Source organism: Tursiops truncatus, chromosome 3 (genome assembly GCF_011762595.2).
Source record: "Tursiops truncatus isolate mTurTru1 chromosome 3, mTurTru1.mat.Y, whole genome shotgun sequence".
Taxonomy (NCBI): domain Eukaryota; kingdom Metazoa; phylum Chordata; class Mammalia; order Artiodactyla; family Delphinidae; genus Tursiops; species Tursiops truncatus.
Window position 1 is genome coordinate 24,518,617 of NC_047036.1, and position 72,089 is coordinate 24,590,705.

At 36.3% G+C, this 72,089-nt stretch overlaps 1 pseudogene; it reads right to left on the reverse strand.

The window, feature by feature from the left end:
* Positions 1–16,382: 16,382 nt before the first annotated feature.
* LOC101333585 (large ribosomal subunit protein eL8-like) lies at positions 16,383–29,098 on the reverse strand (annotated as a pseudogene).
* Between the last annotated feature and the right edge of the window lie 42,991 nt (positions 29,099–72,089).

A 72,089-nucleotide genomic window follows, 5' to 3' on the forward strand; every position in this document is an offset into this window, starting at 1 on the left:
TTTGATTCCACATATTGTGGTCTCTAATTGAGCACAAACTTTTCCTCACATTTAGTTAATTTAAACATCTGTAAAATGAAAATACAGGTACCATATTTATTTGGAAAAAAATTCATGTATAATTGGACCCATGCACTTCAAACCTGTGTTTCTCAAGGGTCATCTGTACTTTCTGAAAGACAGAGTGGTACTACTATCTGGGGACTAGCTTCACTGTATTGAAATTCCAAGAAGGCACCCAACTGTAAATGATAATTTCATATCTTTCAAGGGATAAACTTTGCCAATCTCACTTTATGGCAGGGTGATTAAACCATTTTGATTTCTTTTAACACTACTGGGGACTCTCTCTGGCTACCTGCCTGCCTGTCTACCTTTTGCAAATAATTTCAGAACATTACCAAAGGATTACTATAAATTTGAGTGAATCATTTAACTATTTTTCAGGTACACAATTCATTTAAGAGGCTTTGGATTCTGGACAGCCTGAATTCTACTTCTTCTTTTTATTTTTTTAATAAATTTATTTATTTATTTATTTCTGGCTGCACTGGGTCTTCGTTGCTGCGTGGGGGCTTTCTCTAGTGCCAGCAAGTGGGGGCTACTCTTCGTTGCGGTGCGCAGGCTTCTCATTGCAGTGACTTCTCTGGTTGTGGAGCATGGGCTCTAGGCACGCGGGCTTCCGTAGTTTTGGCATGGGATCAGTAGTGGTGGCTCGTGGGCTCTAGAGCACAGGCTCAGTAGTTGTGGCACATGGGCTTAGTTGCTCTGTGGCATGTGGGATCTTCCCGGACCAGGGCTCGAACCCATGTCTCCTGCACTGGCAAGCAGATTCTTAACCACTGCACCACCAGGGAAGTCCCCTGAATTGTATTTCTGCAGGTGGTATTTCCATCAGTGAAAAGCTGTTGGGTGTTTAAAATCAGGCAAGTCCAGTTTTATATCCAAGAGTATACAAAAAAGGTCATCAGTCTTGGCAGTTGAACTTTTGAGAAAGAAGAAAAAATTAAATATCACTAAGCAGAGATATGTTATTTTTTCTCTGTGTTTGGATCTCTTTTTCCAATTCATATTTTTTTTCATGATAAATTGAGATAGGTGGGTACGTTTACTTTTGGAGTTGGCCTTGCTCTTTGAGATTCTCTGCAGAAAGAAAGGCTGGAAGAGTCCGATCAGGCTCTCTTCTTATTTAATTTTTATGTTAAAGGTCCAAGAGTCTCCAGGCTTACACACATTCCAACCCAGTTGCTCTTCGTTGGTGAGCAGACAACAAAATGTTGAGAAAATTGCCTAGATATCAACAGAGGATACACTTTCTTGCTATTTATTCCATAATATATATGGTGTAAAAGGCTGGTTTAAGATTCAGATTCAAGACCTCCTTTTCTTACCTCCCTACCCCCAAATTTTAGGGCAATAAATGCTACTATAAGAACTTGAAAGAGTCCATGTATTTTGCAAGTGCCTATCTTATTCTTGTCTATACTTTCACTCAGAATATCTTCTGGGTTTTAATATTAATATAACCAAGGAACATATATACATAAATAAACAGCACTAAAGTCTTTGGAATATAGTTTAGGATAAGAACATTGCTTCTTTTATACTATCATTCAGTTTATTAAATAAACATTGACATTTATGTCACAGAGTATTCTGCATTTGTTTTCCTCTAACAGTTTTATAGTATCCGGTCTTACATTTAGGTATTTAATCCTAAATACCTAAATACCTAAATTTTGAGTTTATTTTTGGTGTATGATGTTAAAGTGCTTTAATTTCCTTTTTTTTACATGTAGCTGTCCAGTTTTCCTAGCACCATTTATTGAAGAGACTGTCTTTCCTCCATTGTATAGTCTTGCCTCCTTTGTCATAGATTAATTGACCATAGGTGTGTGGGTTTATTTTTTGGCTTTCTATCCTGTTCCATTGATCTATATTTCTGTTTTTGTTCCAGTACCATATTGTTTTGATGACTGAAGCTTTGTAGTGTAGTCTGAAGTCAGGGATCCTGAGTCCTCCAGCTCTGTTTTTCTTTCTCAAGATTGCTTTGGCTATTTGGGGTCTTTTGTGTCTCCATACAAATTTTAAGATTTTTTCATTCCAGTTCTGTGAAAAATTCCATTGGTGATTTGATAGGGATTGCATTTAATCTGCAGATTGCCTTGGATACTACAGTTGTTTTGACAGTATTTATTCTTCCAATCCAAGAACATGGTATATCTTTCCATCTGTGTCATCTTCGACTTCTTTCATCAGTGTTTTATATAGTTTTCAGAGTATAGGTCTTTTGTCTCCTTAGGTAGGTTTATTCCTAGATATTTTATTCTTTTTGATGTGACGGTAAATGGTTGTTTAATTTCTCTTTCTAATCTTTCATTTTTAGTGTATAGAAAGGCAACAGACTTCCATGTATTAATTTTGTATCCTGCAACTTTACCAAATTCATTGATGAGCTCTAGTAGTTTTCTGGTAGCATCTTTAGGGTTTTCTATGTATATAGTATCATGTCATCTGCAAACAGTGACAGTTTTATTTTTTCTTTTCCAGTGTGTATTCCTTTTACTTCTTTTTCTTCTCTGATTACCATGGCCAGGACTTCCAAAACTATGTAGAATAAAAGTGGTGAGTGGACATCCTTGTCTTGTTCCTGACAATGCTTTCAGCTTTTCACTGTTGATTATGATGTTAGCTGTAGGTTTGTCATATATGGCCTTTATCATGTTGAGGTAAGTTCCCTCTATGCCTACTTTCTGGAGAGTCTTTATCATAAATGGATATTGAATTTTCTCAAAAGCTTTTTCTGCACCTATTAAGATGATCATATGGTTTTTGTTCTTCAATTTGTTAATGTCATGTATCACACTGATTGAGTTGAGATACTGAAAAATTCTCGCATCTCTGGGATAAATACCACTTGATCATGGTGTATGATCCTTTTAATGTATTGTTGGATTTGGATTACAAGTATTTTGTTGAAGACCCATCTCCCAGAGTAATGGAAATAAAAAACAAATGGGACCTAATTAAACTCAGAAGCTTTTGCACAGCAAAGGAAATGGTAAACAAAACAGAAAGACAACCCACAGAATGGGAGAAAATATTTGCATACATTGAGACTGACAATGGATTAGTCTCTAAAATTTACAAACAGATGATGAGGCTCAGTATCATAAAACCAACCCAATCAAAAAATGGGCAGAAGACCTACATAGACATTTCTCCAAATGGCAGATGGCTAAGAAGCATATGAAAAGATGTTCAACATCATTAATTATTAGAGAAATGCAAGTCAAAACTACAATAGGATATCACCTCACACCAGTCAGAATGGTCATCAGCAAAAAAATCTACAAACAATAAATGCTGGAGAGGATGTGGAGAAAAAAGAACCCTCCTAGCCCGTTGGTGGGAATGTAAATTGGTACTGCCACTATGGAGTATGGTATGGAGGTTCCTTAGGAAAGTAAAAACAGAGCTACCATGTGATCCAGCAATCCTACTCCTGGGCATATATCCAGTGAAAAACATGGTTCGAAAGGATACATGCACCCCAATATTCATTGCAGCACTGTTTACAATAGCCATGACATGAAAGCAACCTAAATGTCCACTGACAGAATGGATAAAGAAGATGTGGTACATATATACAGTGGAATATTACTCAGCCATTAAAAAGAATGAAATAATGCCATTTGCAGCAACATGGATGGACCTGGAGATTATCATCTTAAGTGAAGTAATTCAGATAAAGACAAATATATGATATCGCTTATATGTAGAATCTAAAAAGAATTATACAAACGAACTTACTAACAAAACAGAAACAGACTCACAGACTTAGAAAATGAACTTATGGTTACCAAGGGGGAATGGTGGGGTGGGGGGAGGGACAGATTGGGAGTTTGGGATTGACATATACACACTGCTATATTTAAAAAAATAACCAACAAGGACCTACTGTATAGCACAGGGAACTCTGCTCAATATTCTGTAATAACCTAAGTGGGAAAATAATTTGAAAAATAATAGATACATGTATAACTGAATCACTTTGCTGTACACCTGAAACTAACACATTGTTAATCAACTGTACTCCAATATAAAATAAACTTTTTTTAAAAAAGCATTGACAGAGTTGTCTATTATGTACATGCCATTAGAGATATATTACTTGTAAGGCCTAATCTGTGTCAGACAGTCTTCTATGAAAAAGTTAATGTTATAGCAAATCAAAAGACAGGTTTCAATATAATTCCCATTTTAAAGATGTTAAAAATGAGATATGGAGACATTAATTGACTCTCCCAAGGTAACAGAATTAATAAAATGGGGAGTTGGGATCTGAACTCAGGCAATCTGGTTCTAGAATACTTATTTTGAGCACTGAACAATGGAAGATGAACATTACATAGTTTTGTTTCATGTTTTTCCCCCTTGAGAACATTACAATCTATTGATGACAAAGTTTAGGTATGAGATGATCTTTCTAATGACAGATGTCTTGTTTTATTACTATGCTTGCTGCGTCACTATTCATTACCTCTCTATCCATCCCAGAATCACAGGCTCTCTAGGATACTATCCCAGACAGATATGACCAATCCTAGTTTTTCAACAGAGGAGTTTGGGAAGTGAATCTTCTTATTAATCCTATATTTCTTCTTACTAATCTTACTAAAAGTAATCCCATGCTTACTATTTGCATTCTCTTTCATGAACGTACATTCCTCAGGCTGCAGATTCGTCTCTCATTTGCTCTCAATTGTTATAATATATAAACATTAAAATAAATATTATTAAACACTGTTATTTATTTTGGTTTTCTTTCAAGGATATTCCTACATTTCTTATTGGGTAACTACATATTTATTCAATCCTATCTCATGAATCTTAAGTTAATTTTAGAGTTCAGAATTGGACATTATTCTTTAGTCTAGTACTCAGTCTAAGGTACAGGAGAAAGACTGCCTCTGGTTTTCCAGGTACCATGTAAATATTTATTGATCTCAATATTTGATTACTTTTCTAGCAAGGAAATTTGCCAGACTTGCAAACTTTCTAGCAAGTTTGCCAAACTTGTCTTTACTATGTAACTAAATATGTTTGCTTAATTTTATGACTGGCAGAAATTATTTTCATTTCATTTTTATACAATTTGAGAGACTGTTCTTCCAAAATTATACATTTATCTCTATGTCTACTGAAATGCATCTTTTAAGATTTTTAACAAGTTGAATTCTTTACCAATGGCATTTTAAAATGTCTTACTCCAAACAATGCTTTTCAAAAATACTAGCTATAAATTTAGACGTAGTTAATTAAGATAGAATCAACATTTTAAATGTAAGATACTCTATTTCAGTAAAACATAACTTTGTATTATAACTAATATAAGTCGCTACACTGAAGTATAAAGATTTTCTAATATTTTGGAAATCATAATGATGGCATTAGCTGTGTAGCTTTATAAATCTTGCCTAAACACTCTGAGTAAATTAAGATATTAGACTAGATAATCCCTTAAGATAATTTGATATGTTATCAATGCCAGTCTATCCACATAATGCCAGCTTGTACATAAACTATATAGTTTGAGGGAATTATCCATCATGTGGAGCTTTGTGAAGTAATTCAAACCATCATGGAGACACTCAGAAATTTCACAGTATGATCTCGCCACATCTAATGCCAGAAAGTAAAAATGGACTAAACTAAAATAACGATATTAAGAATTGTCTCTGAATTTATCTTACATCAATATCTGCCCTCTGACACTTGACATTTTTTATTATCCTTCTTCTGATTGGGACAAAATCTTTTAGACAAGATGCTCTCCCGAGTTGATTCATACACTCTTGTTTCCTATCCTTCTTGATACTGCATTTGAAAGGAAAACTTAAGAAGTTTTGCTCACTTTCTCTTGTTTCAGCACCTCTATTGTACTGTGTCTTGGCACATTCTGTTCTCTCTGAGTAAAATACTTTTTCTCCCCTTAGATCTGTGTCTTCTCAGACTGAGAACCAATATATTTACAGCTGTTGTGATTACTACATGAGTTAGTATATTGGAACAGTACCTGATGTATATGTGATATGTTAACTGTTAGAGAAAAGGGGGAAAAGCTACATTAAAATAATGTGGCATACCCTTTTCTTAGATAGAGTTTGGTGAACATTATTAGAGATCTTGTCATCATATAATACTTGATGGATTTCTTTTTTATCTTCTCTGCTGGACAGTGAGCTACTCGAGAGCTGGTACTATGGCTCATTCATCTCCACATCATCAATGCTTAATACAATGGCACCAATGGAGTTTAGTGGTTTCAAGTAACAGATAAAACTCAGTTGAGAGATCTTAAATTTTATTCATCTGAATTGCTCACCAATAATTTTTGTGAAAAAAACACTTATGTTGAGAGAAGTATAATTACTGCTTCCAAGTTTTCCTCGAGCTTAATTCAATTCCATGTCAAATTGTTTTTCTTCTCGAAGTAAGAGATACTGGGGTACTTGAGATATACTGACTCATATTTAACTTATATTTCTGAATGAATTAAATCAGGGGTCAACAAACACTCTTTCTGTAAAAAACCCAATAGTAAATATTAGAAGCTTTGTGGGCCATACGATCTCTGTCACAACTACTCAACTCTGCTGTTGCAGTGAGAAATGAGCCATAGACAATAAATAAATGAATGAGTACAACTGTTCAATCACACTTTATTTATAAAAATGGGCAGTGGGCCAGAATTAGCCCATGAACCATAGTCTGCTGAGCACCTGGGTTAAATCAATAAATTGTTTATACTAAAAGCTGCGACTTCACTGCATGGTGTTAGGTTAATTGACTTATCTAGTTCTCATTAAGGTATATAAATGCTTTGTCCTCATTTGTTATAATATCTTGTAAAATAAAGAGTTTGGATTAAATCAGTTTCCTCAAAAGGCTATGTCAAAATGCACTGATAAGTGCTACTTGAATAAAAATTATGTGATTAATGCATTTAGAATAAGGCATTTAATTAGTTCTCTTTACTATGTGTTGCAATGTGTATTAATATACTTAGACTTTGTAACTGTCTACTTGGAGATACAGTAGTCAATGTCTCCCAAACCTATTTGATAAGAAAAAAATTTTTCCAATAACCATTTCACTGGACTAGTATCCAAGGGAACATATCTTGGAGAACACTGGAAAATACGAACACTACTATGCCTTCAAGCTCTGACTTTCTACTTAATATGAAATTCAAACAATTTTTTTTCAGAATATAGTGCCTCATTTATTAGAAACAATGATGGTCACTGTTTCAACAGGGAAGATGGGACCTTTTAACATTTTTAGAATCTTTCCATAGGGAACTTCTTACAATCAATAGGGGTGGTCTCATTTTCTTTCCTCAGAATCTCACCTGATTTCAACCATTTCTTGGGGAAAAAATGTCCTGGCTATTCATTATAATTTATTGTAATCTTTTCTCTTTGTTCTCTCTTCTGGGAAAGACTGTAATTATCTTCAAATATTAATTTTTCTCTTCTTTCTTTAGTCTTTGAACTCCCACATTTTAGTTGAGTAAATGAGCCCCTAGTTGGAGATTATATTCACAGCCTCCATTGCAGCCAGCCTGGAACGCGTGTTTAAATTCTGGGAACTAGGATACTGGCTCCTCCCAGGTCACCTTCATTGAATGGAAACTGGTGGTCCTCCATTTCCTCTTCTCCCGTCTGCGGGCTGAGAAGTGGACATGGTTGTGGTGAACCACCTCTGGTCATGTCGCGAGGCGACTGGCAGTAGGGGCCTGAACAACAAAGTACAAGAAGCCCCGATGCCTACCTGACCTGATGGAGCAAAGAAACCTATCACCTTGCCACTCCTAGCACGTCATGCTTAACACAAAAGAGAAGTAAACTTCTATCTTATTTATACCACTGGCATTTTTTTTTTGATGTAGTTAAACAAATAACCTTAGTAATATACTTTAAAAATGTCAGAATTTGGGGCTTCCCTGGTGGTGGAGTGGTTGAGAGTCCACCTGCCGATGCAGGGGACACGGGTTCATGCCCCGGTCCGGGAAGATCCCACATGCTGCGGAGCAGCTGGGCCCGTGAGCCATGGCCACTGAGCCTGCGCGTCCGGAGCAAGTCAGAATTTGGAATTATTTCTGTTTCTGCTTTATAGTCCACTGTGCTGACTCTGGTCTACTGGTCAGAACTACCAATCAAACTGGCTTATAACCTTAACCCATACTTTTCCCTGTAGACTGGTAACACCCTGGTATTACAACTGGACCACCTCAGATGGAACCAACCTAGAGGAAAGTTTGGATTACCTATATGGAATCATAATTTCATAGATTAGGTTCTAGAGGTAGAAACAGACATTCTTCTCTTTCTATGTTTAGTCAGATGGTGACACATATTTTTTTATCTGCATGTACTTTGGCAGAAACCACTTCTCTTTCATCAACTACTTTGGATCATTCACTTACAACACTGACAAAGGGGAGAGATATTTGAACAAACATCTGTGAATATGTTTCTGTGTATGTGCATTTAACTGCACAGCATTTTCTGAATTACCTATTTTTTTAAATTTTTTTGAATTTTTTTTAAGATGTTGGGGGTAGGAGTTTATTAATTAATTTATTTTTGCTGTGCTGGGTCTTCGTTTCTGTGCGAGGGCGTTCTCTAGTCGTGGCAAGCGGGGGCCATTCTTCATCGCGGTGCGCGGGCCTCTCACTATCGCCGCCTCTCTTGTTGTGGAGCACAGGCTCCAGACGCGCAGGCTCAGTAGTTGTGGCTCATGGGCCTAGTTGCTCCGCGGCATGTGGGCTCCTCCCAGACCAGGGCTCGAACCCGTGTCCCCTGCATTAGCAGGCAGATTCTCAACCACTGCGCCACCAGGGAAGCCCACATACTATTTTTAGTTATCCGTGCTTCTGTAGTCTTCCATCAGCATAGATAATCAAATGTGTTCAGTTAACAAACATGAATGTCTGGAAGGCATTAATAAAGCTTGCAAAATGCATTAGTACGTATTATTTTTATGCTGAATGGAATTAACTAGAAAGATTAGTGTACATGTTAAAGAAATATGGAGCAATTTGATTACAGCTCCCTGTGGTTACAATGTTTTATATGAACAATAACAAAATCTTAGGTGAAACATGATTATAATTTTTTATTGTAGTAAACAGTCCATCTGATGGCTGTTGCTTGAATTAATAAAATTCAAAAAGCTGTATTTTATTATAATGAAGATTCATTCACATAATTACTTATCTGCATAAACTTTAGATTCAATATAGGAAACAGGCAATTCAACTGCTATCACTAATAAGAAAAGAAGTTTTAAAAATTAAACCTTTGATTCTAGCTTGATTTTATCCCTTTGCATCCAATTTTATAAACTAATATATTATGCACATTTTGGAAATTTTATGGCTTTTTATTTTTAAAAATAACCTAAATGCCACATTAACAATTTTTAAAAACCCAACTCAATTATAGATGCGTAAGTTCATTTCGGGATATATACATTATGAGTTGGGAAATGTCATCACATCCTTCATCTTCACATTTTTTATGGCTTCCCGTGGTGAACACCTGTGGCTTGTTGGCAGTGAGTTTGCTTCTCAGGACTATTAAGCACTCTATATTTTTAGAGTGGATCAACTCAGAGTTATTTAACACAGGTGTTTCTATAATTATGATACATTGGGAAATCTATAGTGCTCAATAGCTTTCAGGTTCCCACTTCTACCAGGGTGATAAAATCCTCTGTCCCTTATGCAGTGCAGCTTCACTGATGTATTAATAGAAAGTTAAACATAAGTTTGCTTAATTGACTTTTAATAAACTAGGCAGATACTTCCTTTTAAACATTTGACATTTAGTAACACATAGAATAGTTTTTGCAAGTGGATTATTTTCATAAGGCAGTCCAAGTTACCTCAAATACCTTAAAGAAATATCAGATATTATATTTAAAGACTACACTGATCATATATTTACATTAATAGAATTTTTGGAGCCCATTTATTTTATGCACTATTGCATGCACCTTGCCTTGGAATACATTTATATATCTGGCATACCCACTTAATTTTTATGTTTCAAAATATAAAAGAAATACTTTAATATTATATGTTGTGGAAAATATAATATGCACATGTGTGGGCTTAATTTTAAGGCGGAGCATACATAGAGAGCAGTTATCTTCAGACAAATAAAATTATCAATCCTAGCCAATCTCCTTCATCTGATTTTAAATATCTCAAAACTTTGCTTTAAAGCCATTAGTACTGCAGTATGGTCTACACTGACTTTTAGATTCTTAGCAATAGAAACACTTGAATGTGACACCACCAAAGGTAAATATCTTTCTCAAAGAAACATGAATTTATAGGGAACTCATTTGGTTTAGTAGTACCCTAATGTCACCTTCACTTTCATATTCAGTACTTCCCCTCGTCCCATCCACTCTGAAGTGGAGGTGAGGGGCTTGTTCGAATTAATTACCAACACTAATAACAAGGGAGAGGAGGGGAGAACTGTAGCCTCAGCAACCTTGGTGTATGCATGAATTGACTCCGCGGTGGAGCCGCCGCTCGGGCTTTGGACTCTGTTTCATTCAGGTTTGCATACCCTTGCCTAAATAAGTCACGGGATAAATAGCAAGCACCTAATCAATATTGCCAAGTACGTGTCTGGGTAAATGGTAGCTGAAGAGAGTGTCCTCAGCCCTCCTGAGACTCTCAGACCCTTCTGTCTTTACAAACGTTTCCAGAACATCATGGTGATTCCTTCTGCTACTATCGCTGCTGACAACTCTATCTGCACTAACAGATGAGAACATCATTCAGAAAAAAGAACAGCAAAAAGTTACAGTACAGATATTGAACAACAGAAGCACAATAACGTCTTCAACACCTGATGGACAAATAACATAAAATAGAGGAGTTAACAACCATAAAAAGTAATACTCTAGTCCTCATATCCTCCTCTGGGCCTCCCCTCCCCCCAAAATTCAGTTTGATGAATAGTGTTTTTATAGTTCTAATAATGTAATAGCAAGTTTTGATTTTCCTGCATTCGTAGGCTAACATGAGTCTGCAAAGACAACACCATTTATTTTGACATATAATTTTACTTTATTTTTTGGTATGTCTTTCTACCATGACGTTGGATGACATTTAACTTTATAAATAAGGTTTAGCTTAAATTTTCCAGAAAAACTGTGTGAATGAACTAAAATAAAGAAATAAAAAGGCAGATTCTCTTCTCAGCTTTACTGAGGAACACGATAAGCACCAGAGACCAAACAGAAAAAGTAAGACTTCTCTCCTTACAATAGTTGTTTCATTCTCTTGCTGGAAATGTCCTCATCTCTAGCATCTTTTATATGTCTTCGCCTATCAAAATGGACTTCAGTAAAGAAGTATCTATCAGCTCTTTATACTTTCAAGTGATTGAAGGTGGAAAATATCACTCCCAAGGAACTACATGCTGACTCACCTTTAAAAAATGCAAGAGGGAAGAGATATGGGAACATATGTATATGTATAGCTGATTCACTTTGTTATAAAGCAGAAACTAACAAACCATTGTAAAGCAATTATACTCCAATAAAGATGTAAAAAAAAAGAAAAAAGAAAGAAAAATGCAATAAGCTGTCTTCTATTGATGGGGCTTCGGTTGAGCAATGCTGTGGGAAGGGCGGTTAGTAAAGTGCTTTAAGGGAAGACTTTTCATCAGGAAGTGGAAAAACATTGCCCTGGCAAACAGTTTTAAGCATTGTGGCACTAGAGTTCTAATGTCTCTTTGTAAGAAATGTGAAGGCCAGGTATATTCATGTTTTCCTTTTTTATCATCCTCTGGCCATTCCACTCCGTTGGATGTACCTTCTATTCATTTCAGACTATTATAACTTCCCAAGTGTCACTGCAGACTTGCAAATATTTTTTTTCTGTTTTCTCTGCTTATAACACAGGTCTCCTGGAGGATCCTGAGTAACTACTGTGCATCTTCAAAATTAAATTTAATTGTTTCTTTCCCTGGCTTCATCCCTTCATTAATTCCTATTTCCCATCAAACTCTTCACTGATTAATTTTAGTCTTTCAGCACTGTATAAATACCTGCAGTTTAATTCTCATCAATGTTCTTGTAACTCTTCATTTGCTTCCCAACACATTAAACTTAAAGCCAGGAGCCATATCTTCTTTGCCTTTGTTTCTCAAGGACCATGAAAACAGTATTACTAAAATCTTTGAAGATATGATAACTATTCTGCAATGTTCTTGTCTTTTGTGTGTTTCTTTACAGTTTGTCAACTTTAATAAAGTATCTTGGATTATTTTAGCTTTTTCCCTACCTCTTTTTTTAAGAAAAACTTTAATGCTTATTTGTTAATGTTTAGATTTAGAATAAGATTTTGTCTCACCTACCAGGAAATGTCTATAACTTCTTTCTTTATTCTACCTTCTCTGGAAATTTTAATGTGTTCTACCAAAGATGTCTATTAAAATTGAAGTTTAAAATGGACGCAGTTATTTGTATTATTTAGTAAAATATCCTAATTTGGGTAAATTTGTTTAAATGGCTTCAGTGAAAGCACAGGTTTTCTGTTTTCTAAGTAATCTCCATACTCTAACTTCCTTTGCTTTTAATGGTAATTTTTTGTTATCTCCTCATTTCCATTCTAGGACTTTGTAGAATTAATTGTTGCCATCAAATTAACAATGACCATTGTTTTTTGTCTTTAAATACTAGGAAATTCATAAAAGGGCATGAACTGGAGCCATGTATGCAAGTGTACTTAAGAATCTATGTGCTGTCAACAAATACATCTGGTCCTTAATCCCTGCTGTGACAATAAAAGCTGCCTATTCTGCGGAAAGAAATTTAAGTTCAGATGTGAGCTCTTCCACTTTAAAAAAGAAAGAAAAACTTATTTAAGCATCACAGTTATACAACAGGAAAAATATATCTTTTCAGCACCATGTAGCAAACACTTATATATCCCCACTCATCCTGTGTCAAAATTTTGTCCCTCTTTCTTAAAGCGGAACATAAATATCTAGTACACCTAATCTTCTAAATTATAGCAGTAGTGCCAAATCTTTATCTATGAGTTCCTGTTCACCAAATATATTTTAAGTGCATGGGTTATCTTGTTCTCACAACAAACATGTAGTTAGAAATCCCTTTACAGAGAGGCAAATTGAGGTTTAGTAAAGAAAAATAACTTGCTTGAGGTAACACACCTGGTTAGTGGTAGAGCTAACATTTAAACCCAGATAGCCAACCTCCAAAGTCCCCACTTTTAAACGAAATACCACACATCCCCTAACACTATATTCGATTGCTGTTTGATCCTGGACCCACATTTTTACTAATCTTCATACTATATGTTAATATTTGGACATTAACATCAAATCAAATGCTTTCATATACAGCATTAATGATAAACTTGATGGTGACCTTAGCAGATTGTTCATAAATAAGATTTGACTGTTAAAATTCCTCAACTGGTGTGTCCTTCCTGACTGATTTAACTGCTGAAACAACTAATGCAGCGTTTCTTTTCCTCTCTTAAGATACTATTGAGTGATTTATTGCTAAGCACAGGTTTTTAGTGTGAAAAGTTTTCTGATATATTTGATGAATTGGGCCTAGGAAAAAAACACCTCTCTTAAACACCGTTTTCTGAATCAACCGAGTATGATATTAGGTTCAGAGAGAAGTGCTGTCTCCATTGGGACCACATATCTCTTTGATTTGAGTAGTCTTCCTGGCTACCCTGGTCAGGATGAATTATGGTGTGGAAAAGCTTGTATCAGGAGATATAAGCAGTCAGAGAGAGAAGGATAAACAGAAAGTCATTTTTAAGCCAAAATGATCCCCATTATTTTGGTTCATTGCTGGATTATGTATTTTCTTGCAATGAAAAAGGAAATTACTTACCTCCCAAATATACTGTTAATTATAATGTGGTGTCATTAAGAGGTAGAACACAATTTTAGATTTATATGTATAAGTGTGGAGAAGCTGCTGCCCACTTTCACATAGCAGTTAATAATACAGACACTATTAGAACTCAAGAATAACAATTCCAAATCTGCAGTTTTGGACTGTTTTCCTAACTGTCTCCATCCTTGAACTTTGTCAAACTGAAGTTCCCTACAATAATATTTAAATTTGATAACTAGGTATTATAAAACAGAACAATTGGTAAAATGTTTTTGTTTTAAATGAATTCAGTATTTTCCCTAAAATATCTTATTCTGAAATATTGAGGGTAAAATAAAAAGAAAAACAAAACAAACAAACAAAAAGTATATAAAATATTCCATTGGTTTGTGATTTTTAATTCTCATGTCCTAAAGCTTAACATTTAATCAACAGAATGATTCATCTAAAATATAAATCTGATCATGTCATTTTTCTTCAAAAGACTACAACATTCATCTGTTGATAGACACTTAGGTTGTTTCCATCTCCGGGCTATTGTAAATAGAGCTGCAATGAACATTTTGGTACATGACTCTTTTTGAATTATGGTTTTCTCAGGGTATATGCCCAGTAGTGGGATTGCTGGGTCATATGGTAGTTCTATTTGTAGTTTTTTAAGGAACCTCCATACTGTTCTGCACAGTGGCTGTATCAATTTACATTCCCACCAACAATGCAAGAGGGTTCCCTTTTCTCCACACCCTCCCCAGCATTAATTGTTTCTAGATTTTTTGATGATGGCCATTCTGACTGGTGTGAGATGATATCTCATTGTAGTTTTGATTTGCATTTCTCTAATGATTAATGATGTTGAGCATTCTTTTATGTGTTTGTTGGCAATCTGTATATCTTCTTTGGAGAAATGTCTATTTAGGTCTTCTGCCCATTTTTGAATTGGGTTGTTTGTTTTTTTGTTATTGAGCTGCATGAGCTGCTTGTAAATTTTGGAGATTAATCCTTTGTCAGTTGCTTCATTTACAAATAATTTCTCCCATTCTGAGGGTTGTCTTTTGGTCTGGTTTATGGTTTCCTTTGCTGTGCAAAAGCTTTGAAGTTTCATTAGGTCCCATTTGTTTATTTTTGGTTTTATTTCCACTTCTTTAGGAGGTGGGTCAAAAAGGATCTTGCTGTGATTTATGTCATAGAGTATTCTGCCTATGTTTTCCTCTAAAGGTTTGATAGTGTCTGGCCTTACATTTAGGTCTTTAATCCATTTTGAGTTTATTTTTGTGTATGGTGTTAGGGAGTGTTCTAATTTCATACTTTTACATGTACCTGTCCAGTTTTCCCAGCACCACTTATTGAAGAGGCTCTCTTTTCTCCACTGTATATTCTTGCCTCCTTTATCAAAGATAAGGTGACCATATATGCGTGGGTTTATCTCTGGGCTTTCTATCCTGTTCCATTGATCTATACTTCTGTTTTTGTGCCAGTACCATACTGTCTTCATTACTGTAGCTTTGTAGTATAGTCTGAAGTCAGGGAGCCTGATTCCTCTAGCTCCATTTTTCATTCTAAAGATTGCTTGTGGCACATATATACAATGGAATATTACTCAGCCATAAAAAGAAATGAAATTGAGTTATTTGTAGTGAGGTAGATGGACCTACAGTCTGTCATACAGAGTGAAGTAAGTCAGAAAGAGAAAAACAAATACAGTATGCTAACATATATATATGGAATCTAAGGAAAAAAAAAAAAAGGTCATGAAGATCCTAGGGGTAAGATGGGAATAAAGACACTGACCTACTAGAACATGGACTTGAGGATATGGGGAGGGGGAAGGGTAAGCTGTGACAAAGTGAAAGAGTGGCATGGACATATATACACTACCAAATGTAAAGTAGATAGCTAGTGGGAAGCAGCCGCATAGCACAGGGAGATCAGCTCGTTGGTTCGTGACCACCTAGAGGGGTGGGATAGGGAGGGTGGGAGGGAGCAAGATGCAAGAGGGAAGAGATATGGGAACATATCTATATGTATAACTGATTCACTTTGTTATAAAGCAGAAACTAACACAGCATTGTAAAGCAATTATACTCCAATAAAGATGTTAAAAAAAAAAAAGACTACAACAGTTTCCCATTACACTTAGAATAGACTAAAACTAAGATCTTTCTCAAGATGCAAGGGAGAATTTTGGAAATTTTTCCAAGTGCTTTGTTTATCCTACTGACTATGACACACTGTATTTGGTAAGGCGAGAGAGCAGGAGTTCTGAAATTCAAAGACAATACCACACAACAAAGAATTGCCCTGCATGTTTCAGTATTTTTTATTGTCTGGCTTAGACTCAAACACCTCTTTAAATGTAAGTTACTTTCCTATTCAGAGAAGACAAAAATTATGCAAATCAGGTGAAGTTAGGACTGTGTTTTCATCAAAACTTTGCCAAGCAAGCATTGTTCACTTTTTTGAGCAATCAGAAAGCCGTAACCCAAAGTGTCTGTAGTGCTGAGTTGCCAATACAGACTACAGGCATAGCTGCAAGGGTCACAGTAATTCTACATATGAGGGCAAGCATCTAGCAGCTTTATTGTGTCATAAAGTATAGTTGTGCCTTTGTATTGAAATGCATACTTTTATAGGTTACTTTATTTTTATTTTTCCTTCATATTACTGTTAGAATAGTATATTACCTTTAAAAACACTATGCATACATTGGTTAAACAATCTATGGTTTTCATTTAAAGATGGTAAAAAATGTAGAGAAGGGAAAAAAAAAAACTTTTTCCTCCACCCTCCTAGTTTCTCTAGCTGGGGACCTGTGAATTAGACTGACAAAAGACAGATTAACAAGAGAAAAAACAAATGGAGTTTACTAGAGTGTGTAGTGTGCATCCTTGCAGGAGAAACTCAGTGATGAGTAACTTAAAGGAATGGTTAGAAATTTAGCTTATCTAGAATGTTAACGATAAATGTGTATAGAAGTGACAGACAAAAGAAAAGACTTTAGGCTTCCAATGTGGCAAGCTGTGGGAAGGCAAACGTATGGGGGAAATTAATGGAGTAATGTTTATGCTGGTCCATTTCAGTGCCAACTTTTCCTCTTCACTGTGGTCTTGAAACTTCCCAAAAGAGGGGATATATGGCAATCCTCATACCTCAAAGGTTTAGTCAGATAAGGGAAACTCTGGGAAAGCTTCTTTTCCCTCTGTTGAACTTCAAATGCTTTTAGCTCAAAATAAGGGGCATATTTTGGGGTGTCATATTCCAATCCCCTATTTTATATATACACACACACATTTGTCAAAAGCAGAGGTGCTCAATTCAATACATTCAGGAAGAACTGTCTCTTACACCTTCTCTCCCTGGCTGACATTAAGACTTAAACTGCTATCATCTTTATTAGTTACTAAGTTCCAGCCGTATTATTCTCCTTGTATTTTTTTTTTTTTCTTTTTTTTTTTTTTTTGCGGTACACGGGCCTCTCACTGTTGTGGCCTCTCCCATTGCGGAGCACAGGCTCCGGACGCGCAGGCTCAGCGGCCATGGCTCACGGGCCCAGCTGCTCCACTGCATGTGGGATCTTCCCGGACCGGGGCACGAACCCGTGTCCTCTGCATCAGCAGGCAGACTCTCAACCACTGCGCCACCAGGGAAGCCCTCTCCTTATATGTTTTGAACACTCTCCTAATCATGCTCCTACCTCAAGGACTTGTACTTGTTGTTCCCTCTACCTGGAATGCTGGAGCCTCAAACAGTCACATAGCTATCCCCTCCTTTTCATCAAGGTTTTATTTAAAAGTGACTTTATCTGAGAGGAGTACTTTGTCAGTTCTAGCAAAAAACAGCAACTCTCTGTCACTACTTATTGTCCTCTCTGCTTCCTATATCCCCATAGCATGTATCACCACTCTACAGCATGACATGTAATGGTATGAGCTTCTTGAACTAATTTTTTGTCTCTTTCTTTCTCTTTCTCATTAAATATAAATTTCTTAAAAACCTGTAGAGTTAATTTATCTACAATCATATATATATATATATGTATACACATACACACACACATTCAACTCTTCCCGTTTCTAAAGGCACAATGCAATGGAAGTGTGAAAGAGAACAGTGACAAGGAATGCTTGGGATTAACATTTCCCAAATGTTTTACGTTTAGGGGCAAAACAGATTTACACCTAGTTTAAAGGACAGTCAAAGATCTACTATAAATGGGACTCAAAATATCATCTGAGTGAACGCACAATCAGCAAAGTATTTGAAGCACGAATTACAAGGACAGGGAAGCATCTTTGGTAAAGATGCTGATAGAGACCTTTTAATGGTTCTACAGAAAAACAAGGTGACATTGGTTTTATTGAAAGGAAAAATATTAGCCTCTAGTATTTTTAAAATGCAGACAAATTACAGGTTTAGAGTCAAGAGTCTACTGCATCTCTGCATACTGAATGACTGTTGAGAAATAAGTACTTTCTTGAAATGATATTGAAAAGCACAGTGTAAGCTTTTGTAAAGAATATGTGAGAGGACTTCCCTAGTGGCACAGTGGTTAGGAATCCGCCTGCCAATGCAGGGGACATGGGTTTGAGCCCTGGTCCGGGAAGATCCCACATGTCATGGAGCAACTACTGCCCGTGGGCCACAACTACTGAGCCTGCGCTCTAGAGCCCACGAGCCACAACTACAGAAGCCTGTGCGCCTAGAGCCGGTGCTCCACAAGAGAAGCCACCACAACAAGAGAAGCCTGCGCACCACAACGAAAAGTAGCCCCTGCTCTCTGCAACTAGAGAAAGCCCACATGCAGCAATGAAGACCCAACACAGCCAAAACTAAACTAAATAAATAAATTTATTTATTTTTTAAAGTCTTAAAAAAAAAAAAAAGAACATGTGAGAAAGATAAAAAGGAGAAGGGTATAATTCTTGATCTAAAATGAAGAACCAGGGAAGTGAATATCAAAAATAGCATATACACCAAAGTTAGCTATCAATTGATTCTTTTTTGGGACTTCCCTGGTGGCGCAGTGGTTAAGAATCTGCCTGCCAATGCAGGGGACATGGGTTCAAGCCCTGGTCCGGGAAGATCCCACATGCCACGGAGCAACTAAGCCAGTGCACCACAACTACTGAGCCTGTGCTCTAGAGCCCATGAGCCACAACTACTGAAGCCCATGCACCTAGACCTGTGCTCTGCAACTAGAGAAGTCACCGCAATGAGAAGCCTACACACCACAACAAAGAGTAGCCCCTGCTCGCCGCAACTGGAGAAAGCGCGCGCGCAGCAACAAAGACCCAACGCAGCCAAAAACAAATAAATGTATAAAAGAAATCAATGGATTATTTTAACATGTGTAAGCCATATGTAATGGAAATACTCTATGCTAGTTTTTTTTTTTTTCTTTTTTTCCTCAATCAATATTGGCTGAAGGAGAATTTGTATTTTATGTACAGAAAACTCAACAGTATACATTAAGCCCATTTTGGTGGCCAGTTCCTTGCCTTTTGCCTTTTCCAGCTTGGCAATGCGAGCCACCAATTTCAGATCCAGGACATGGCCTCCCCCAGTGACAGCGGACCTTATCATATCTGTCACTGTAACTGGTCCTGATAGCTTCTACCTGCTTAGCCAGAGATCCTTTGTCTTCTCAGTTAACTTGTGTGAAGGTGATGGTGATAGGTCTTGCTGTGGACTAGATGCCCCAGCCTGGCCTTCCCCTTGATAACGCAGTAGGAAACGCCCACTTTAAGATACAGGACGGGGAAGAAGATAACCAGCCCAATGGGACCCAAATCATGTGCAGTCACTACCAGTTGAGCCTTCTTGTTCTCCACCAAGGTGGGGGCAGCATGAACCCCTGCTTGAAAAACAGGTGGCCTCTTCGTGGGGACATCCCCTTTGCTGGCAGCTTTTTTCTTAGGTGGAGTCAACAATCTCTTGCTTTCTGTCTGATACGTACTTGTGGGCCAGCTTTAGCAGCTCTGTAGCTGTTTGGCTGTCCAAGGGTTGGTTAACTGGGTGAACTGGTTAACTGCAGGAGGCACTTTCAAGTGCTTATAGAGGACAGCCCTTTGCCACTGCAGTTCAATGCAGCTTGGCCATTTCACAAATAGGTGAAGTGCCTTTTGGGTTGGAAGTCCTGCCCAGTGACAAAATTCTTGGGCCTTCCCTCGAACAGGGGATTTACCACCTTCTTGGCCTCCTGCTTCTTCACGACAGCAGGGACGAGGGCTAGCTTCACAATAACTCTATCAAGTAAATGCCATTATTTTCCACTGTTAACAAAATGAAAATAGCATAAAATCACGTAACTGATATGTAGTGAGACCAGGATTTGGACACAATTTGACAGTCACCAGAGACGATCATTTTAATCGTGAAACATAAATAACCATGTATAGTAAAATTTTTTTAAATCGATTCTTTTACAAACAGTCCACGAAAAGAAATGAGAATACTCAATGTTCTTTTTGAGACACTATGCCTGATATTCATAACACATACTCCTATCATGGAGGAATAATCCCTAGTTATTCACAGACATCTGGAAACTTTGGAAAACCCAAACCAATGGTACAGTTTATAAAAAGAATGAAGGGAAAAAAAGGAGGGAAAGAGGGAGGAAGGGCAGAGCCAAGTCATTTTATAGCTTTTAGTCTGTACAACTCTTACTAATTCTTTTTGACCAAATTAAAATATCTCCTCCTTCAAAAGTTTTCCATCACCAGTGCATTTTTTGTTCCTGGTTCCCCTGTGCTACCACGATATTTTCTTCAAATTACTGCAGTAGCACAAAAATTCTTACCTAACGTTATTTATATAATAAACTGTGCTATTTAAATGTATAACACATCAGATATTATGAAATGTAGAATGAATTTTTATGTAGAAAGTGTCATCAATTTACGATTAACTTGAGTTTCTGTTTACTTGCTTGATGAGAGATTTCAGGATGTTACTCAACTAACAACATGGCAATATGATTGAAAAAAAATTTATAGAATGGAAAATCAGTTTCCTGTCACAATGAGATAAATATGATAAAGATAAATCCAAGTATCAAAAGCATATATGTTGTTTTGTTTACATGCTGCAGTTATGTGTTCATAAAACAATTATATCACAGCAAAAGAGAAAGTAAAAATACTGTTTGTAAGCCAGCTGGTAACCAATCTATCTTCCTCATATTCCTTAGCCCTAAGTAAACCTAATGACATAGAAAACATTTTGTAAGTATCTTGTCATGTTTACACAAAATGTTCAAATAAGATGTAATAGCTGCTATTACAGTGTGAAAAGGCTGCTTGAGCAATAGAAATCTTAAATATGTTACTTTGCAAACAGCAATACTAACACAGCAGAGCTCAATAACAACTGATGCACACTTATACAAGAAGTCATTCAACTGCTGGTAGCTGCTGATGAAATATGATACTGATATATCTCCAAAATATGTGCACTTCTTTCATGAGACCTATTGTAAAGACCTCATCTATATCTCTTGTAGCAAAGATGTTAAATTTAATGGGTGTGCAATGAAAGCAGAAACAGATGAAAATCCAGATGATTTTGTTTTCTTGATAAACAATTAAATGGCACCATTGCCAAATTTATACACCTATGACTGAGCGCTCAGGTGATTTTTTTTTTTTTTTGCGGTATGTGGGCCTCTCACTTGTGGTCTCTCCCGTTGCGGAGCACAGGCTCCAGACGCGCAGGCTCAGCGGCCATGGCTCGCCGGCCGAGCCACTCCGCGGCATGTGGGATCTTCCCGGACCGGGGCACGAACCCGTGTCCCCTGCATCGGCAGGCGGACTCTCAACCACTGCACCACCAGGGAAGCCCCCTCAGATGACTTTTTAAAGCAGCAAGTGGAGCAAATATAAAAGAAATTTAAAGCAAACAACTGAAAGTGACAGCCTTAACTCTGTTTGGAAACGTATTCAGATGGCCTCTTCTGCAAGCAGTGTATGAAGTTTTAACTTGTCAGATTGCTTAAATTAAACTGCATCTCACCATGGAAGATATCTCCAAATCCGTAAGTTAAAGAAAAGATAAGACAACCTCAGACACTCACTATAAAGGAGGAAAGAAAAAAAAAAACTTGCTTCTCCCTGACCTTAGCTGAAAATGAGCGTCTAATATTTCAAAAGTGCATTGCAGTGTCTACAACAGGAATCTGGCAGGTGACAGTGAGGAAGTTGCTGTTCTTTGCTATAACATTAAGCTTTCAATACTTAACTGTTAAAATGTTCAAAAGTTAAGTTGTGATAATAACAAATGTTTGTTAAAATTTCCTATTTATTCTTAGAAACAGAATTTTTGTGATAGTGATATTTGCTCTCACTCTCAGCTTTGGTCGAGACACAGAATTTGGGCAATAAATCCAAAAGAAATAGAGGAAATAGAAATAAAACCAAATGCAACCTTGTCAAAGAACACAGTCCCTTATTTTGACAGTTTAGAGAACTGAATTAGCTTTTTAAGAAAAGTTTTACATTTTCTTATGTAACCTGGAGGTTGGACAACTCTTTCTGATGTATCCAAAATGCAAATTTACTTTGATCACCCATTGCCCCTTTAAAATATACCTAGTGTGGTACTTACCAGGGTTCTCCTGTCCACTCTTAGATAAAATTTCTTCTAGGGATACTTTAAATTGTTATTCACAGACACAATTCAGTAATTAGAATGTTTAGTCCAAGATATTCATCACCACGAGGAATTTTGATTTAATAGCGTACTTTTAGGACTTTATATTAACACCAGCCTTTTTCAGGCTGGATGCCTTCAAGATTAAAAATGGTATAGTTGGCTTTTCTATTTATTCATCTAAACTTCTCTCACAAACAACTCCTTCCCTGCCCTCTTTTCTAGATGCTGTTTTCAAGGTAAGGACAGATCTTACTATAACCATCATTCAGCTCTAATTTCCTGACATATTTTACAAGGGTTTCTTTTCTGAGTTCTTCTGACATTCTCTGCAGGCCACCTCTCTCCCCCGTGCCTGTCTCTTGACTTTGTTCTAGGTGGCCCTTTGCCACTCTTTCCTGAGCTCTGAATATGCATCTTCAGCTTCTTGCTGCTTCATTCCCTCCGTGACTCCAGGTGGCGCTCTTGGACAGAAGTCAGGATGGCTTGCTCTCTACGCAGTTCACATCAGCTAGGAGAGAACTCTACAGGCATTCATCTATTGTTAGGACGTATCCAGGGAGTGTATGTAGGTCGACCCCAAAATAGCAACACTCTCCGAAGAGTTATTAAGTCCTTTTTCTTTTGCAAGAGTTCCAAGGTGAGAGTCAGACCCTAGTCCACCCTGCCTCCCAAATGAAGGCGTAACGTATCAAGCTTTCTATAGATCCCTGTGAGAGCCTGTGCCCCACATGAATGTTTAAGCAGAGAGAGGGAGAAGGGGAGGGAAGGAATATCACATCCTACCTGGAGGAGGGGAGGTAGAGAATATCACATCACATGTTTATTCAAAAATATTTTCCTCCCAATATCTTCTCCCCCCAAACCCTCTCTCCTTTCTTTCTCTTCATCTCTTATATACTTGAGGTGAGAGGATTCAAAACACTAAGATCAACTTATTTTAATTATTTTAAATTTTCTTTGTAGATTCTTCAAATGGTGATTCATCTTTGGAATGTCATATCTACTGCACATTAGAGTCAAACTTAAGCTGTTCTACTTAAAGTCTTTATTATATAATAGTGAAATGACACTGGCTTCAGAAAGCATCTTAGATACTTAATTATATCTAGATGCACTTATAAGAAGCATGTGAGCAAGAAAACAGGAAGAGATTAAAGGAAGCATGAAAGAATCAGGCCATAGACCAAAAGAGACAATCAGTTTCTGACAGTTAGTATCCTGGAATACATCTTCTGTTGAAAGAGAATGATGTTGAAGATATAAAATAGATTCCTGCAGGATTTGTTCACTTATTTGTTCATTTGTTCATTCATTCATCAATTCATCAAAATAAACGTGAATATCTTGAATGTGACAGGCTAAATGCAGTGAGCTGGAATGCTGTGCAAGAATATAAAATATTAGTCATATTTTACAGAACTAGTTATAATACCTTTCTAATGAGAAGTTCATATAACATCTCCCAAATTTTCTTATAAAAAATTTAACAAGTGACATTATACGATGTTCAATGTAGGAGCATAAAATATGTTTTGCTTCTTGCCCGCTACCTAATAGTATTGGCTTAATTTCCTTTTAGTATGTTATAATGGGAATTTGAGCTGGGCATTTTTATTCTATTAATTATAAGTCCCTCAGATTTTGAAATGAGAAGTCAACAGAAATACACCACTCTTGAAAATTAACAGAGCTTTTCCAGATTTAATCTGGTGATCTCAACCATGTTAAACTACTCATACGTTTAATTTTTAAAAAAGTCTTTCAGTGATGACAAATTATTTAATCATAAAGTCAATTAAGTATACACAAACACGAAACTAGTAAGAAACTATTATACTATTTACACAACTACAAAACCAAAAATATTACTAAATTTAAAGTACATTAAATATTGAGGAATTAGATAATAAATTGATGTAATGTGGCAGATAATGTTTTGCTGAAACTAAATCATCTCTTAAAATACAAGAACAATTTTGCCACACTAACATGGGTTTTTTGAATTCCACATACTTATTCTAGTTTTAGGTATGTGATGATTCCATTCTGGAATCAATTTTAGTGTTATTATTCAAACTACTCTAAAATGATTATACCATGAGATCCCTTGACCTTGTCTTAGCAAGAATATTTTATTTATTTTTTCCTCGGCCTCCATTCTTTCTCATTAACCTGAAACCATTAAAAAGTAAAATGATTCATTGACTTAACAAATCATAAAATAAATCCACTTACTGAATTCATTCTGTAATGGTGCCAATATAGTTGTAATTAACTATTTAGCTCTAAGGTAACTGTTGAAATAATGCAGAATATACTACATTGTTTAAACTTAAAATTGAAGTAAATGCAGACATTTAAATTTTTCTCATGGTAACCACCAAGGAGAAGGAGGAGAGGGAGGAGGAAGAGTGGGAGAAGAAAAAAGAGAAATTTTCAGGACCTTCAGGAATATATGGCTCCCCGGGAGATACCCATTGAGACCTTGTGATCCTGTGTAATCTAAAGTACAAAGTTTAAAGTTAGTTTATAAAACAGTATTTAATTTTATATTAGCCTATATAATTAATATATTCCTTTTTAAGAGTTTTATTTATTATTTTTAAATATTTGATATATATACAAATACTTGTGGCATGCATATACGTTTTGAAGCATAAAAGAGTACCTGAGAACCTACAATTTAAGAACTGCAACTTACTACAAAGAATCCTATCACTCTCCATGTAACACTTTCCTCTTTCAGGATTCCAAATCCCTGATAGCCCCCCTTCCCAGTCAAGAGGTAATAACAACCTGAATTTTAAACTTATCATCCTTGGCCTATATATATATATATTTTGTGGTACGTGGGCCTCTCACTGCTGTGGCCTCTCCCATTGCAGAGCACAGGCTCCGGACGCACAGGTTCAGTGGCCATGGCTCACGGGCCTAGCCGCTCCGCGGCATGTGGGATCCTCCCGGACCGGGGCACGAACCCGTGTCCTCTGCATCGGCAGGCGGACTCTCAACCACTGCGCCACCAGGTAAGCCCTTTTATTTATATTTTATCACGTTTACACTTAAACAATGTATTGTTTCATTTTACTTATTTTTCATTTTTTAAAAAAATAATATCCATATAGTACTTTGTGGGTTTTTCCCCCCTTATTTACTTGTTGCTGGCTCACTTTCATTATTCTACCTTTTCCTCCTCATAGAGTTTAAAGTTAATTTATATTCATTTCTTGAAATGTCAACATTGAAGTCCATGAGAGTCTAAATCTGTTGTGGCTTTTTTGTCCCACAGATTCTTGTTAGTGGTGATTGTGTGTGTGTGTGTGTGTGTGTGTGTGTGTGTGTGATATTTGACTGTGGAAACCTGGTGCCTAAATTAATGATGCTTTCCCTCGGAGAGAACTTTCATTTCCTTCTGCTGACATGGGACCATCCCATGGCCATGGTCTTATCTCCTGCTGGTACTGACACAATTAATCCCTCCACCCCACAGAGAACCCTACCATTCCCATAAGCTTAGTACTATTTTTGGCCACTGAGAGCCTTCTAGAGTGTGTTGCAAGCCCCCAAATCCATAAGATTAATGTTTTAGCAGAATTTAGTTCTTTCATAGTAAGCTTCCAACAGTATCTAGTCAGGAAGATACTGTTCAAATATTTATGATACTTGTGTAGAAGGAAGTACCATAACTTGTCTGTTCCAATTACACCTGCTTATTTTTTATCATATATATGTAATGGAATTCATTTTTTAAAAAAATCAAGAATTTCCATATAACCAAAGAACAGAGAATAAAGAATCATGGGATTTTAATGAATTGCTGGTTCACACTTAGCGATATTTTTTGCCAAATTGTATTACAAAAATGTGTATCAATCAAGTGTATATCAATTTAATATAATCAATATAAATATTCTTCATATTATTGAGTTTCTCTGTGGAAAGCCTTTGTGTGTGTTTGTTAGAGGGGAGTTGGAAGCCAAAGAACAGCTTCTTATTCTAGTTTTGATGTTCTTTTGTCTAGTCATATAATTTGCATAGAAAGAGACCATCAGCCTCTCGTTGGTATCACATGAGCTTGAATTAACAATATATAATTTATACATTAGCATATTAAAATATATTAGTTTACATTGGAAGATTCCAATGTAAATTATGGAATTTTCTAGTCAATTGCCTCTCTTCTACTTCTTATATTCAAGGTATTTCAAAATGAAGTTATTAACAGTAGAACTGTTTTGACAGAGATGGGTACCTAAGCCAAGTTTGACCAATATAATTTCTTAGCATAAGAATATATAATTAGGACAAGCTTCATATGGATTGGTCATGGAATGAAGAGACAGGTCATGAGAGTTATGGTGGCTAGCTTCTATGGACCATGAAGATAAGGGAACAGAAAAGACTAGTCTATAGAGAAGACAGACTAAAGCAGCAGAAGAGAAAGATAAGAAATGAAAGGTGGAAATAAAGATTCTCAGTGCTTCTTATTGCATGGTTCCAATGTCTTTTTTAGGACCTCCTATCCTTGTGTTCCATGAGATGCTACTATGCCCTTAAAATATATGTATTTTTTACTGCTTTGCCTTTTCTTTCTTGAATTTATTCTGTTATTTGCAACCAAAGAGCTAAACTAATTTTAATATAAGCTTTGGTAAAAGCACAAAAAAGAAAATTTCTCTATTAGCAAGATTGTTATGTTTACCAGATCCACTATGTGACTCTGGTTAAGTTACTTCACCTGTCTTGTGTAAAATGCAAGCATGATATTCCGACCTCTTGTGACAATTAAGTGAATTAGTACATAAACAATGCTTAAAACAGTGCCTTCTCATGGTAAGAATTATGTGTGTTGACTCCTGCTTGTATTATCCCCATTTTGTAAGAATTTTAAATTTGTCGATTCCATGCCACATGCCACATTTTAATGCAGCAGGAAGCAATATACTAATCCATTATGAAGTTGGTTAGCGGTGCTTCTTTAAGGGAGAGGAGACAGATAAATGAGAAAAATTAAAATAATCACTCATAAGCCAGTGCTTTATTTGATAGATGAAAAATATATTTTTAAAAAGTTTAAAAGTAAACCTTTTTAAAACATGTTTGCCACATTTTAGGTTGCTGTTTCTAATACGTACCACATTGTCATTTTGGAAATAAACCAAATAGTCTCAATAGTTACAATAATGAAAAGTGACAATCCTTAAATATGTCACGTTTTCTCTCCGTGGTTTCAGGTTCAACACAACCTGCTCCTTTAATATAAAAAGACACTTGAAATGAAAATATCTCACTATTAATGAAACATGTAGTCAAGGTCACAGTAATTTCTTGTCTGTGAAGTACTTGTCTGTGAAGCAGTGAAGTACTTCCTTTAGATTCTTAGCCTTCTCTTGAAGAACTGATGTGCTCAAGCTTTAAATAAACTAAACTGGTCTCTCTCATGTCAGAACATAGGCCAGGTGGCCAGAAAGATAACATGACAACTTTAGGAAGGAATTTCCTACTGCTTCACACCTAAGGTGTTTATGAACTAATTCTTTCATTCCTCTTCAAATGCTGGCAAGCAAAGCAAGAATGTTCTTGTGAGAGGATGGAAGGAAGAAAAAGCACATTACAATTCAGTAGGGCAAATTCATAAGTGAATATAGCCATATATTTCTAAAACTAAACCCAAATGTTGCCTCTTTTTTTCCTGTCTTCAAAAGGCTAAATTATACATATAATTTAAATATGTAAATCTATATCTATCTATATATCTATATGTACATATACAACATTTTGAACAATGGATCTAGGGACCCTATCTCTAAGTTGTCAAGCAGAAAATGGAAAACTGTATGATGTTTACCACAATTTGAGTAAAATTTAAAATTACTGTGAAAATTATCAAAGTATATAAAATAGATTCATGTGATATGTTAAGCTAACATTTTTTTTTTCCTGGAAAGGAAGTGGCTTGGGGTTTTATAAAATTGGCCTCAACAGCTGTATGCAGTCCTGTCAGTAGACTGGTTGTCACACTCGTAACATTTCTGTAATGGAGGCTCAGGAAATATTCTTCCTCGGCCAAATACACCGTCTAAAAATTAAGTGTTGTCTGTGGTCATAGGTGCTCGATTTGTACCCAGTCTGCTTGGACTATGAGACAGCTAGGAGGGTAAGCCTCAGAAGATGGGCACCGTGTTGGTTTTCTACTGCTGTCGTAACAAATACTACAAAGAGTGACTTAAAACAAGACACATTTAGTGTCTGACAGCTCTGTAGATCAGAAGTCTGACAGGTTTCCCCTGGCAACATCAAGGGCTTGACAGAACTGAGTTCTTTTCTACAAGGCCTTAGGGGAGAATTTGTTCCCTTTTCTCTTCCAGCTTCTTGAGGTTCCCCTCACACCTTGGATCAAGACCACCTTTTCCAAATTCAAAAAGGCAGATTGAATCCTCACATTGCATCCTTCTAACTTCCCTTTCTGCATTTCTCTTCTACTTTTTAGTGATAACATTAGGCCCATCCCGATAATCTAGAATAACCTCCTTATGGTAAGGTCCACTGCTCAGCAAATTTATTTCCATCTGCAACTTTAATTACCTTTTGCCATGTGACACAATATATGCACAGGTTCCCGGGATTAGGACGTGGGTACCCTAGGGGTGAGGAAATGCATTAGTCTGCCTCCTATAGGGGCAGTATGTACTTTCTCTGCTGTATTGCTCAATCAATGCCAATTTTCATAAAAGACATCATCAATTTAATAACCTGATGCCTGCATTTGATAAAAATTTACAATTTTGGTTATAAAATAGAACCATTATTTGACATTCATGTAAGAGACCAGTTACTGTCAATAAGAAGACAGAATAATCATTGGAAAAACTATCTGTTTCACTTCAAAGTGAAATGAGGAACAAACTGTGGATGCAATTTACTCTATTTATTGAAAATCAAAATAATGAGTGTCATATGGAGTATTCACTATTCCTTTGATGAACTCAGTTTGGCACTTTTACAAACAAGGGAGCAAACTGGGAATATGACCACATGATAAAACCAAGCAGGGTAGTTAAGACACACAGATACAGTAACTTTAAGGGGAAATAAGAACACTAAATACAATGTTGAATAGAGCAAATGAAACAAATCAATTACTAATTTTATATTAAAAATCAACATCATCTTCTTTAAAGACCGTGACAAAATAAATAAGCATAGCATGCATGAAACACAACGCTTCATTTTTAGAGTTTCCATTTTTGAGAAGAATTATTTCAACTTATGTATGATTTCCCTAGAAATAACCAAAAAAATGAACATTTGTAGTATCTTGCATAACTGCACTTCAGGTCCTCCTGACATATAGTAAAGCTAATTCTATAATTCTAGGCATTTATTATGTGTAAGAAACAAAGATTTTACATACTTTTAATTCATGCAGCCTTCAAAGAATTAACACACAAGAAGTCAGTATTATCCCCATTTCAGAGTCTTAGAAACTGAAGCACAGAGAGATTAAATGACTTGTTTAGAAATATCTAGGCAGTAAGAGGTAGAGCTGACATTTCTCAACCATTCATCGTGGCTCCACAACCAGAACTATTAAGTGGTGCCCTCCTGCCTTCTGACTTGGGTTACATACAAATATTTTCTCTCTTAAACATAAGATGGCTAACACTTTGAATTGTTGAGTTTTGAGCAGTTATCTTATATATTTTTTTATATATATGTAAAATATATATATATAGTGGGGGGATTCATTTCACATAGTATTAGATGATTTAAATCTTCGAAAGATTGTTATTATGATCTTCCCAGGGAGAATTAATTATACATTATATGATATTCATATAATGTATAATATATAACACATGGGTGTTAGTCATCCATTTACTATGTTTTCAACCTCAAAATACAGACTTCATGCCTTCCAAATGTATAGCACTCTGTAAAAATTAAATGATAAACAGAAACCTCAATTAAATAGAGTCAGGAGACCAGAAGGGGGCTGCTCTCACACCCTGAGACAATCGCAGAGCCCAAGAAGAAAGACTCCCCTTCTTTCCTGGCGAGAACTCAGCCAATCAAAAGCCATGGACTCTTTGTTTACTCTAGCCCTCCAACTTCCTTTTCCTCTCTTTAAGTGATCTCCTTCCATTGCCATGCAGGCACTTGCATATGGCTTGCTGATACTTGAGATTCTCTGCTAATACTGAATAAACTTATCTTTGCTGGACAAACATCTGGCAGTCTCTTTGTTTCAGATCAACATTTTGGTGGTCCATACAGGGACCGGTGAAGACCCACAAATGCTCCAGGGCTGGTGAGCAAATAGGTGTGATACCTGCAATTGAGCCCACTGTTGCGCACTGCTTTTCTCTCTGACCCTGGTGTCTGAACGCACATCTCTTTCTCCTGAATCCAGGCTCACACGCTCTTTGCATTTGAAGCTTTCCAGGCTTTATTCAGGATCTATTTTAAGGTTCTGTCTTTCTGGTTAAGGCCTTCTTCTGTATATAGGTACTTGTTTGGTACTTTAGTTGTGACTCTGACATCAGACTGTTTCAACCAAAGCTGGCTGAAAATACCTTTGGCCCATTCCTTTAAGAAAAGGGGCTGCTTCACTTAAATTGTACCAGCTGTCCAGCCTTCAGCCCACTCCTATGAAATAGGGGTCATTCTATGGAAATTGGCTGAAAAGTCTTTGGCATGGCTCTTCTTGGACTAAGCTATTTCCTTAGAATTGGCTGGATTGGCTTGAAGGCTGACTGAATTGCACTATTTGAGCTGTAAATTATTAAGCTGTTGGAAAACTGTTCTTCTACTCTAGAGAAAAACCTCTCAGAAATGGGATTCCAATTATCGAAATATTTTGAGGGTGCCCTCAGCTACAAGGATTCCGGCTGATTTTATGTTTAAAAACGATGATCCTTCCTCATATGCCTTTGTAAATAAATGGGCCAACTTGACCAAAAACAATTCAGAATATCAATGGTCATTACGGGGAACTTTTGAAATCCCCAAACCTAATAACCGTAAAACCTAACTGGATTACAATAGCTTAAAATTTTCAGAACTTATGGGAATGTTTATTGCGATTGGTGTTTTTGAGGCTTCCAGACATTATCAGAAGCCTAAAATTGCCTCTCTGCAAAACAAGAATTTAAGGTTAACTGAGGCAAACAAATGATTAAAGAAAGATAAAAAGGCCCCCAAATCTCAAGGCTTTTCCTCCCTGGCTTCCTTGTCTTAGGCTCAGCCTCTGCCACCATCTTGTCTCTCTCCTTTGGCTCCTGGTGGCCAGAATCCATCACTGATACCATCTTCCTCCTTCCCTTCTATGCTGCCTATGCCTTCTCTATACCCTCAAATCCCCCTTTTCCTTTTCTCAAAAACTCTCTCTACTTTCTTTTCCTCTGAACTTTTACATACCTGTCCCTTTAAAATTAAGACTTCTGAGGATCCAGCAGCTTAACCCTTTAATTTCTTATATTCCCTGGACTGAAGCTGAACTAACAGCCACAGTCAAAGATTTTCCCAAAGTAACCAAAGATCCTCACATATTTGCTGAGGAATTTAATACAGTCATACAAACTTATCAACCTGGTTTCCCTGACTTATATAAGCCAGTTCATATGCTTGTAAGTGAAGGCCAGGCCCAGCATTGGATGAAAATCATTAATTGGGAAAACCCTGAAAGGTCTCTAAGAATAACAACTGGGAGAGCAGCCCACTGATATATGATATGATCAGGCTTGGGCAATTGCTAGGTGACTTCACTGAGCAATTCCTAGGGATCTTCCAAAGCCTGTTGATTGGAACAGAATTCAGGTTGTACACAAAACATCTAATGAACCTGTTCATGACCACTGTAATCAACTTCAGATCGCTTTTAAAGAAAATTTTGGTCTTCCTTCAAATGTTGATTTTTACCCAAGTAGCTTTAAATCTGTATTTATTAATGGGGTGAACCAGGATCTTTGCCTTACAGTAAAAAGGACCAGGATGGAATGGGGAACTATGTCCACTCCAAATTTAGTTAATCTGGCCAACCAACTCTCTCACACTCTAGCTGTCACCTCAAAAAAAGACCACCAAAGTTCTTAATCTTCAAGTCCAGTAATTGAGGGCTTCCTAATGAAACCAAAACCCTGCTACTCTGTGCTATTACTGCAAAGAGCAAGGACCTTGGAAAAGAGATTGTTTGCAAATTTACACACTTTAGGCGCCTTCACCTCACTCAGCCAGCCTTTCCAACCTCCCAGTTCCCAATGAAGGGACTCCAAGCAACCATAGGGGTCTTCCCAGTCCTTGCTTTTAATTACCTTGGAAAAACATTTCTCCAGATTGTGAATGAATCTCGTCCACCCCAAACTGACACTGAAGCCACGTTCTAGAAGTTGAACCCCACTACTGTAAAACAGTCCCTGCCCTGAAGCAGTAAAATAGTTCAAATAGTAGGGACCTCTATCCAGGGTCTCCACAGGCTGAAATCAAGGCTTTGGCAGGGACTGCAATCCCATTTTAGACGTGAAGTCCTTCTCCGAACTCATCGGTTACCGGCAAAATTAATTCCCTTATAACTTTAAAGGATGGAGACCCTCAGCATTAAGAGGCCACTCATTGTTCTCTATCCCATGGCCTTCACAGCATGGCAGTTGGTGTCCTCAAAGCTAACACCGGAGCATCTTTCTGATGCTTCACTTTCCTTTAAATGGTCTGCCTCACTAAATCAGGTCCACTGAAGAAAATCTCCCTATTGATCAAGTCAAAGTGAACTGATTGGTGATCTAAACACAGGGATAGCATCCCATCATATGCACAGGTTCATTACACTCAAGAGGAGGGAATTCCATAGGGCACATATATCAGGGGGCAGAACACTTGAAGTGTCTTAGAATTCTGTCTACCAGAGATCATTTTCCCAATTTTAATACAAACATAATAAACTTCCTTTCTTCCAGGTGATCAGATTAGAAAGGGCTTTAACTTTTAAAAATTAGCAATTTAATGGATGTTGTTTTAACATACAGATACATGCTTTTTATGTACTTTTTAAATGTAAAATGCTACATTCTGTCTACTTGAAGATAGTCTTTTAGCTATGCTGATGTTTTCCACACTTCAAATTCTCCATTCCTCTTCTTTGCCAAACTGCTGTTTGAAAACTTAAATATGAAAAATTACATACTTGCATTTATTTTAAAATTATTTGTGGTAAATATATTAATGTTGTACTTTTATATTATCTTAATATATTTTAATATACTTTGTTGAAAGATTGAGACTTCATTTTATTTAAAAGCAAATAAACTCATCTATGTTAATGAAAAACAGACATAACAGCTTAAGTATGATATAAAACTTCTAAGAATTTAAAGGACTGAAAGCACCTAACTGAATCAAGCACGTTCATGGTTTATAGAAGGTAGCTAAACTACCATGGGTGCCTCAAAATAGGTGAAAAATCTAATCACCCTTTGGGAGTCTCTGGAAGTGAGAAACTTAAGGTCAGGCTAGCATGAATAATAATAAAAGGAAAATATTGTCATCTTTACACTTTTGTTTTCTAGCCCTCAAAAATATTTTCCCATGGTGAGTAAATTATTTCTCCAACTTTTAATCTTATACTCACTTTTCTAGATGCAAGTGGCAGATTCTATACTGCAAGAAATATTTTCCAGCTTCATTGCAGGAACCAAAATATTAGCTGAAATGTGGAATTACCTCCTCCATTGGGACTGGGAGGCCAATCAGGGCAAAGCCTTATGTATTATAGCATCTCCTGTGATAGTTTTTAGAATTTGGTGAAAACCTTATGTATTATAGCATATCTCCTGTGATAGTTTTTAGAATTCGGTAGATCTCATAACGAATTTCACCTGGTGGCAATCTACTGAGATAACATATGGCCACAGCAGATGCTTAGCTACAGCGTGACCTGCAACTGAAAGTTCATTGAAAGGATAAGCAACGTTAGCACTCCTCTATATAGTAGGTAATTTGACTAAAAATATATCTACTTATTATTCATAGATGATAATTATGGACTTTTTGAATATGCATGACCACCTGGGGGGGGATAGGAGGGATGGGAGGGAGACGCAAGAGGGAGGAGATATGGGGATATATGTATATGTATAGCTGATTCACTTTGTTATAAAGCAGAAACTAACACATCATTGTAAAGCAATTATACTCCAATAAAAATGTTAATAATAAAAAGAAATAAAGAAAAAGAAATAGTGAGGGCTTCCCTGGTGGCTCAGTGGTTGAGAGTCCACCTGCCGATGCAGGGGACACAGGTTCATGCCCCGGTCTGGGAAGATCCCACATGCCGCGTAGGGGCTGGGCCGGTGAGCCATGGCCGCTGAGCCTGCGCGTCCGGAGCCTGTGCTCCACAACGGGAGAGGCCACAACAGTGAGAGGCCCGCATATTGCCCAAAAAAAAAAAAAAAAAAAAAAAGAAATAGTGAAAAAATAAAAAAAGCAAAGCTTAAATGATTTATATTGTTCACATAAGGTAATTGCGTCCATTAAACAAAATTAATTCTCACATTTAATTATCTGTTTATAACCTAGTTCTTTAATATTAAGAATATCATTTCTCAAGAAACAATGTAATAAATAGTGCTTATATTCTCAAGCTAGCACGTTCTCTTCAGTCAGTTGATACTTTAAAACAATGCAAGTTAATGATAATATAGTTAAATACGTAATTATTATTCTAGCATAGTTTATTGCTATAAAATAAAACAAACTACTAGTAAAAGTACTTAGTATAGTCAAGTTAATTAGATTATTATAAGAACTTTTGGTTACTCCCTTGGCTTCTAAATATAAATGATACTAAGTTTTATTAAATACTATTTCACTTCAAGTCATACACTTTGCATTCCTTATAACATATATCCAGCACTGTTCATAATTCACATGCCTCAGCTTTGATTAGAATATGCTCCTATCTCACCAGTAAAATACAAAGACAGTCTGATTTATTGCCCTTAGCACAGCCCTATTACATAATATGTATTCTTTTAGATTATCGATTGTCACAGGTTCTTGAGGTCACTAACCCTCTGAGCCATATGAATTCCCTTATTATGGCTTATTTCCTGGATGTTTAAAATTTTGTGTACGTGATCTTTGCAGCTGTTTTTGTTGTTGTTGCTGTTGTTTTTACTTGTTTTCTCCCTGTAGGAGGATTCTTCCATTTCAGTTACCTACTGTTGAGTAACCAGTCATGTTACTCATGAACTATTGGTTTAAGTCAACAAATTATTATTTCTCATGGTCTTGTGGTTTGACAACTCTCAAGCAGATGGCTCTTGCCTGGCATTACTCACGTCATGTGGTTGTGACATTGATATACTGTTATTAATTTGAATACATAGTTTATTCCAAATTCCTTAGATTTTACCTAATGCCTTTTTTTCTGTTCCAGGATCCCATCCAGGATACGACATTACATTTGATTGTGATTTTTTCCTGAGGCTCCTTTCATCTGTAACAATTTCTCAGATTGTCCTTATTTTTGCTGATCTGGACAGTTTTCAGGAGGACTGTTCAGGTACAATATTGGGATTTCGCTGATATTTTTCTCATGATTACAGTAGGGCTATGTGTTTGGAGAGGAAGACCACAAAGGTAAGGTGCCATTTTCATCACATCATAATAAGGGTACATATTATCAACATGAATTAACACATTTTCTGTTGACCTTGATCTCATGGCTGAGGTAGCGTTTGCCAAGTTTCTCACACTCTGAAATGCCTCTTTTTTCCTCACTTCCTATACTGTACTCTTCAGAAGAAGGTTACTATGGCAGTCCACACTTAAGAAGTGGGGATTTATGCACAACTTCCTCGAAGGCAGAATATGTCTATACATAAATTATTTGAATTGTTTTACACATGAGACTTTTTTATTCTCCCCATTTATTTAGATATTTAAGTCATTTACTCATATCAGTACAGACTCATAAATATTTTTATTCGGGGCCATTATGCAATTTTACTTTATGCTCAAAATGCTGGGAGTTCTTTCAGTTGCACCAACTATGCATCTTTGCCATATTCCCATAAATATGTGTGGTGGATATTCCACGATCATTTTTTATAGTTTGTATATTATGGGCACCACTTCTCCAAGGAGCCCTGGCTCCTTTTACTGGAGAATGGTATTAGAAACCAAGATCTGAGTGCTGGGGATGCTTGCTGCTACTGGAGTCTTTGCTTCAAGGCTCTTTCAGCCGAAAGAGAATGGAAATATATGCCTGTTTACTATTATGTATTTTCACTTATCTATATATATTTCTATATGTAACCATCTGCATCTATATTAAACTATGCACAAACTCATTCTGATGTTTCCATCTAGAATTCATTACCCCAGGGCTCATTTTAGCCTCCTTCTCATGCTTATCTGTAAATTTCCATTCCAAGAGTGAAAACCTTAGCTCCCACCAAATGCCATTAATTGACACAATGTTTTCAGTCCTGTGTACATGAATAGAGTATCAATATTGTTAACCTGCACCCTTAATGGAAGAAATTTCATCAGTTAGTGTACAGTGCCTATGTCCAGTTTATTTGCCTTTGGACTAACAGACTCTAGTCCTTTCCAAAGTTACTGAGGTCAGCACTATTTTTGTCACCCCAGTCAATAAGGTTGTTGCATATATTTGTAATACAGTGAGATTCATTCTGCTTCTTTGCATATCTAGTAATTTTTTTTGTATGCTGGGCATTATAAATGCTATAATGTTGAGAATAAATTTTGTCTTAAGTTTCTTTTTGGGGGGGTCAGGTAGTTAATTTAATAATGGGTCAGCTCTATCTTTAGGATATTTATTTTTAGCTTGTTTAGGGTAGGCCTATGAAATCTCTCATGAGAATTACCTTAATTCTGAGGCATGGCCTTACAGGGGTTTAACTGAATGCCTGTGGTGTTTAAATATGTCTCCTGACTGCTTGTTTGGAATTTTTACATATCCCAGTATACTGTGCAGTTTCCACTGCTTCGAGGTAATTTTTCTCTGTCAGTCTACGGAGACTCACACTGTATCTTCACCATATATTTATTATATGATCAAAAACTTAGAGACTCCTGTATGAATCTGTGAACCTTCTTCTCTGTTCAACACCCTGTCACACAGATTTCAGCAAACCTTGCTGCCATGAAGTCTAATCTCTCTACCTTACTAACTTTTCAAGGGTTCCACAATCAACCTCAGCGCTACTTCCCAGCACTGCAATTTGGAAAGGGCCTCCATGCAAAGTGTAGGATTATCATACTAACTTCCCTTTTCTTAGATATCATAGAATAATGCTGCTTATGTCCAACATCTGAAAAACAATTCTTTGTGTTTTTTGTTTTTTTTTTTCCAGGAGAGCTAGTCTAGTAATCTGGTGGCAATTACTCCATTATAGCTAGAAGCAGAAATCCCATAGTGACAGTTTGAGACAACTTTTTTGATTTCTATTTGAGAAAACTGAGTTTTAGAAAATTTAAGTATCTTGCCCAAGGTTGTAAGTCATCACTGGAGGAGAGTTACACACCCCAGTGGGTCTACTGCCCAAGCTAGCCATTATAAGAATTTACTCCTGCTTCAACTAAATGTGCTTACATCAGCTTCTTAGAATCTTATGATAAAGCACTGTGGACAAAAGTTATGCCCTTTAAAACACTTTACTGTAACCCAGTGAATTAGATATGAAGGACCAGTTAGATATGATACCATAGTGACATAACATATTGTTTGAGGTTAATATGCCTATAAAATTTTAGATGTGTGTTTACAATGAAAATAAATATTTATAGTAAGTGTATACTTAATTCAGTCACTCCTGATTTCAGTATTATATCTACATGCATAATGTTATAAGCACAATTAAATAAACAGAGGAAAGAGGAACAAAATATATACTACTATAGTCTCAAGTACATCAGATTAATCCTGTTAGAGTATGAATTGCATCCATTGCCATTATTTTAGAAATCATTAAATCTTTTAGATGGGGAAGGAAATGAAAAATGAAATAGGACATAGCAAGCATTCTGAGGTTGAACAATGATATATACCATCACATTAGATGCATATTAAAGTAGATTGCTAGACAGAGAAACTGACAAATAACAGTTAGACAGATAAATGGAATATGTGTAACAGGCATGTCAACTCCAGTTCTAGATGGAGAGATAAATGAAGTAGACCAAGCACCTGAATACAGATATTCCCTTAAGTATGGTCCTACAGATACAGACCTTGATCCTGCCATAAGCATCACTGCCATCTACATTACATATACATATACTGAAATATTCTGAAAGAAGTTAAAATCTTTAAAGAAAGTCAATTCATTTAATTTATTTATTGTCTTATGTCTGCTCCATGAGGAAGAGGTATAAAGGAAATAGGATAGACTTCAGGCATGAAGGAAGCTGTACCTAAGTGGATAAGAGCAAAATTTCTTCCTCACTTTGAATCTGGGGACTACATCTTTTTGGCTGTGGAAATTTCAACCAGCTCTTAATACCTCAAAGTCGCTCATTGAAAAATAGGTGTTTAATCAAAGCTATAATGAGGTGTCACCTCACACCGGTCAGAATGGCCATCATCAAAAAATCTACAAACAATAAATGCTGGAAAGGGTGTGGAGAAAAGGGAACCCTCTTGCACTATTGGTGGGAATGTAAATTGATACAGCCACTAGGGAGAACAGTATGGAGGTTCCTTAAAAAACTACAAATAGAACTACCATATGACCCAGCAATCCCACTACTGGGCATATACCCTGAGAAAACCATAATTCAAAAAGAGTCATGTACCAAAATGTTCATTGCAGCTCTATTTACAATAGCTAGGACATGGAAGCAACCTAAGTGTCCACCGACAGATGAATGGATAAAGAAGATGTGGCACATATATATAATGGAATATTACTCAGCCATAAAAAGAAACGAAATTGAACTATTTGTAGTGAGGTGGATGGATGTAGAGTCTGTCATACAGAGCGAAATAAGTCAGAAAGAGAAAAACAAATACCATATGCTAACACATATATATGGAATCTAAAATAATATATACGGTTCTGATGAAACTAGAGGCAGGACAGGAATAAAGACACAGAGGTAGAGAATGGACTTGAGGACAAGGAGAGGGGGAAGGGTAAGCTGAGACGAAGTGAGAGAGTAGCATTGACATATATACACTACCAAATGTAAAACAGATAGCTAGTGGGAAGCGGCTGCATAGCACAGGGAGATCAGCTCGGTGCTTTGTGACCTCCTAGAGGGGTGGGATAGGGACAGTGGGAGGGAGACACAAGAGGGAGGGTATATGGCGATATACATATACATATAGCTGATTCACTTTGTTATACAGCACAAACTAACACAACATTGTAAAGCAATTATACTCCAATAAAGATGTTAAAAAAATAAATAAAAATAGGTGTTTAATAGATGCTATAAAATAAAACTTATTTTTATATAACACCTAAGATTATATACCATGTAAAAAACACTTAGTATAGGAAACACAGTAACCACTTATTAAATGCATATCTTAGCATTTCTTATGAACATACATCATCTATGAACAAATTATTTTTTTCAAAGTTGATTCCAGTATATATCAGAATTTCCATGTTAAACCCCTATACTCCAGGAGATGACTACCCACAAGACTACAGACATTTCTGGACCTTATCTATATGAGGCAATATTTATTATTACACCTGTCTTAGTTTTAATGATGATATATGCAATCCACCTTCGGGTAAGCTATATAGTGTTAAATATTACCATTTAGAACACAGTATTTGAAAATATTTGAAAAGCAACTTACTTATATGTAATTCTGATACTAGTTACCCATCTTTTCAAGAAGGAAAATATTCTATCTTTCCTAAGATTGAATTAAAAATGACAAGAACACTCAGCCTCCAAAATGTTACTGATGCTGAAAATACCTTCTATTAACACCACATTCTCTAAACCTAGTGAAATTTGGAGAGGAGAATGAAGGAGGATATTCCCCATGTTTCCAAGTTCAAGAGGAGGGATAACATTTATTTCCTGGACTTGAATACAAGAATAGAAAAAAATAAGAAACATACCTTTCACGAATGGATTTGTCAAGGCCCCCTGTGTTTAAAATTGTAATGACCTAAAATGATAGAGCAAGTGGAGTGTACAGCTGTGGGAGCTGAGAAACAACCATGTTTGTTTGTAAAGCAAATAGCAGTGTGATAGAAAAGAAGCAAGATGCCTGATGTGATCAAAATACCAGTGTCACAGTTTCAAAAAGAGAATCTCATTTCCAGCAAAATAGAAAACACAACTACAGACTAAGTGCAGACATTAAATTTTTATAAAGGCCAGCCTAGTCCAGTATACACATGCTATAAACACTCAATAAAATCACGTTCAGTTTGACTGACTTGGACATGAAGAATGAATGTACAGTACTATATAAAATCAAAAGATTTAAAAAGATTAAAAGTGAAATGACCCTCCTATAGAAAGAAAATATTCCTTTTGGGCTATTTTTTATTTCTCTTACCTAACATTTAGATGTTTACATGTTTCAAAATATTTTAATTCACACATACATACACATACACACAAACTTTAAAAACTCTGATTACTTACAAAATTCCTGTGAAGTACAAAGAAAAACAAGGACTATTAATTTCTATTTTATATAATACAAAACTGAAATCCAAAGAGATAAAGGTTTGGCCAATTTTCATAAAACAGTAATCAATAAAGCATGAGTGAAAACCAGCCCCCAAAATCTTGAGTTTTTGTTTTGTTTTGTTTTCCCATCACCACAGAATAGGGAGATGTTTATAAAGAATTCACTGCCAAGTATATGAAGACAGACCCTTTTATATCCCATTATTTCATGGTCACAACACTATGTGGTTGTCAGAAAAGATAAATTTCTCCAATGAGAGACTTTACGTAAGCTGTTAGAATTTCCACAGTAACTACAAAGTCAGGTCAATAATGTCCACTGGTGAATTTAGTACAAGAGATCAGTCTTCTCAGTGATCTTAGGAGGTTTGTTGGAAAAAGATCCTGGGGGGAGGCGATAGCTTGCATAGCTTAGTACCCTTAACTCCACACTTGGCTTTATCTTACCTTCATAACTCAACTATCCTGAACTAACACAGAGATTCCTACATCATGATCTTGACTCTGCAGTTCTCATGTTTTAGCCTACTCTTAGTTTTATATTTTGTAGTAATTTTAAAGAATCTTATAGAAAGGTAATAAAATGAAGAAAACAATATGAGTATAATCATTGTTTTTTATTAAATTTTTCTTTCCTTTGGTGTAAAGTATCTCTCATTATCTACTCTGTATCTTCTCAGGTTATGCAGTATACATGTGGAGGGCATGGCTACTGAAGAGAAACTTTCCAGGTGACAAAGCCAGTTATTTTCAGGATTTATAAACTTGTAGTATATTTAAAAGTATAATTTTAGTGAAAATTCACATAATGTAATTGAGCATATGTAAGTCCATTTAGATATCTATTCAAGCTCTTTTCATGAAGGTAATTGCTTTTTGGCAGAATGTTGGCTTTTTAACATTCTTCGCATTCAGTGTGGAGCAGAAAACAGAAGGAACCAAGAGAAGAACCTGGAACATTTTTCAAGTGGCCTAAACATAAAGTTCTGAGAATCTCTGATATTTTCTTGACTTTTACAATGACTTCACGTAAAAAGTCAGTAAATATACATTCAAGTTGCTAATACCAATTCAGAATCTGTTTTTTCCACCCCAAAGTTGAATTATTTAGGGGATTGAATAAAGCATGCAATTTCCACATGCAAATGCACGAGAAGGAAGGGGAGCGTTCAATACATGCACAACTGTAGTTGCAAAATCTCAAAACTTGCCTATGCAAGTTGTAAGGATGGCATGTTTCTTTTCTCTGTGGATTTTGGCAGGCAGATAAAATAAAGGACCACTAAATAACTGTACGCACAAAGGAGATAGGCATTTCAGAGAAGAAAAGCATATTTAGAACGGAGAACAAGTTAGAAAACACAGATATATTGGAGCACATAGCTGACTGGAGTCAGCTGTATTTCTATGGAAACTTTATTTCTTTAATTTGGATAAGTTCCAAAAAGTGGAACCATTTTTTACAGTCCTTCTATGGCACAGAGTAAATAGATACAGTTTACCTAAGCACACTGAGCAGATGAAAAATTCCACAGGCTTATAAAACCAAAGTGGTCTCTTCTTCAAATATTCAGCCTCTGGTGATGGCGAATGTGTTTGTTTTCTGAGAATTGCATGTTAAATGAATCAGACAGTTAATGGAATCTAATTTCTTCAGAGGCAGATACTTCTAGAGAGAACCTCAACCAAGATGAAAAACTTCCACCTCCAGAATCCATTAAAATAGTTTAATCTAAATTATAATCCATCAAACTTTGTAAAAGTAGTTTTGTATAAAATCAGAAAATATTAAGCCATTCACTAAGTTAGGCTGTATCCTTGAGGAAAAATTTCTTTGCCTGACTAATGTTGAGATTTGACACTGATTCCACAATCAGCTGGCGAATCAATATCATATTAACTACACTTATAAATAAGTGATCGTTTATTTACAAAGAATACTGAAAGCCTGTGTAATTAATCCTTACTATCATAATGGTACAGCTATACTAATTATAGTATAACAGTGAATAAAGATGATAAGGTCTCATATAATGTCACAGCTATAACACTGGCATTAACAGCCTAGAGTTCTCTAGTCAATATATTGAAATCTTACTTCACCTTTCTGTCTAGTATAGGTTAAGAATTTAATGACCTTTAGGAGCTTTCCAATATTGTAATCTCTCTAAATAAGTATTCTCAAAAAATATTGTTCATACAGATTACCAAGACTTCTCAGGTGGCTTAAGATTTGCCGGCGCCTCAGTAAGAATAAAGACCTACTTCCTTCTTATTTAAATAAGACTATTTCAGGAGTAGAATATACTTTCAGAAGCTGTTTATTAAAAGGTAACAATATAAAACAACTAACTAACTAACTGAAATGTCTAAATATTCAGTTTCACAACCAATATAGGAAAGCCTCATGCTGGCCTTGCCAGACTAGCTCTGCTTTAAGTCCTCTGTTGCCCACGTGCAATAGTAAAATCTGAAGTGGAGCTTAAGAGGTGAATGTATAACTGAGTTCAGGAATATCTTGCTATCTAAATTAGTTCCAGGATATTTTTTCAAGTATGCAATTTGTGTGAAAAGACAACCCAATGATTTTCAGCATCCCTAACCCTATTCTAAACTTGGAAATAAATATCTCTCATTTCTATTTTTCTATTACAAAGCTTTGGAGGGACAATTAAGTATTAACTATTTGGCTTCTCACATTTGACTTTGAAAAGATTTGATCAAACAATTGAAAAAATGAGCTGAGGATTTAAAAAGAAAGATACATGTCTCTAGGTATGCTGGTTCATGGGAGCTTCCCAGGTGTAATCTGAAACTGGTCCCCTATGCAGTGGGCAGAGACACTGAAGAGAGAGGCAGAGCACTCCAGATTGGCGGCTGCTAATTTTAAAAAGCAAGGGAATTTACTTATGAGGCCTATATTAGGCAGCTGCAAGATGAATAGATTTCCATACCTGCCCACCGGAATCTTAAAAATTAAGATTACCTGGGTTCAGTCACATACCCAGGAGGCCTTAACCAGGTTCAATCACATACCTAGGCCCAGACAGTCTCAACATCACACTTCCATCTCAAAGCTGTCTCCTTGGAGCAGCTTCTGCGGTTGGGGAAGGCAAGCGGAACACACATTCCAGGGACAGGGGAAGGAGTGGGGAGCCTCCAATGGCCCAGTCCAGCTTGCAGGTCAACTGGCAGTCACATTTTTTGATGACCTCTTCTAAGGAGGTATAACTCTCACAGTCTGCAGTCAATGCCTATATCCCCTGAATACTATGCTAAGGTCAAACATAATAACTCTGGGAGCTAAATTGAGATGAAAGACAAAATCTAAATACAACCCAAGGTATTGCCCCAATAATTTTAGTACAAAAATACTTTACTGTACAGTGATATGAAAAGAAACAGGGGAAAAATTATATTTAGACACTATCACTCTGTTCAGGCTGAGACAACAAAATGCCACAGACTAGGTAGTTTAAACAACAGGAATTAACTTTCTCGTAGTTCTAGAGGCAAGAAATCCAAGATCAGGGTGCTAGCATGGTCAGTTTCTGGTGAGAGTATTCTTCCCATCTTGGGGGTGGCTGCCATCTCACTGTGTTCTCACATGAATTCTTTTTTGGGCACTCAGGGAGAGTGAAAGAGAAAGACAGAGAAGAGCAGGGAACACTCTCATATTTCTTCTTTTAAGGACACTAATCTTATCAGATCAGGAACCCACCCTTGTGACCTCATTTAACCTCACTGCCTTAAAGGCCCCAATTCTAGATATAGCCAAACTGGTGGTTAGAGCTTCAACTTATAAATTTGTGGGGCACACAAACATTCAGTCCATAACAAGAACTACATGATTTGTATTAGAGGGAGCGTATGTACCTGCTGGGGAAAAGGTAAAAGTAGATGATCGTCTTCAATCATTGAACTTGTCGCTTTAAACAGCCTGCAATACCTAACTATTTATGCTGCATCTAGTCAAACTACCCTAATCTTAGCAAATAATATTCTTTATATAGCAAATTCTCATTTCAGGCTACACTGAAGATAAAGTAAGTGCAACTCACTTTATATAAATGTTAGGAAATTTCCAAATAACCTCCCATTTTAATCTAGTCTGACTTAGTCAGCTCATATCAATATATACTTTTATAAGATGTTTGGACCACTGATTTTTTCCCAAACATTGTGAAATGAATAACTGAGTCACTAAATTAACCCAAAATAATTTAAAATGTAAATGTAAAATTGTCTAAGAAGGAAAATGACCTAAAGTGTAAATTACTGGAAATTGCACCATGGTCTTTGTTTATTACTTTGCATAAATAAATTAAGGTGGCCATAACATTTTATATTAAACAGAATGCTCTCACCTACAGCCCTGAAAGACAGTGTATGAGAACCTTATTAAGACTGATCACTTCAGGTGCAGAATCAAGATGGCGGTGTGGCAAGACGCGGAGTTCGCGTCGCCCCACAACTAGGGTGCCTGCAGGATGCCGGTGGGAGACCTTGACACCCAAGGTGACGGGAGGAACCCTCAAGCAAACTGGTAGGATGTGGGGGGATTAAGGGGGGAGGAGAAGTGGAGGTCAGATAGGACCGGCACCCCTGAGGGGTGGCTGAGAGAGGGGAGTGTTTCCCACGCCTGGAGGGACCCTTGGGGGCTCAGATCAGGGGGGAGCAGGCTCAGTGTATCCCCTGCCCAATCAGCTGGAGAAGTCTGCACAGCTCTCAGGCTCGGTCCTATAGCCTCAGAGGCCCCCTCTGGGCCACGTGGGTCCTGGGGGCATAGGAGGGAAGCTGGAAGAGAGCAGGAGAGGCAGGCAGGAGGGGCCCTCTAGGACTGGAGCAGTGGGAGAGGAGTGGAGGGCTTGGCCCTGCCCACTCGAGCCTCAGAAGCCTACTGAGCTCCCAGGCCGGGTCCCCTGCCCTCTAAAGCCCCCTCCAGGCCACATGGGTCCTGGGGACATAGGAGGGAGGTGGGGGAGAGCAGGAGAGGCAGGCAGGAGGGGCCCTCCAGGACCGGACGAGAGGGAGAGAAGCTGAGGACGTGTGCCCTGCCCACTCAAGCCCAGGAAGTTGCTGGGCTCCCAGGTGGGGGCCCCACCCTCTGAGACCACAGGCGGGAGGCACATCTGGGCCCCTTCTGTTCAACAGAGGCTAAGGCCCACACTCCATACCCCGCAAGGGCCTTTTTCATCCCTGGGGGTCCTAAGCATAGGACCTGCCCACCACCCAAACCCTGCCCCTGCTTAGGCCCCACCCTCCACAGCCAAGGTCTTTTCCACCTTTTTTTTTCCTTCTCCTCTCTCTTACTATTGTGGTTCTGTTTTACCTCTGGTTGTTGTTTCATCTATATTTTTATTTTAATATTCTTTCTAACATATCTGTTAGTTTCCTAGTCTAATTTTATTTTTTTACTTTGTTATTGTTCTCCCCTCACTTTTTTTTTTTTTTTTTTTTTTTGCCACTCCGTGCAGCTTGCAGAATCTTCGTTCGTGAGCCTGGGGTCGGTCCGAAGCTCCTGCACTGGGAGCTCCAAGTCTGAATCACTGGCCTAACAGAGAACCTCAGACCCCAGGGAATATTCATCTGAGTGAGGTCTCCTGGAGGTCCTCGTCTCGGCACCAAGACCCAGCTCTACCCAACAGCCTACAAACTCCAGTGTTGGAAGCCTCAGGCCAAACAACCTGAGGAAACACAATCCCACTCATCAAAAAAACATAAGATGGCAAAAAAAAATGTCACAGATGAAGGAGCAAGGTAAAAAACTACAAAACCAAATAAATGAAGAGGAAACAGGCAATATACCTGAAAAAGAATTCACAGAAATGATGGTAAAGATGATCCAGAAACTCAGAAATAGAATGGAGGCATGGATTGAGAAAATACAAGAAATAATAAAGATCTAGAAGAACTAAAGAACAAACAAACAGAGATGAACACCACAATAAGTGAAATGAAAACTCCACTACAAGGCATCAATAACAGAATAACTTACGCAAAAGAATGAATAAGTGAGCTGGAAGACACAATGGTGGAAATAACTGCTGAGGAGAAGAATAAGGAGAAAAGAAAAAAAAGAATTAAAGACAATCTCAGAGACCTCTGGGACAACACTAAACGCAACAACATTCAAATTATAGGGGTTCCAGAAGAGGAAGAGAAAAAGAAAGGGTCTGAGAAAATAGTTGAAGAGATTATAGAGGAAAACTTCCTTAACATGGGAAAGAAAATAGTCACCCAAGTCCAGGAAGCACAGGGAGTCCCATACAGAATACACCCGAGGAGAAACACTCCAAGACACATATTAATCAAACTAACAAAAATTAAATTCAAAGAAAGAATGTTAAAAGCAGCAAGGGAAAAACAACAAATAACATACAAAGGAAACCCCATAAGGTTATCAGCTGACTTTTCAGCAGAAACTCTGCAGGCCAGAAGGGAGTGGAAGGATATAATTAAAGTGATGGAAGAGAAAAACCTACAACCAAGATACTCTAGCCAGCAAGGATCTCATTCAGATTCCATGGAGAAATCAAAAGCTTTTCAGACAAGCAAAATGCTAAGAGAATTCAGCAGCATCAAACCAGCTTAACAACAAATGCTAAAGAAACTTCTTTAGGCAGGAAACACAAGAGAAGAAAAAGGACTCACAAAAACAAACCCAAAACAATTAAGGAAATGGTAATGGGAACATACATATCGATAATAACCTTGAATGTAAATGGATTAAATGCCCCAACCAAAAGACACAGACTGGCTGAATGGATACAAAAATAAGACCCATATATATGCTGTCTACAAGAGACCCACTTCAGACCTAGGGACACATACAGACTGAAAGTGAAGGGATGGAAATGATATTCCATGCAAATGGAAATCAAAAGAAAGCTGGAGTAGCAATACTCGTATCAGACAAAATAGACTTTAAAATAAAGACTGTTAAAGGAGACAAGGAAGCACACTACATAATGATCAAGGGATCAATCCAAGAAGAAGATATAAACAATTATAAATGTTTATGCACCCACATAGGAGCACCTCAATACATAAAGCAAATGCTAACAACAATGAAAGGGGAAATCAACACTAACACAATAATAGTAGGTGACTTTCACACCTCACTTACACCAATGGACAGATCATCCAAAAAGAAAATAAATAAGGAAACACAAGCTTTAAATGACACAATAGACCAGATAGATTTAATGGATAATTATAGATCATTCCACCCAAAAGGGGTAGAATACACTTTCTTTTCAAGTGCACACAGAACATTCTCCAGGACAGATCACATCTTGGATCACAAATCAAGCCTCAGAAAATTTAAGAAAATTGAAATCGTATCAAGCGTCTTTTCTGACCACAACACTATGAGATTGGAAAACAATTACAGGAAAAACACTGTGAAAAACACAAATAGATGGAGGCTAAACAGTGTGCTACTAAATAACTAAGAGATCACTGAAGAAATCAAAGAATAAATAAAAACATACATAGAAACAAATGACAATGAAGACACGACGACCCAAACCTACGGGACGCCGCAAAAGGAGCTCTATGAGGGAAGTTTATAGCAATTCAATCTCACCTCAAGAAACAAGAAAAACCTCAAATAAACAATCTAACCCTACACCTAAAGCAATGAGAGAAAGAAAAACAAAGAAAATACAAAGTCAGTAGAAGGAAAAAAAAATCATAACGATTAGAGCAGACGTAAATGAAACAGAAATGAAGAAAACAATAGCAAAGATCAATAAACCTAAAAGCCAGTTCTTTGAGAAGATAAACAAAATTAATAAACCCTTAGCCAGACTCATCAAGAAAAAAAGGGAGAGGATGCAAATCAGTAAAATTAGAAATGAAAAAGGAGAGATCACAACTGATACCACAGAAATACAAAGGATTATATGAGACTACTACAAACAACTATATGCCAATAAAATGGACAACCACGAAGAAATGGACAAATTCTTGGAAAGGTACAATTATCCAAGACAGAGCCAGGAAGAATTAGAAAATATAAACAGACCTATCACAAGTAAAGAAATTGAAACTGTAATTAAAAATCGTCCAACAAACAAAAAGTCCAGGACCAGATGGCTTCACAAGTGAATTCTATCAAACATTTAGAGAAGAGCTAACACCATCCTTCTCAAACTCTTCCAAAAAATTGAACAGGGAAGAACACTCCCAAATTCGTTCTGTGAAGCCACCATCACCCTGATACCAAAACCAGAAAAAGGTATCACAACAAAAGAAAATTATAGAGCAATATCACTGAAGAACATAGATGTAAAAATCCTGAACAAAATACTAGCAAACAGACTCCAACAACATATTAAAAGGATCATACACCATGATCAAGTGGGATTTATCCCAGCGATACAAGGATTCTTCAGTATATGCAAATCAATCAATGTGATCCACCATATTAACAAATTAAGGAATAAAAACCATATGATCATCTCAATAGATACAGAAAAAACTTTTGACAAAATTCAGCACCAATTTATGATAAAAACTCTCCAGAAACTGGGCACAGCGGGAACCCACCTCAACATAATAAAGGCCAAGTATGACAAACCCACAGCAAACATCATACTCAATGGTGAAAAACTGAAAGCATTTCCACTAAGATCAGGAACAAGATAAGGATGTCCACTCTCACCACTATTATTTAACATAGTTTTGGAAATCCTAGCCATGGCAATCAGAGAAGAACAAGAAATAAAAAGAATACAAATTGGAAAAGAAGAAGTAAAACTGTCACTGTTGGCAGATGACATGACACTATACATAGAAAATCCTAAAGATGCCAGCAGAAAACTCCTAGAACTAATCAACAAATTTGATAAGGTTGCAGGACACAAAATTAATGCACAGAAATCTCTGGCATTCCTATATACTAACAACGAAAAATCAGAAAGACAAATTAAGGAAACACTCCCATTTACCACTGCAACAAAAAGAATAAAATACCGGGCTTCCCTGGTGGCACAGTGGTTGAGAGTCTGCCTGCCAATGCAGGGGACATGGGTTTGTGCCCCAGTCCGGGAATATACCACATGCCGCAGAGCAGCTAGGCCCATGAGCCATGGCCACTGAGCCTGCACGTCCAGAGCCTGTGCTCCGTAATGGGAGAGGCCACAATGCTGAGAGGCCTGCGTACCGCAAAAAAAAAAAAAAAAAAAAAAAAAAAGAATAAAATACCTAGCAGTAAACCTACCTAAGGAGGCAAAAACTTGTACTCTGAAAACTATAAAACACTGATGAAACAAAGATGACATAAACAGATGCAGAAATATACCATGCTCTTGTATTGGAAGAATCAATATTTTGAAAATGACTACTACCCAAAGCAATCTACAGATTCAATGCAATCCCTATCAAATTACCAATGGCATTCTTCACAGAATTAGAACAAAAAATTTTACAATTCATATGGAAACACAAAAGATCCCAAATAGCCAAAGCAATTTTGAGAAAGAAAAATAGAGCTGGAGGAATCAGGCTCCCCAACTTCAAACTATACTACAGAGCTACAGTAATCAAGACAGTATGCTACTGGCACAAAAAGAGAAATATAGATCAATGGTACAGGATAGAAAGCCCAGAGATAAACGCATACCCATATGGCCACTAATTTACAACAAAAGAGGCAAGAATATACAATGGAGAAAAGACAGCCTCTTCAATGAGTGGTGCTGGGAAAACTGGACAGCTACATGTAAAAGAATGAAATTAGAACACTTCCTAACAGCATACACAAAAATAAACTCAAAATGGATTAAAGACCTAAATGTAAGACCAGACACTATAAAACTCTTAGAGGAAAACATAGGAAAAACACTCTGACATAAACCACAGCAAGATTTTTCTTGACCCACCTCCTAGAGTAATGAAAATAAAAACAAAAATAAACAAACGGGACCTAATGAAACTTAAAAGCTTTTGCATAGCAAAGGAAACCATAAACAAGATGAAAAGACAACCCCCAGAATGGGAGAAAATATTTGCAAATGAAACAACGGACAAAGGATTAATGTCCAAAATATACAAGAAGCTCATGGAGCTCAATATCAAAATAACAAATAATCCAATTAAAAAATGGGCAGAAGACCTAAATATACATTTCACCAAAGAAGACATACAGATGGTGAAGAAGCACGTGAAAGGATGCTCAACATCACTAATTATTAGAGAAATGCAAATCAAAACTACAATGAGGTATCACCTCACACCGGTCACAATGGCCATCTTCAAAAAAGCTACCAACCATAAATGCTGGAAGGGGTGTAGTGAAAAGGGAAACCTAGTTCACTGTTGGTAGGAATGTAAATTGATACAACCACTATGGAGAACAGTATGGAGGTTCCTTAAGAAACTAAAAATAGAACTACCATACCATACAACCCAGCAATCCCACGACTGGGCATATACCCTGAGAAAACCATAATTCAAAAATAGACATGTAGCACAATGTTCACTGCAGCACTATTTACAATATCCAGGACATGGAAGCAACCTAAATGTCCATCAACAGATGAACGGATAAAGAAGATGTGGCACATATATACAATGGAATATTAGCCATAAAAAGAAATGAAATTGAGTTATTTCTGCTGAGGTGGATGGACCTAGAGTCTGTCATACAGAGTGAAGTAAGTCATAAAGAGAAAAGCAAATACCATATGCTAACACATATATATGGAATCTAAAAAAAAAAAAAAAGGTACTGATGAACCTAGTGGCAGGGCAGGAATAAAGATGTAGACATAGAGAATGGACTTGAGGACATGGGGAGGAGGGGAAAGCTGGGGTGAAGTGAGAGTAGCATCGACACATATACACTACCAAATATAAAATAGCTAGTGGGAAGCAGCAGCATAGCACAGGGAGTTCAGCTCGGTGCTTTGCAACAACCTAGAGGGGTGGGTTAGGGAGGGTGGGAGGGAGGCTCAAGAGGGAGGGGATATGGGGATGTATGTGTGCATGTGGCTGATTCACTCTGTTGTGTGACAGAGGCTAGTGCAGTATTGTGCAGTTATACTCCAATAAAAATCTATTAAAAAAAATCAGCTGACACACACACACACAAAAATGAGTGATCACTTCAAGATAGTACACATAGATGCTCTCTACTGGTGATATAAAAATGGAGATCTCAAATTGGAATTCAATAACATTTTTTGAGATCTTCAAATTAACTGTAAACTCTTTAAAATAAACATATGATGCATTATATATATAAACATGTAAGTATATAATATATATGTCATACATGTTGATGAGAGTATTAATAAATATGAGTGTACACTCTATAAATGGGATGAATGTGGATGTTACAGTAAGATGTGCAGTGTTTGAATATAGGTATTTTCCCTCTCTATATATGAGGTAAAAAAGAAGATAACCATAGTAGCTACCTCATAAAACTATTGTGATAAATAAATGCGATAATACATTTAAAATAATAAGAACAATGCTTAGCCTATAGGAGATCCTAGATCAATGTTATACATCATGATCATCATTCCCACCACCACATCCATCATCATCATCATTATTATCATCATCATCATCACCATCTTCACCACCAAGTACAACAGGTGATTTCCGTCTCTATATTTGCCTTTGGATACCAAGTAGTCCCACTGGACATATCACAGCCTGATAAGAAAAGAACAAAGGCAAACTTAATAGGCAAATAACCCTTTCCTGTCATGTGGAGGCCAAATGGTATCATGCTCCATTGCACTGATTTCACAGTGATTCAAAGAGAAGACTGTTAGGACAATGTTGAGTCATCTCTCGGCACATGGTAGTACTGAAGAGTCATTCCCACTCTCCCATTATCGGGTTAGAAACAGTAAGAATAGAAATTTATTTCTAGTCTTTGGTCTATGTGTATTTCTATATTATTAACATTAAACCAGTAACATTTAACCCTGAAATCAATGAGAAATGTTTCACTTTAAAGGGTGAACTACCTACCACATAAGTATAAGAAATATTTCAACAATAGAAGGAAGATCACTTGTCTGTCTGTCCTCATAACTGACAGGTTGATAAAAGCATTGGACTGTCAATGGATCTTAAATTCTCTAAGCCATAAATTTTTTCTGGCAAAGTGAATGAGTTTATCTTAGAAGTCTCATGAGGCTCTAACAGTTGGTGATTCAATACATTACACAGAAATTATATCATCTTAATGTGAGCCATAAATATACATACTGCTTTTTGATCAATGTGGATATCAACAATGTTTAGTGGAATAAACATCAAAATAAAAATTAGAAAGAACAAAACTGTGCAAGCAGTAAGGGCAATCTCAAAGACATATCGGTCTACAATTTAAGGAGCTTACTATCATGGACTTAGGTAAACTGTAAGTGTTTTTTTCTAATTCCATAATAATAAAAGATGACATACCTGAGCTACTGTGATTCTGAATCCTATCTATGACCAGAAAAGCTACACATAAGCATATGTAATGTATATCCATCTCCCTTAAGAGACTTCAGATACTAGGCTAATTAAAGTAAACATTACTCTATTCTTACTTTATAAATGCTTAATGTACTACTGAATCTTAATAAATATTTAATAATATTAGGAACCAACAGAGTGACAAAGTCATTTCCCTTTATAGATACAGTGTTTTAACTGAAGTAAAGGAACTTTATAAAGTCCAAATGTTCTATAACTAGAATATTCAGAACCCATAATTGTTAAGAGACCTCCATAGCGGTATCTATATTAGCATTTAAATGGAGCAATATTTTTTGAAACCAGTACCTCTGTTGAAATAATATGGTAGATTAACAGAAAACAATCTGTTTAGCTATGATGTGACATTTTTCAATAAAATACATAAACTGCTTCAAAAAATTGCCCAGAATAGATTTAATCCATTTCTTTTATTTAATTTTAGTTCCAACTAAACTTTCTATTTCTCACTCCAGGAAAATTCCTTCAAAGCTATTCTTGGTTAGGACTAATAAAACTGACATGTATATGTGCTTCTATGTAAGACTGCATATATATGTAGCTATAAAAAAATCTGTGCAGTCTTTAAAGTTTGTATTATGAGGAAGAAGAACTGAAGACAAAATTAGATTTGCTTTTGACAGTGAGTTTCAAGCTTTCTATGGAAAAATAAAGTGATTTTTTCTTTGTTTTTGTTTTGTATTTTTTTTGAATGAATTTTATCCAAAACACTCCCTTCTTTTAAAATCTCTTCCCTAGCTCTTCTAGTTAGCTGGGATTACATAAAGTGAATTTGAGGTATAAGCCATGGTTTGGGTTGCTTTTTGCATACCATGTGTACTGTGAAGTAGAAAAAGTTCCTTCATGGACCAAGCAAGGAAAGGAGAAGGAACACGTGTGTGAAAAAGAAAATGTGTCATCTTCCTTGGTCCCGCACCCTTGTATCTTCCTAATGGACTCTCCTCCTTTTCCCAATGTATGTTTCGATTTCTTGAAACTTAAGGTTTTTGAATGACAAATTTTATAATACAAAAATTTATAGAGACTCAATAAATATGTAGGAAAATGGATAAGGCTAATTATTGAATTTCTTTCTTTCAACTAAAACTATAAACTCTCCTAAGTAGAAAGTATATAAATATCTTGAGATTTTTTTTTGAAGAAGTATAGTAATTTCAAGGACATACATTCCAAATGGTGGGTTAAGACAATTGATTTGTCTCATGCTATTACCAGAGTTTATAAATATTTGTTCACACTGAGATTTATTCAGAATTGGTTGAGGTTGTCGGATGGACATTAGATGAAAAATTTAAGCTATGCTCAGATGGACTGAATATAAATAAAGAAGTAGGTTTAATTTTCAGAGTATCTTTGATATCACTTAGCTATCTAAATATCATTTAGAAGTTTGTTATTTTTTTAATTCAATGCTTTGGAAAATGCAAAAGTGTTTGAATTCAAAGCACTGTAGAGAATTTTAACACAGGATTAAGATCTGCTGTGATTCTATGTTCAGAATATCAGAACAAAGCTTAATTTCAACATTGCATTCTCCAAGATATAACCTCCAATCAGGTATAAAAATGACTTCGTGTTGTCACTGCTGTTTTTAAAGCACTTAATCCTCATGCTTACTCCCTACTTCAAAGATGGGACCCCTGCTCAATTCAGAAAAGCCTGTGCTAGACAATGCATATGACTGAATGACATCAAGTAATGACCCCTGGTCTGTTGTCTAGGGATAAATTATTGTTGGTTCAGTAGATTACACTCATTCATTTTTACACTTCAACACAGAAGAGCATGTATTTTATAGGGCATCACAGTTACTTAAATGTCTTAGGAAATGTCTCTATACATAACCATGCGATCAATACGAACAAACTTAAAAATAATGATTTCATCTCTTTTTGTTGTTGTTAGTATTGTGCCTATATCTTTGCACATGTTAAAGTGATTAAACAAGAAGTCATTAGACGGAGGTGGCACTAATGCCTTGGTGGCCTGTATAAGCAAATCAAAACCTACGCCAGAGTCAATTCCATAAAGGCATTCATATCTCAGAAAAAAAAAATTTAAGAACCACCAATCACAAACAGCAAACTAGGCTTTCCCAAATAAGGCAATGACTTAAGCTACAGCCAATCAACAATCCTTGCTGTGCTTCCGGGTCTGCCCTGCCCTATGAAAGCATTTCCCCTAACTCCAGTCGGCAGAGCACTGCTAGTCACTTTTGATTTGGCCACTGCAGGATTAAAATCTATGTAATCAAGTAAACTCTTGAAAATTCTAATCTAGCTCAGTTTATCTTTTAACATAAAGAAAGATTATAAGAGAGGAAATGGTTTGGACCAAATTGTAGATACGCTTTTAACAGCCAATGCATCCAACACTGGGTGAAAAACACACATGTGGAGTAGAAAGAGCATATTTATCTGACCCAAAAGACTAAACTAACATTTTATCAGATATAATTCTAGATAATTTGAACGTTGGCTAATAGCATTCAGGTAAGAAACCTGTCTAACCAGTTCTGCTATTTTCTAGATAAGGGCAGGTAAATTCCAAATTCTAAAATCCCCTTTGCCACTGTAGTCAGAGAAGATACTGATGATGTTACACAAAAAGCATCCTGTTTTTTTTCTTGTTACTGTCTAAGGCAGGATTAAGAACCTAAGTTTAGGTTTAAACCCCAGTTTAGATTCAATCATGAATTTATTACTCCAGCAATAAAGAGTTAACATTAAAGATATTACGCTCATTTTGATGAAGAAAGCATAGTATAGATGGAACAATATGTTGATTTCAGATTTAAAAAGAGCAGAACTGTAGAGTCCTGGCTGAAGAAACATAAGCGATTCTGGTGTGGCAGATATAATTTTATTTTCCTCAAACCAATTCATTTTTCCACTCATCACACAAGGAGAATATATTACCAGTTACCTCTTGCTACTAAGTGTAACTTTGTTCTGGACACAGGAATATGACATTTTAAGCCTGGTTTTTGAAATGTCCTCTATTCTCTTGCATAATTATTGGCCTCAGTCCTCAGGGGTGAATTCAAAGAGTTACAATAGACAAAGCCATACAGTGGAAGAAGTCTGGATACTTGTATCATTATACAGATTCTGTGGATTTCAAGAATCAGGTGAGCCGAAACTCTGCATGCCTTTCATTCTTTCTGGAGATTCTGGATTTGATCTGTGGAGACTGAATGATGAAATTCTGTGTTGTCACTCTTAGGGTAAAAGTGAGGGCAAAAGTGAGGGCATTCTATGTGTAAAAAGAAAGATGAAATGTAACATTTGGAAAAAGGGATGGAGGAGACGCCTCAGAGAGTCACTTGACCTTCACTAAACTATGAAATTAGAAATTGTTTTAAGACACTGAGATTTGGGGGTTTTTTATTAGAGAAATTATGAACCGTCCCTCTTAACACACACAAAAATACTGATGGCAGTATTTTAAAAATGGTGTTTAGAGCAAAATAACCCTTTTGAAAAGTATGACTGAAAAACATATAATTATTGTAAACTTTGAATATTTAGAGACTTAGAATTCTCTGTGCATAGTAATATGGATACTAATTAAAGGGTATGGTCAGCCAAGAACATGATAATGTGGACATGAATAGTGTGAATTAGGCACAAGAGGATCAGTAATAGAAGAGAAATTCAAAACAAAAGAGAACAGAGTTAGTGCAGGGTTTTAAAATGTCATAGTTAGGAGGAAATTAAAAATTAGTATTTGAACCCCCAGAGCCTATCATTTAGATTTTTGTGCATATGGGATTGATTTACTAATAAAATATTCATCTAGGTCCTACCACCATCTTAGATTAAATTTTTTTGTCTTAATTTATAGAAAATTTATATCCATTGTATTTCATTGTATGACTCCCATTGATTTCTCCCTTAACATTTTCATTAACCTCCTCATTAAGAAGCATTCCTAATCTTATTAATTGTTATTTGGTAGACCACATCTGACATGTACAGTAGGGATAATATTGCCAAATCGGGCAAACAAGTTGAAAACAACACTGTGCATGGTCTAACCTAAGAAAGATTACTGTTCACTGTGCATTACACTCTAGGAAGTTTAAAGATTATTAAGGGAAATAATATGTCTTTAGTGTAGAATCACTATCATAATTCCATCTGTTATCATTATTTTAAAAAGTGTTACGGGAATAACGCTTGATCAGGTACTCCTTAGAATTAAGTATATCCCAGATATAAATCATTTTCTTATAGGTGCATTTCTCAGTTCCTTAGAAGTAAGTATATCCCAGATATAAATCATTTTCTTATAGGTACATTTCTCAATTACCTGCTTTGTATTGTTTCTTTCAGTGAAACACCAAAAATGTCTTAGCAATCTTAAAATGAATAGTTTGTTCCTATATAACATACTCATCAACCGGAAGTAAAATACAGATGCAAATAAAATCTTATACTCCTTCTACTCTTTTTTTCTAGCAGCATCAGTGGTTCTGATAATGATCTGCTCTATTTTTCTTCATGATAATAACAATCTTTGACATTGTCTCATCCACAAACTCACATTATTATCCAGGCTGCATGCTGTAAATATGTTATCAAGCCTTCCTTTGGAGCATCTGGAACACCCTGGTTTTACTGTCTAAGAAAATACACAAAAGCAGAACATACAAAGCTACGCACAATATTGGAACTGAGGTCAGTATCACTGGGCTAATACATCAGTGGAAAGTGGGAAGCTAATTCAGGGTTCTGTTCCTTCCATCTCTATAGACAAGCCATTCCTTAGAGCTGTGAATCTTTGCTTTGTTTCCATATGTTTGTGGTGGGAATAGAGCAGGGGTAGTTCATCGTAATTATCTCTAGAGGACAAGGAAAACAGAAAATTAAGCTAAATATTAAAGTAATTAGGGACAAAATCATTGCTTTCAATTCTGAGATCATTCTTTCTATGTAATTTGAACAGTTTATAGACAAAATTGCCTAACTCAAAATGCAGCTTTGGATAGTTTGATTCCTCATTTGATTCACAGTGACCAAATTTTCATTGTTTGGAGCCAGGGAATTTGTGTCCACCACCATAACTTGTGAGGTGTAAAACTGAGGCATGCTTTTAATTTGCATTCTTATATTTGCTCAAGCAATGCAACATCCTCCAAAGATGTTATTATTCATTCCTTATCATTCTGTCTTTTATGCATGGGAGTCAAATGCTCAATGGAGGAAAAACTTCCATGAAGTCGAAGTCTTTACCAATTATTTCATTATCATATTGGTTTTAATAATGGTTTTACTGGAAGACAATTCTGGACTTCTCAAGAAATAGAATTTTTTAAAATTTTAAACTTGGAATATAATAGCATAATTTTATTGCAAGATTTGTTTTTTCAACTGGCCTAAGGGTTAGAGGAAAATGGATAAATGAGTTTCTGACTGTTGGTGATTTAATGTACCATCTGTTTGAAGGAAAAATATTCACAGTATTTTAAAGCCTTCTTTGAAAATTCTATTTAATGCTACTACACAAATATCTGTCGATCTAATTCACATAAAGTAACTTCTATGAGGGTAGGAACAGGGTTTTTGTGGCTCACTGTCAATTTCCAATAAGGAAATTAATGGCACAAAATAGACTCCTGATAAATAAATGCTATTTAAATTTTAACTAGTTGGATGGACAAAATGAAAGAGCAATGGGCTCAGATTTTTATAAATTCAGAACTGTATAATACCTTTCACAAACTTGTCATATAAAACATACCTTCTTCAGCCATCAATTTCCTTACTTATAAATGAGGGATTCTACTGTTCAGTTTCTATGACAGCTTTTGCTCCAAAGAAGTTCGTTCTAGCTTCATCCCAAGATTCCCACTTTCAACAATGTGTGGCTGACAAAGATATGAGTCCCCAGGCCTCATTCACAGCCGCCACCTCCCACATTGTTAGAGATAGTCTTCCTCGCCTTCTCTTGCTCTAATCCCCGTCAGTGACCTTAGCTGTTTGGTATCAACATAGAGTGTTTAACAGGCTCATCTCTCCACCACAGAAGCCATAGAGGAAGCTGGACTGATGATTTTCTCTCTCCCTGGATCCTTAAGGGAGTTATTAAAATAGCACTTGTGTTGAAAAGGGAAACTTTTTTTCAAATTAGGCAGACTAAGCAAATAGAACAGAAGTGAAACAGGGTACTTTAGGGATATGAGCCAAAAACTTACGTAGGCTTCCTGAAAATAAAGTGCACTTTCTGCCTCAAGATAAGAAGCATATTCTTCCAAATAACCTGGAGTTTACTGATCCATAGTTCAGGCCCAGGTTAAATTTTTTTTCCATGGAAAGCGTTTACATAAACTACCCTTATAACAACCTAATGTCATGTTCCTTATGCCATTACACTTAAATGAACTATTTAGTTAGTAAGACATAACTCATGCTAAGGTGGTTAATTTTACTACATTGTACATGATGCAAGCACGGAAATTATGTTAAAAAAAGAATAATATTTTATTCTCATTTGGTTGATAATTACACATAGGATGATACCCAAAAAAGTAAGAGTGCACACTCTCTGAAATTAAATTCTTACAATATTTAAACATTTATTTTTTTCTTTATATGCATTATAACAGCTGATTTCTAAAATCTGACAAATAAAATGAAAATTTACCATGGATGAACCCCTGTCCTAGTCTCCCTTTGCTGATGCTTCTTTAATTTCTTGATGACTTGATATTTTCGTCACAAAACATAATAGATTCATTTAGGAAAAATAGAATTATGGGGTCAAGATGATGTGCATTTCATCCAAGTTGAAAACTGAAAACCACATCTTTCTCTGATTCTCACTTGATAATCATTAAACTGATTAACTAAACAACAACAACAAAACTTCCCTTTTAAAAACTCTTTTATTTTAAAAATTCTAGTATTAAATTTAGCTCTTCAAGACCTTTCAAAATTTCTTGGACCCTCCCAAAGTTTATTTGGCTTATTAGGGATATTTTGGCTTTATCCCTTTAGACTTCTCTTTTCCACTTCCTGTGTGCTTTTTTTTTTAAATTTTTATTGGAGTATAGTTGATTTACAATGTTGTGTTAGTTTCTGATGTACAAGCAAAGTGAATAAGTTATACATATACATATATCCACTCTTTTTCAGATTCTATTCCCATATAGGTCATTTCAGAGTACTGAGTAGAGTTCTCTGTGCTATAAGTAGGTTCTTATTAGTTATCCATTTTATATATAGTAGTGTGTACATGTCAACCCCAATCTCCCAATTTATCCCTCCCCCCATTTTCCCTCTGGTAACCATAAGTTTGTTTTCTACGTCTGTGACTCTATTTCTGTTTTGTAAATAAGTTCACTTGTATTCTTTTTTTTTTTTAGATTCCACATATAAGTTGAATGTAATTTGTCTTTCTCTGCCAGACTTACTTCACTCAGTATGACATCTCTAGGTCCATCCATATTGCTGCAAATGGCATTATTTCCCTTTAGACTGTTAATAACAATGTCAGGTAAGGTTGCAACTCTGCATTAGGAGACTAGAATCATAAGTTATAATCCCAACTCTACCAAATGATATTTGTCTTACTACTTGTTTTCATCTTTTCATTATAAAATTATGGGTTGCAACTACATCTCTAAGGCCTTCTTCGATCTCCAATTAACAAAAAGAAAGCAAATTACATTTCGTGGATTTTTTTATGCTTCAGATCCTTTGCTAGGACAGGGGAAACCTAGGACAAAGATGAAACAATCTTTTTTTCCCAGATGGCCTTTGGAATCAATTGGGAAGGATATAGTTGAGTGTGGACTGAACATGGGAGTAGTCAACCATCTCCAGATAACAACCAATTTCAGAGAGCAACCTTGAAGAAGAGACACACCTCACAGGAGTCGTTTTTTTTTTTTTTTTTTTTTTTAAATTTATTTATTTCTTTTTCAGTACGTGGGCCTCTCACTGTTGTGGCCTCTCCCGTTGCGGAGCACAGGCTCTGGACGCGCAGGCTCAGCGGCCATGGCTCACGGGCCCAGCCGCTCTGCGTGCGGCATGTGCGATCTTCCCGGACCGGGGCACGAACCCGTGTCCCCTGCATCAGCAGGCAGACTCTCAACCACTGTGCCCCCAGGGAAGCCCCAGGAGTCGTTTTATACTCTCCTATTCTTCAATTGCTCCTCTTTTTACTGAGATGACTCTTCCTCATCCATTATACTCTAGCAATCTCTTTCCCATCTTCCTCACAACAATTACCTGAACACACTAAGCTTATTCCTGCCTCCAGGCCCTTTTATTTTCTCTTCCTTCTAACTGGCTTGCTCTTCTACTGGCTCCTTTTAAAAGGAGGTATTTACTTTTTAATCAAAGTCTTATATATATACATATCTATCTCTCTATATATAGGCACACACACACACACACACACACCCCTAATTTATAACTTGAAATGTATTAAAATGATTATAATAAAGAAGACAAAGACCTGCCTTCAGAGGCAATTCACTTCAACTTTATAAGTTTCTTCTGGTTTATATCTATGTGTAACAACAAAGAAATCTGAGTTAAGGAAGTTTTCCATTTTATGAAAATCAACAAGAGAATGTATGAGAGAAATAGACAGGATCCAGCAAGAGACTTGGCTCTTACAAGGGCCAAGTGTATGTCTAGTTACTCAGAAAAATATGTGGTCACCAATTCCAGATTGAGGACTCTTAGATACATAACATGGAGCCTAAGAACCTTTTCACCTGGGTGATTTTAATTAGCAACAAAACCACACAAAGCACCTATTTTTTTACCTAGAAAATTAACTGAATCATTCTTTAAGTAAGTACTAGTAAATGAAGCTATAATATATAATATATAATAATTTACCTTTTATGAAAACAGAAAAACAAACTTACAAAGTTAATATCATACCCTAAAACTGACTCAATAATGTACTTCAATGATTGTTTTCTAAACACCAGGAAATAGATTATCCCAGGAAACTTCAAATTATTAGTCTAATTATAAACTGTACTAAATATAATTTATAGAAAAAAATCACAAAGATCTCTCTCCTTTTCTAAAGCAACAGTACTATGTTTTGCATTATTCATTTTCCCATTTTTTGTTTTATTATTTATAGGTATTTCACAAATATATAGTGTATTTTATTAGTCTATCACTTTCCATAACAATTTTTGTCTAGCCAAGTAGACTAAATTCTTTGGGATTATGGAAAAGTTCAATTTTCTTTCCCCACAGAGTAACTTGCTTAGATTTTGTATCACAATAGGTATTTTTATTTATAGAAGAAAAAGAGGTCATAAAGGAAAATACACTTGGTTATTTTGAGTAGTTTACTCAAACCAAGTTTTTCATAATCACTGAAATATATTAAAACGCTAACAATTTGTACCATTAATCATTCCATTCATAATAACAGTAAAAGCACTCATTTTCCCCTAGAGTAGAACTCTTCCTTCTTCAACAGATGTAAGTGAACATCTAACTGGAACTATACTTGAAAACGCCACACCATTCCGCTATCAGCAAATACACAATCTGATTAGTTCTGACACCAAGACCTTTCTAGTAATCTAAAATATAATGTCTCATGCAAGTTACTGTTTAACAATCACACAGAAGGTTAAGTAGCAAAAAGAAGATTAGTGTTTTTGGATACCAGCAGTATATCATCAGCAATATTTCTGACAAATAAAAGTCATTAGTTTGCCAACATTTTTAATGAAATCATGATTAATAAATGCATCTCAAAGGTCTACATTAAAGTCAAGGCATTTGGGTGATAAATGTAAACATGCAGAATTTGCTTTGCCAAAAGCTGTGTGTTTCACTTACACAGCTCCACTGATTGATATGTCCATTATTCTAATACATAATTTATCACATCAAGGGGGACAATTCATTATGTGCATAGTATAACCAGGGAGTTCTAAACACCAAAACCTTTAGGAGACTTAACAGGTTGCCTAGGTACTCAAATTATTTTTTCATTATAAAGTGGAGACTTGAAAAAAAATTAACAAAAGTAGCATTTACCAAAACAAGACAAAACCTCAAATGTTATAGTTTTAATTTACTTGAGAGCATTTGACACATTCTTTCCCCAGGTAACATTTCTATCGCCCTCTCTGTTTTCATTCCTTATGAGATGTCTATCTGTTGTTAAACTTAAATCAATAAGAAATGGGATGACGTCCCAATCCCTGTCAAATAAAAATTCTGTGGCTGTATTGCTTAAACTAGAAATAGCAGAATGTACCATTCTACTTCAAAGCTCATTGAATTAAATTATAGATTATGGCATTCCTCTCTCTATTTAAAACATGAAACGTGGAATAGTATATCACATTGGGTTTCCAATCATTCATTCTTTGATGCAGTCATCCGCAAAACTCAAATCTACTGCCATATTTTGATGTAATCTAGAACTCAAAAAATGAATTTAACAGATCCTATGAATATCTTATTAGGAAAAATACATGCTTTTGTTGAAGATAAAAACTGTGGTGATAGATGGGATATTCCTCTGAGTTTTTGATGCATACTTGATTTTTAGAAAGCTAAGAATTTGAATATAACCTTCAGATAAACACAGAAGGCAGTATTACAGAAATGCCTTTACATTTTTACACATAAAGTGAGAACAGATGACTAAGCATACTGATTAGTTGATAGTATCAAATTTTATGCCTCCACAGCTCACAATCATTTAACTGCACTTTCTTCATTCTCATCAGCAGAATCATAAAAAAAAGCCAACATTTAAAATTGTGTGTTTTTTTTAATTAGCAGAGATGCACTTAAGGATATCCAGTTCTGAATTACAACTTGAAAACTATATTTTAAAATTAAATTAATCTATTTCAACTTGATCTACAGAAATGATGTACCCATTTCAAGGATCAAATGTTTCACATTGTTTTCTTAAGGATATTATAAAAATTAACTAATTGAAATGGAATATATTTATTTGATAAGTGTCTATTTTAAGTAAGGAAAGCTGTCAGAAATTACACCAGGAGACATAACTTTGCAGGTTTATATCCACAAGATTATGTTTTTGAGCTTTTGAGTGTCACTATAATCAAAACACCATAATCAAGAAACAGTCACAACATTAAAGACATTCTTTATCTACTCCTAAGATAGTTTTATTGATATATCCTGCTCCCCAAACTTTTTACTCGACTTTTATTCTTCCTTCAGTAAATTTAGTGGCTATTTTGGCATAGAGAGATATAGAATCAAAGCATTTTGGAGGCTTCTAAAACTGATTTACAAATCCTATCTTCAGTCCCCAATTTTGAGTTTTAGTTTGGTAAAGTCATTGCCATTATAACTGCATTACTTTACACTCCAAATAGATCATTTAACTCACTATTTGGATAGGGATTATCAATGGGGTGAAAGAAAAGTCTAAATATTTCAAATATTTTAGTTTATTTGCATCTATAAATATTTATTTAGCGTTTCGGTTCATAGAATTAGTATCTCTCCTGGTCTTTTGGCTCAACCACCTGTACCTTCTTTCAGGCCTGTAGCACCAGAGCACCTGCTTCTGAGAGGAGCTATTTGATCCCTCACACAGGTATTTGTCAGCTGTGTCTCTAAATGATTATATAAACCATTTCAAGGTGTGAGAGAAAAGGACTTGTCTCACCTACAGCTTTGTCCATAATGTTACGAACTGAAGTTTGTGTCGCCCCCAAAATTCATATGTTGAAAATCGAATCCCACTGTGACGGTATTTGGAGGTGGGGCCTTTAGAAGATAATTAGATCATGAGGGTGCAACCCTCATGAATGGGATTAGTGTCCTTATAAGAAGAGGCCAGAGAACTAGCTTGCTTTCTGCCATGTGAAGACACAGCAAGCAGTAAGATGGTTGTCGGCAACCAGGAAGAGCTCTCACCAGACACTAAATCAGCCTGTACCTTGATCTTGGAATTCCCAGCCCACCGTACTGTGAAAAATAAATTTCTGTTGTTGATAAGCCACCCACTTTATGGTATCTTATTATAGCAGCACAAGCTAAGTCAATAATATCTGCTGAATTTTAAACAAGATACAGTCAATTTGCTATCATTAAAATTTGTCTTTAAAAGTGTTCTATTCATTTATATTTATTAATATTTATTTTAATTTTTAAAAATACATTTGCCTTTTTAATCAACCGATGCTTTCAATTTGAATCAATCACACTATTTAAGTGATCAAATATTTCTGAATGGATCAAAGACGTGTATGTCATCAAAGACAGTGAAGTAGAGTGGGAAAGTGCACGGAGGCATCAGATCCCTAGGTTAAAATTTCATCTTGCTCTCCACTGACCAGCCTTGAGTAATGACCTACTCTCTCTAAACTCCAGTGTCCCATAAAATCAGAGGTTAATTTTATAATCTCATCTCTAAGATACTTATGAAATGGCTGATGATACATTGAAGTAATGGATCTGTATCCAAAATTCATAGGATATTTGTCTTTACTTTCTAAAAGAACTATAATACAATTTTGAAAATAAATAGAACAGATTAAAGACTAGAAATATTTCTTTCTCTATAGTTACTGTGCTAACAATAACCAGAAAGCAAAGAGGACACTTGATAAGAGAATCTTATTGATTTTTTCCCCCAATTATGCTAGGCAGATTCTGTTTATCCACTCTCTTAAACGGATATGAATATGAATTCCCAGAGGTATTTTTAACAAGATTTCAGGGAAAGGTTTCCATCTCACTGCACTAACAGGATCTGCATGTAGTTGACAGCTGCAGCACATAAATTAAATAAAGTTTTATTGATGTGCTAAAAACATGCTATTTACACAAAATATAGCTAAGCCAACGTTTATTTTAAATGAAACAGAAAACAAGAAACATTTGCCCTGAACCAAATGTTAGTATTTGCTAGCAAAATACTTGTTTATTTGATTTCGTTTTATTTTTGCATGTGTGCTTTGCAAAAACAATAAGCAAATGAATTAAATGTGAAATTTTAGTCATTATGAAATAGTTGCTCCTATATGTCTCTAAAATAGATTACTTGAATAAATAGTTTAAAAGTTAAAGCAGGAAACTAAACAGAAAATGACAAGACCTGAGTACTAGTTCTCAGTCTGTTATTAATTAACTGTATTTATTATGTGAATTGAATGCTTTCTTTCTTCACTGTTGGGTTCCTTATTGTTAAAAATGAGGTTTTCAAAGTCCTCTGCTAACTATAAAATTCTATAGTACCATCATAATTTAAAACTGAACAGAATCATACTGCCAAGGAGGAATAATTTACATCGGAAATAGCTTAACACAGGGAGCATCTTGTTCACAAAATGTTCATGTATTTGTTGCCATCTCCCATTTGCTTTTCAGCAATTTAGTCAAACACAATTCATGCACTTATCTAAAATGTTATGATCAGCACATTTTATAAAGCAAAACAAAACAACAACAGCAACACCCAGAAACATTCTTCGATGAACTGCTCATGAAGGCAAATCAGAAGTCCACATTTCAAATCCAGAAGACCCACGGTATCACGTACTTCACACATTGAATGAAGCACTTTCACAAAATCAGCCCAGTAAGCTTTCAAATTGCTAAGGAAATTTCCTCAGTTAACCCAGGAAGAGCATATGGCTACAGGCCAACAGAAAATGCATTTCCAAAAAACAGGGGGGAAAAAGTCTTGATATTGGCCATTGTTATGCAATAAAACCAAAGGCCAGCTTTCAACACATCAAGAACTGAGGATGAGATGGTAAGTGGTAAGTTTTGCCATGAAGTAGCACACACATGAATCAGTGATAGAAGCAGAGGCTATGTTGTTGATAGCTCTTACGCTCTTAGGCTGCTTTGCAAAATACTACAGCTAATGGGGTTGGGAGAGAATGATACAGAGAGACTCAACTGTTTTACCCAGAATGCCAAGGGCCAGATATAGGTAAAGATGAGTTGGAAAGAAATGTGGCTCATGTGAATTCTCAATTACACATGACACATATCTTTCCTGTTAAAGCAATGACATGGACAATTGTATATCTGCATATTTTACATTCAAATAAAGCCAGTTCTGTCATCTGCAATAATTTCAAAGTATATAGCCACACAGCCAAAAAACCAAACAAAAAACAGCAAAGCATAAAGTATAGAAGAAAAATGATAGTTAGCCCAGTATTTTATACCCAGAAGTCTACCTTTCATGAATAGAGGCAAAATGACACTTGAAGATATATAAAAACTGAAACCTTAGAATACATGATCTCTCATTCAAAGAACTAGAAACAGATGTACTTCAGCTAGAAGAAAAGTAAATCCAGAGGAAAAGCACATGAAACAATTTTAAAAATAACAAATATGAATGAACATTAAATGAACCATTTCTAAGAAACAGAAAAACTTAACAAAAAATATACTTCCAATTATGGTTTTCTTCTTTAGCTACATACAGAAGATGATAATGTTAACAGTGTGTGCAGTAGGAAGTATAGGTTTTGGTGAGAAAGAAAAAGGTGTGCAGATGATTAAGAAATTTACAAAGGTAGAGATGCCAAGGTACAGATATAGCATATGGTTCGGTAACGGCAATAAGAATAGTAAAGATACAATGCATTTGGTGACTATTATAGTTAAATCTACAATGTTTAACAACAAGAAGACATACTAATAATAATACTAGTATTTATATAAGATCTACTTAATTTTCTAAATAAACTATTACAATAAACACCATTATTTTTCAATCCTTTTTCCCCCTTTATTTTCAATATATTTTAGTGTCAGTATATTTCTGTGTCCTATATTTCTAGCCCAATATACCTTGCAGTGACAAAATATAATTTTTGTCAAAAGAAGCTTTTTATTGAAATGTGATGAGGAAATATGACTCTTCTATATGTCAAGGAAATATGATGATAAAACAAACACAATTTGTTATTTTAAGCATTTCTTTCCAAATGGAAGACTTTCAGCTCTAGAAAGTATTCGTTTTACTCTTAGGGGGTTGTGCATCCTATGGAGAATAAATGCATAGAGAATGTAATCTTTTTTGGGCCTCCATTTTAATCACACACTTGCCTAATCTTCATTTTATTCCTTGGGGGCACTAGTCATCCTTCAAGAATGCCTTGTTGTAATTAAAAAAATACACTGGGTTTGATATGTTGACTTTGCAGATATTTTTGTTGGGAGTGTTGTACTCAAGCATGATATAATATAAATAATTATATTTATATTATGAACACTGCAAATGAACAGAGGTCACAGAATTACAATCTACAGGTTTCGCAGATATCTCACACATCTGTTACTGCTTCATTAAAGCCATTACATGTATATGTATATATACATATACATATAAAACTTCCAAGGCTTTTGATCATTCGTATAAAATATGATTGATTAGTCACTAAGGAAATGCATTTAAAAATATTTTCCTGAGGAAGGTAGAGCAGGGAAAAGTTGTGCATTTTTCAACCATCAAAATATCTAGGGGCAAAAATATTCAAGGAAATGCAGGCTAGAGTATACCAAAATAACTAATGTTACTCATGACATTGATTTTTTTCAAGTATATAAAAATATTTGGGCTTCCCTGGTGGCGCAGTGGTTGAGAGTCCGCCTGTCGATGCAGGGGACACGGGTTCGTGCCCCGGTCCGGGAAGATCCCACATGCTGCAGAGCGGCTGGGCGTGTGAGCCATGGCCGCTGAGCCTGCGCGTCCGGAGCCTGTGCTCCGCAACAGGAGAGGCCACACAGTGAGAGGCCCGCGTACTGTAAAAAAAAAAAAAAAAAAAAAAAAAAAAATTTGACCTCTGCACCCATCCTCAATACTTGTATGCATAGTTGGATCAGATATCCATACTTCCAAACGTAAATCAGTTGGTGGGAACAGGTGGCAGAGTTAGCAACACCCCCACTTAATCCCTATAAAGCATCACAATGCCTGAGTCCAGTGCTTAGCCTCCCTCACCGAGAGGATTTATAAAAAAGGTAGTTTGCATACGTGTGTGTATGTGTGTATGTGTGTGTCTTGGAAGAAAGGAGGATAAGAGGAGGGAGGACAAGAGAGAGCGAGAGCGCGCGCGTGTGCGCGCGCGCAAGAGAGAGAGAAAGAGAGAGAGAGAGAGAAAGTGAGCTTGAGAGAGAGAGAACAAGAGGAGAGAGGAGGGAAGCATGATGTTTGCTAGAATATTATAATAGAACTCACTTTCGGTCCTGTTTGAAGAATTTCTCCAAATACAGATACTTGTTTCCTAACTCTGTGAGCTCAAGCTCCCCAAATCACTGACCCTTGGGAAATTTCCTCTGGGGCTCAAGAAACCTCACAGAACTCATTTACCACACCGTGTTTTTACTTAGTTCTGAGTATATATATTTGTTTCCTGTTGTCACTGTAACAAATTACCACAAACTTAGTGCCTTAAAACAGCACAAATTTATTCTCTTTGAGTTCCAGAGATCAGACTGGGCTAAAGTCATGGTGTCAGCAGGGCTGTTTTCCTCTAGAATCTAGGGGAAAACTCATTTCCTTGTCATTTTTACTTTTTAGTAGCCTCCAGTAGTCTTTGACATATGGTCACTTTCTCTGAACATCACTCCAATTTCTGTTTCCATCATCAAATTGCCTTCACTTTTCCAGTGTCTCTGATCTTCTACCTCCCTCTTACAAGGACTTCTGTGATTAACATCATACCCTCCTGGCTAACCCAGAATAATACCACCATCTCAAGATCCTTAAGCACATCTGCAAAGTCTCTTTTTGCCATATAGGTAACATATTAGGATGTGGTCTTTTGGGGAGGCCATTATTCAGCATACCATAGTATATAAAATCATTGGGTTAAGAAAGTAGGTTTTTCTATCTATATCTAATAGATGTATCACAAAACAAGAGCTTATTCTGAACTTAGAATGCAATAAAAAGGCACTAATATCAAGTCATATGTTTTGTACTTATATAGTACTAATGCACAAAAAACTTTCATATCAATCATTGAATTTAACTCTCACAATATACCTATACAAGATGTGCTGTTTCACATTTTGCAAATGAATATGCAATCAGAGAAGTGAATAACTTGCCCAAATAGGCCTTTTTTTTTTTTTTTCGGTACGCAGGCCTCTTGCTGTTGTGGCTTCTCCCATGCAGAGCACAGGCTCCAGACGCGCAGGCTCAGCGGCCATGGCTCACGGGCCCAGCTGCTCCACAGCATGTGGGATCTTCCCGGACCGGGGCACGAACCCGTGTCCCCTGCATCAGCAGGCGGACTCTCAACCACTGCGCCACCAGGGAAGCCCCCTATTTTTTTTAACATCTTTATTGGAGTATAATTGCTTTTCAATGGTGTGTTAGTTTCTGCTGTATAACAAAGTGAATCAGCTATACATATACATATATCCCCATATCCCCTCCCTCTTGCGTCTCCCTCGCATCTTCCTTATCCCACCCCTCTAGGTGGTCACAAAGCACCAAGCTGCTCTCCCTGTGCTATGCAGCTGCTTCCCACTAGCTATCTATTTAACATTTGGTAGTGTATATATGTCCATGCCACTCTCTCACTTCGTCCCAGCTTACCCTTTCCCCTCCTCACGTTCTCAAGTCCATTCTCTACGTCTGTGTCTTTACTCCTGTCCTGCCTCTAGGTTCACTTGAACCATTTTTTTTTTTTTTTTTAGATTCCATATATATGTGTCAGCATACGGTATTTGTTTTTCTCTTTCTGACTTACTTCACTCTGTATGACAGACTTTAGGTCCATCCACCTCACTACAAATAACTCAATTTCATTTCTTTTTATGGCTGAGTAATATTCCATTGTGTAACCAATTGACTGGATTCAGCTTTAACATGTAAAGAGCTTCGAGTTGTCTGCCCTGCCCTTATGTTAAGAATAAAGTCTGTGGCTTCCCTGGTGGCGCAGTGGTTGAGAGTCCGCCTGCCGATGCAGGGGACATGGGTTCGTGCCCCGTTCCGGGAAGTTCCCACATGCCGCGGAGCGGCTGGGCCTGTGAGCCATGGTCTCTGAGCCTGCGTGTCCGGAGCCTGTGCTCCGCAGCAGGAGAGGCCACAGCAGGGAGAGGCCCGCGTACCACAAAAAAAAAAAAAAAAAAAAAAAAAAAAAGAATAAAGTCTGGACAAACTGAAAATCAACAACTTTTCTTAGACCCATCAGAGAACTAAAGTCCGAGAACAAACTGCTGCCCTGAGATCTGGAGGACAGTTACATCCAGAGTAATACAGCAACCTGGAGCTGCTTACCTGGGGAA